This window comes from Bubalus kerabau, chromosome 21, assembly GCF_029407905.1.
Source record: "Bubalus kerabau isolate K-KA32 ecotype Philippines breed swamp buffalo chromosome 21, PCC_UOA_SB_1v2, whole genome shotgun sequence".
Classification (NCBI taxonomy): domain Eukaryota; kingdom Metazoa; phylum Chordata; class Mammalia; order Artiodactyla; family Bovidae; genus Bubalus; species Bubalus kerabau.
The window spans coordinates 48,194,381-48,266,469 of NC_073644.1; the positions used below are offsets into that span (position 1 = coordinate 48,194,381).

Sequence of the window (72,089 nt, forward strand, 5' to 3'; positions counted from 1 at the left end):
TAATTTAAATAGATGGAAAAGAATATGGCATGGATTGTGGACAGGGAAGGATTATCAGCTGACCAATAGATGTTGAGGAAAAAGGGAGAAAGCAAGTTGTATAGGAAGGTTTTTGGCAGATTGGTGAATCATTGCATTGCAGGTTGAGTAGGTTTGATGGGATAGCCTATGGATAGGGTGACCATATCATTTATTGTCCAAAGAGGGGGTCCTTTGGTGAGTAAAAAGGGACACTGTTAATGGTAATGCTAGGACAAGAGAGGCAAACTGTCCTAGGCACACCGAGGCACATGGCCGACTCAGCTATGGTCATTGAATTAAAGCGTGAAGGAGACAGGGTGAACGCTGCCTTGTGTGAAGACTCTTCTGTCAGACACCTCTGCTTTGGCTCACCTGAGCACAGCAAAGTTTCCTTGGAGTGACTTGGGAGGGGAGAGGGGCTACCTGGGAAAGAACTCCCCCTGCCTATACTTGGTCAATCATCTCAGACTTATTTATCTTCAGCTAATGCTGTGCCCTACTTTCTCAGAGCAGCATTTCAGGAACATGTTCTATTTCTCCAAATTTTTTGATTTGTCCAGAGCAACTAAACAGTAATAAGGAAACTACCTCCCTCACTATTTTTCTTATCTGACCTTGGGCAGTTACATCTTGGCCCTGAGACTCAGATTAGCAGGTATTTTTTGAGAAACTACTCTGTGCTGGTAAAGTTCTTTTTCATGAGCTATCTCAGTCCTCCTAGCTGCTCTCAGAAGTGTGTGGGAGAGAACAGGACCTGTTCCATCCATAAATGAAGGTACAAGTATCTACTCTATTTTTATCCCAGAGTTTGTGAAGGTAAAATGAGGTAAGAATTCCCTGAAAGTCAGAGAACTGGCTATCCTGGTTATGAGGATAGACTATTTTCACCAAAGTTCAAATGAGAGTCCTCAAGATTCAGCTTAGAATGAGTGACGGAAGTACTACCAAAGGAGTAATTCAAGGTATTTGCAAGCTCTGGGTCTTAAAGCAACTAGGTAGTAAAAATCAGAACACAATTTTCTTCATCTTTTGGAGGGACAGATTCTGAACTGAAAGTGTCCTTCCTCAGTGATAACTGGTAGAGTGATGATATACAAGCTGCAACCACAAACACTATTTTGTTTGAAGGGTGTTCTGTGGTGCAGGGCTTCCAGTAAAGAATCCTCCTGCAATGCAAGAGATCCTGGTTCAATTCCTGGGTCAGGAAGATCCACTGGAGAAGGGATAGGCCGCCCACTCCAGTATTCTTGAGCTTCTAGTCTCTGGTGCAGGGTAAAGCACACTGGTGTGGGAGTCAGAAACCATAGGCTCTTGCCCAGGCTCTGGCCCTTCATGCACTCCACATTGAGAAAATCATAACTTGGATCTGGGTAATGCCAACCCTCACAGCCAGGGTTCCAGGGAGTGGTCTATGCTGTGAACACACATAGTCAATACAGGACTAAATCTTAGGCAGGATAGTCCCACAACAACCTTTGATGCGAATGCTAGAGAGCACGAGGATAGCTGTTCAAAGTCATCCTCCCTGTCTTCAGTCCAGAGCTCCCCTGAGACGGAGCCCCTAGGTACGGTTATTTTTTAAATAGACAACTGACCAAGACTACTATTTTTTTCAACATAGAGCCTCAGTCAACTCTCACATTTACTCAATCTCTGAACATCAATTCATGTACATCTACCACTTCCCAGGCACTGTTAGGGACTGAGAATCAGATGGAAAGCAAAGAACATCCAGTAGTCTTCGTATAGTTTACAATCCAGTGAAGGATAAAACACAGTTGATCCTCATTATTCGCTGATTCCATACTTGCAAATTTGCCTACTTGCTAAAATGTATTTGTTAAACCAAAATCAATACTTGGGACACTTTTGAACAGACTTGTACAGAGCAGTGAAAAATTCAAGTCTCCAGACATGTACTTTCCCACTGAGTTTGAATAAGATGATGCCCTGCCTTCTTGTTTTAGCTCTCATATCATAAAGTGTCTCGTCATTTCTTTGATGTTTCATTTTTTTTTGCCCCTTTGTGCTTTTTATTGGTGAACTTCCTGTTTTAAATGGCCTCAATCATTGTGCTGAGGGGGCTTCCCTTGTAGTTCAGTCAGTAAAGAATCTGCTTGCAGTGCAGGAGACCCAGGTTCAATTCCTGAAAGGTCCCCTGGAGAAAGAAATGGCAACCCACTCCAGTATTTTTGCCTGAAGAATCTCATGGACAAAGGAGCCTGGCAGGCTACAGTCCATGGGGTCACAAGAGTCAGACATGACTTTGCATCTAAACCACCTACCACCATAGAGCTGAAGTTCTGTCTAGTGTTCCAAGGTGCAGGAAGGCTGTCATGTACCTCATGGAGAAAATACGTGCACCACAGAAGTTCCATTTCAGCCAGAGTTATGGTGCTGAGTTCTATATTGATTGGTCTTGAGTTCTATATTAATTAATCAACAATATATATTAAATAAGCTTTCTTTAAACAGAAACATATATAAAATAAGATTACGTATCTATATGTTGTGCAAAATCTTGTCATCGGAGCACAGAAACCTAAGCCTGTATTCTCCCTAGAAGCAGCAGTTCAGTATACACTAATTCAGTGCTCATGGAAACCTTTTAGGACAAAACCATTGCAAATAACAAGAACTGACTCTTACCCAAAGTACTGAAAAAGAAGGAAAAAATGAATGCAACGGTGAAGAGGTGGTGGTGCTGTGGGTTTAGGGTGACCAGGTGACACTTTGCCAGACAAAGAGGGAATTAAGTTGAGATCTGAAAAATAAGAAGGAGGAAACCAGAAGAAGAGTGTTCTGAGTTATAGACACGTGGGGGAGACTGCCTTGAAAGGACAGAGAAATAGCTGATCTCATGTTGGGGTGGAGGGTAAAGGAAAGTGTGGCTAAAAATCAAGCTCAGAGAAATAAATGAAAGTCAGCTCATGCTCAACTCTGTAGAGTTTTAATTTGAGAGCAATGGGACATGATAAGATGTCCATCCTGAGATCACTTTGGCTGAAACATGGCGGATACCTCTGAGAGCAGAGTGAATGGGAGGAACCCAAGAGAAGATTACTGCTAACTTTCTATAGAAGATGGGAGCTTCCTGGTGGCTCAGCTGGTAAAGAATCTGCCTGCAATGCAGGAGACCTGGGTTTGATCCCTGGGTTGGGAAGATCCCCTGGAGAAGGGAACGGCTACCCACTCCAGTATTCTGGCCTGGAGAATTCCATGGACTGTATGGTCCATGGTGTCACAAAAAGTCGGACATGACTGAGCGACTTTCACTTATAGGAGACAGTGCTTGTTTGCACCAGAGTGCTATTGATTAAGATGGAGAGAAGCAATTCTTCGTGACATACTTAGGAGGCAAACTGGACTGGGCTTGGCGAGAACAGAATACAGAAAAGACTGTCAAGAATTGATCCCAACTGCAAAGAGCTTCCCATGACAATACATTCCAGTGAGTGGTGATTCTCTGATGACCAAGCTTTGTCCTTGAGAGAAGTATAGAACTTCTGGACCTACTTCTAGATATTGATCTAGTTCTAGAGCAGGAACCCCTCCATCTACCAAACTTTGTATGGAACCAAAAGCCATTAAATCATCCTATAATCAGTCTTTTTTCAAGCCCTGGCTCACAAGTCCTTCAGCATTCCCCCTGATCTCTGAAACCCTGATGGGTTACCAATTCTGGCAGTAGCTGGAGGCCAGAAAGTTGGACAGAGAAGGTCTGGGCAGCACGGGTAGTGAGCCCAGTGGTGGGGCAATGTTGCCACGCCAGTGTGAAAGAGCCCTACTGGGTATTCTCCTTCAGTGCTGCTGAGAACCTTTGTCTTTGGTTCTTTTTGCTTTTTCTCATAAATGAATCTCTGACCCAACTCCAAGGGAAGCCTCCTGAAGCTACCTTCCTGCATCAGCACCTCTCTCCCTGCTTTGACATCACATTTGAAATGAGACTCACAGAGGAGTTGGGTCTTTTTCATTTGGGTTACATTCTGCCTGTCAGTATATTGGTCCAAAGGGCCATCAATAATGCCAGGGACTAGGGGGGTGTGATGGTGGTTCCCTTACTGATTGGAACACTCCATGGCTCTTCTCATTCCTCTTGTGTCACCTGACTCCTTCTGTCTTTGGTGATCCCCACTCTGTTGCAGTGACGCATGGAGTGTTTGCAGCACAGAGCAAAACACGATTCAGCATCTCTTCTATCCAATTAAAATGTTTTACTATCTTTCCTTTTTATCTTGCCTTTGTAATTGGATTCCCAGTTTCTCAATTTTCATGGCAGCAAAGGGAGGGGGGAAATGATAGCAAGTATCTGATAAAAATAAAATGCTATGATTTAATTTCTGCTGGAAGGATTCTCTCACTCCTTTATGAGGCCTTTGAAAGGGTTCCGAGTCCCTGACCTGGTCAGACTGTGGCCCTGAGATTCCTTATGGGTATTCAAAGGGTCTCTCAAATTCCAGGTACCCTGAAGTCAGAAAAATCTAAAATCACTGTCTGTACAAACTGCAGGGAGGATCCAGAAAGGACAATTTGTGAGGTGATGACAGATTTGGGTTTGTGTGACAGTAATATCTAATTACACAGGACCTCAGGCATCCTGAAACTGTAGTCCCCAAGGTGGGGTAGGAGTGACTTATAAGGGTGTCTTCTCCTAAGAAAGCAAAGGTTCATGATGGGATTTGTGCAAGAAAGGCTACAGTTTGCTGGCACAGTATGTTTTTTTCTCATAGATACAGAGAACAAACTGATGGTTGTCAGGGAGGTGGGATATGTGAAGATGGGGAAAATAGGTGAGGAAGATTGAGATACAAACTTCCAGTTATAAAATAAATAAGTCATGAGATGTAGTATACAGCATAGGGAATATAGCCAATAACACTGTAATGTACAATGTACTTTGTATGGTGACAGATGGTAGCTAGGCTTGTTGTGATCATTATTATGTTGCACACCTGAAATTAACACAAATATTGTAAGTCAATTATACTTCAATTTTAAAAATTTAAAATAAACAAAACTTTTTCACACACTCATTTATATACCACCTAGACTTTGCTGAAGACTCCTGTCATCCCCTCTCAATTCTGTTCCACTCCTATCCTTCAAAAAAGTATCTTTTTTTTTCACTGGAGTATAGTTGCTTTACAATGTTGTATTAATTTCTGCTGTATAGCAAAGTGAATCAGCCACACATATACATACACGCCCTCTTCCTTGGACTTCTTTCCCATTTAGGTCACCAAAGAACACTGAGTAGAGTCCCCTGGGCTCTACAGTGACTTCTCATTAGATGTCTATTTTATACGTAGAAGTATATATATGCCAGTCCCAGTCTTCCAATCCATCCCACCTTTCTTCCCCCCTCGGAGTCCATAAATTTGTTCTTTGTATCTGTGTCTCTATTTCTGCCATGCAAATAAGTTCATCTATATCATTTTTGTAGATTCCACATGTATGTGTTAATATGATCTTTGTTTTTCTCCTTCTGACTTATTTCACTCTGTGTGATGATCTCTAGGTCCATCTGCATCTCTGCAAATGACCAAATTTCATTTCTTTTTATGGCTGAGTAATAGTCCATTGTATATATGTGCCACATCTTCTTTATTCGTCCCTCTGTTGATGGATAAATATCCCATGTAATGCAAATAGTGCTGCAATGAGCATTCGGGTGCATGTATTTTTTTGAATTATGGTTGGTTTTCTCTGGGTATATGCCTAGGAATTGAATTGCTAGATCATATGGTAGTTCTATTTTTAGTTTTTTTAAGGAACCTCCACATTGTTCTCCATAATGGCCTAGTATGTTTCATAAACTGTAATATCCCGGTGTTTTCCTTGGGATGAAAAGGGTCAATGTATGTGAAAGCTATCTATGTATTTCTTTAATCAAAATTTGTCACTATCTTTGATGTTATTATTATTCCCTATAGAATTTGGCAGAGTGTCCTACACATATTCTTTAATAAATAAATATATATATTAATCAATCATTAAAATAGGTATTACTTAGCTCACATGCACTCCAACAACTCTCTGACACCAAATTGGTGTTCAACAATTCAATTTAATTCAGATACTAACTTCCTAGAGTTATCATGGATCCAAGCAGTTAAGGGCTCAGTCTCACAAGACTGCCCCTACTTCAGACACCAGCCACAAGTCCTGGGTGTCTCCAAGCATTTCTGGTTACAAATCTGGGACTTCCCACAATCCTCTCAGGCTTTGATAATTCACTAGAACAACTTGCAAAACTCAGAAAACTTCTATGTTTACCATTACCAGTTTATTATAAAGTATACAAACATCCAGATGAAGAGCTTCATCGGGTGAGGTCTAGAAGAGTCCCGACAAGCAGATATTTTGGATACAAGGGGAAAGTCAAATCCTAGAAATGACGGCAAAAGAATGGGGCCAGCAAGAAGTTCTCCTCTGTGAAAACCCAGAGATATTGAGAAATAGAGAAAGTTATTTGGCCAGGAAGTGACTGCAATGAGACCAACTTCAAAGAACAAACTGCATCTACTCTGTGCTTCTTCCTACAAGGTTGAATTGGCTCTTGGCCTTTATTCATTCATTTAGAAATATGTTATTGAGAATTTACTCTATACCAGAAATTCTGATATGCCAGAGAAGGGGAAATTAGAAAAGACAGAATCTCTGCACTCTAATGATAATATTTCAGGCATCTGATGAACAGGCATTCAGGAGGGAGCCCTGGATCATGTCCAATCATGTACATAATGCCCTCTGCTTCTCCACAAAAGCTCAACTCTGTTTCCTCTTTGTTATTACCCTGCTGTTCTCAGGCAGACTTCTCCAACCAATCATCTCTTCTGAACTTAGTTTCTGAGATTGACCCATATGAATCATCTAGCTCGTTTATTTGCACTGTTCTATGTCATTTCATTGTAGGACTATTCCAGTTTATTTACTCAATCTCTTCTTAGACCTGTGAGTTAGACCTGTGAGTTATTTCCAGGCTTATACTATGCAATAATTCATATATATGCATCAATTTAATCTGGCAATGAGTGTCAATCTAGGGAAAATACAAGGAGAATTGTAAGAATATAAGAAACATGCATCTTCAATTTTACTAGGTAATGACAAGCTGTTCTCTAAATTGGGGGGGGGGGTAACAATTTACATTCACCTTCTCAATACTTGAAAGTTTCCATTGATATGCCAGCACTTGGAATTGTCAGACTTAAAAATTCTTGCAAATACTATGTGAGAAACTTCATCTTGCTATAGTTTACTTTGCACTTCTCTGATAATGAGTTGAATTGCTATTTACACATTTATTGTGAATTGTATTTCCTCCAATCCCTTCATTCTTCTCTTTCTCTGAACTTAGTTCCCTCATTATAAAATAATGATATTGTACCAGATCAGTCCCAGCGTCACTTCTAGCTCAAGCACCTCATTGCTGTGATTATTATCATGGTCACTACTATTCCTCCTAAAACTCCAATTCTATATTCATCCTCAGAAGTTCTGACTCTCAATTGTTTCAGCTGTAACAGAAGAATGTTAGACTCAACAAACTCATTTTCAATATCAAAATGCTACAATTCTATAGCCAGTCTAGGAGATGGATAACGATTTGCCACAATGTATAAAGAAGTTGAGGCCCAGAGAGGCTGAGGAGCTTGCAGAAAGTAAATTATGCTGTAGGAAGTAAAAAAGCCAAGGCGGATAGCCCAGGCTATAGAAATCAAACTGAAGCATCCATTTCCTGTATCTTTCAGTCTCCTGATTTCTTTGCTTTCAGGCCAGTTATGTAGCTAGTCACTAGTCACAGGATGCTTTTAGCCCCTTGCTTTGTCTTCAGCAGTAATTGACTGGAAAGCTTGTATATCAGAGGTTTTGAGTCGCATCAGGCTTCTGCTGACCTCTGTTGTTGACTCAACAGAAAGGGTTGGACTTAAGATGTAATCCATGCTAGACTAAGGTACTTTATAGTGGGGTCTCACTATGTTCTGCCCAGTTTCTCTACGCTCTGCTTGCTTTCTTGTCTTTAAAAGGGGCTTCATGTTCCCTGTCCATTTGGACAAAGGGCATATTTGGAAGGACTGTCAGTTCACAGGGAAGCTCCCCTTGATCAAAAACACATGATTCAGCCTGAGGAAGATATAAAATGGGAGCAGAACCGCATAATGAGGAGTGCACACACAGGTTCCAAGATGGATCTGTTACTCTATGCCGTCATGTGAGAACTTTGCAGCATATTGGGATCATTGACCATGTTGCAGGGATAGAAACCAATTCTAGTGTTTTTAAAAGGCTGCTAACAATCCCTTTTACCCTGTTCTGTGTCTGACTGGCTGGCCACATTCCAGCCTCCTCCTAGGGTGGATGGAAATATATCCTTAGGCCCCCTCGGCAATAGACTGACATGCTTGTTACGGACACACAGCAAAGGTCAAGCAGGGACAGACAGCAACAGTTGTCCATGGGTTGCACTGGGCATTTCAATGTTGATACGCTGTGTAGTGAATGCAGTAAGGATGGGGACAATGTACAAGCAAAACCTCTTTTAGTTACAGTGGTCTTTTCTCCTGGACATTTCCCCAAATATTTCCCTTGAATTATCCAAGGGGCTGTCACCTCTAGATTGTAAAAAATTAAAAGGCAAGAAGTGGAACATAGAAGAAGATTAAGAGAACTAACTAGGCATAACTTAGCTAAATGAAAATGCCAGGGGACCCAAAGCCAGCCCTCTGTAGATATTTTATGTGCTTAGGTGATTTGGCAAAAAGCAACATCTAAACCCATCGATGGTAAGAAAAAAATGACTGCTTAAAGCGGTATAAGAAATCAGAAGTACTAAAAATAAGCAATATTATCAACTGTTTATTGAGTGTCTACTGTATATCCAACTCTTTGCACAAAAGAAGATTTAAGACAAAAGTAAAGTAAGTTACAGCACTTGCCCGAAGGAACAGCAGAGCTAAAAAGACAAAACACATACCCTTGGACAGAGTCTGGGGAGGAGACAAAAGCTAAGAGCTCAGAGCAGGGAGACAGCCCTATGACCTGAGGTGACCATAGTAGCCAGAGAAACGTGTAAGAAACGGATTTAGAGAATTTTCTCCAAATAGAGGAAATGCTGATAAAACCAACCTGGATAAAGCCCCAGAATCACATGTGTCACTGAAATGCATGGAACAGTGGCTATTTCTGATTTCCCTGATTTCCACCACCTGCCCCCTGTGATTCAGAGAGGGCTGATTATAAACAAACACATTCACAGCTCAAGGTCACAGGGAGAGCTTTTTCATCACCATGAGGGGAATTCCTCAGGAAAAAGCGACGGTTCAGTCTCCCGATGGCCGGACCAGCCCCGCTTTGTATGCTTGGTAATTAGGAGGCTCAGTATAATTTCCAGTATCTGGGCTACAATCGATAGTGGGAACACGAGGGGTGTGTGGCTGGACTGGTTTATTCGATGGGTTACACATTAGATACGTAATTGATGTGGCTTCTCAGGACACACAACACCGCTGATGCCCACCACTTCACTAGGCTTAATGGTTCATCTTTTGATTTCTGCCTCACTCCCAGCACAGTGTTATTTAAATAAGACCCTATTAGGAGATTTATTTATCACAAGGAAAAGATTTATCCAGGAAAAAAAAAACTTCTACCAAGACACAGCAGTTTCCTTTTCAGAGGTGCCACAATAAAGGAGACAATAGCAATATTTTTACTGTATAGGTCGATACAATTATAGGATGGAAGAAAGCAAGGAGCAAAAAATATAAATTTCACACTTAGTGACCTAGTAATTTGTCAGTCATTTTTTCTCCATTAAACCTAATGCATCCTCTGGGACTGGGGCAGAGGATTCCAGAGAAATTGTACTCTTAGCCTGGCTAAGCTCTGAATTCCACACCATCTCTTTAATTCTCCCTTCTTGAGGTTTTCCTCCATGTGTCTAATTGTCTTTGTCTTCTCAGTTCCTATCAATTTCTATTGAGAGTTTTCTTTGATCGTTTATTTTGATACCAATTGCTGGAAAAAAAAATTCTTCTTTTCACCTAGCAAACGATCATATTATATTTCTTTATTGGAATTAAAGGTCTACTGTGAAGTGTCAGAAACTCTTGACACTGATCAGTTTAATTCTGCCAACCATGGAAAGAGGCAGATACCATCTTCCCTGAGTCTCCAGTCCATGTAATCTCTGTTTTTCCTGCAATATACTTTTTCCACTGCATTTATACACCTTCCATTCACCAGTGAAGGCCCACCGTGTTTCCAGCCAAGTAGTAGGTCCTCCAGGAGCTTACAATCCACATGAGAAAATGATACACGTGCTGAACGTGGAACTGGAAAGGGCAGTATGGGAGGAGCATGTGCTGGAGAATAAGAAGGGGAGTAGGTGTGGCAACTGGTAGCCAAGAGTGGGAAGAACTGTGATGGAAAGGAGTAGATACACAGCAGAGCATGGGGAGCTTGAATGGGATCAAAGCACGGGATCATCAGGGAGACAGATGTGAGGTAAATGTAAGGAAACCTCAATCCATTAAACAGAGTCATCTGGCAAAAGAAGGCAACATATTGATATGTGAGGAACTCGCTGACAGGCTGTGATGGACTTACTGCCCTGGCCAGGGCATAAGACTGGCCCATCCAAGCCCAAGCTCCCTGGTGTGACAAATGGACCCTGCAGGAGTCTGCAGGAAGTTCAGGTTGGTGAGGACCGTTGTCACCAGAGAAGACATCAAAGAAACACAAAAACTGAGTTAGGGCCTCTGTAAGAGCTGAACTGGCCAAAAAGACACGGGAAGATACTTCTAGAGAAGGAAAAATACACACTCAACCTGCCCTCACACCCCTGCATACACCCATTACTTCTTATAATTTTCTATCCAAAGAACAAGTTTCTTATTTTAAGTCAAGAGAAAATAGTTCACAATATTTTCATTCATCCCTCTAAGAGAAGGAACAGGTACAAGAAGTAGACCAAATATTAAAGTTGGCGCCTTTATTTTTTGCTCTTTTGTCTTTTCATCCTTCCTATTTTTCAGTCTTTCAAAAGTTCACTGAGGATCAAGGCACTGGGAATAAGTGCTGGGGTGCAATGACCTGCAAAGACAGTTGTGGTCTTTGCCATCACAGAGCTTACAGTCTATCTGGAGAGACAGATAGTAGCCACGTCATGTTCAGATATATGTTTACAAATGACACCAGAGAAAAAATACTGTGAGCACCCAGAGCAGGTAAGAGAGAGCCCAGAGCTAGGCTGCAGTGTGACAGAACAGGCTTCCCTAAGGGAGGGATAGTTGAGTGCGATCTGAGATTGAGGATGGTGACAAGGTGAAAGGGGTGGAGTGAAGAGGGTCAAGGGGTAAGGAGTCAGGGAATAAGTTATTCCAGGAAGAGAAAACAGCATAAACAAAAGCAAGAGAAAAGACTATATATACAAGGAACTGAAAGAAAACTCTAGGGAATTCCAATAATTGTGTGCACCCAGAACAGCAGAAAGCTCAGTTAGCGACCAGGGATACCAGGAAGGAATGAGGGGAAACTGCTGAAATAAGGGAACCTGGGATGTCTGTAAATATTATATTTCTTTGAGAATATGAGAAGGTTAGTGTTCATTTTATAGGTCAATTTTGTTACAGAAAATACTTATGATTGGTGTCCGCATGACCTATTTTATTTTAGCATAATTTTCCTGCAGACCCAGGCAGAATTAAGAGATTAAAATGGCAATTGTCTCATAATTATCCATACATGAATTATCCCTGGTGACCTCGGCCATGAATGGTTTTCCATTCTTTCACATTATTAAGCCTCAACAGGATGGGTAGAAGAGCACATATATTCTAGGTGTAGAGGAATCCTGGGCCTGGGTACCAAGAAAATGGAAACATTTGAGAGTCTGTGTGTGTCAGGCTTGGGTAAAGGATGTGACTAGTGGTTTTCTGCTTGCCACCTTCCAAGATTAAATACAGACCCCTGGACTTCCCAATCTTTTGTAGTAGTCTACCTGTAGCTGCTTAGGTTGACTTTATTCTTAAATCTTAGGGATTTATGTTAAACAGACAGATTAAATGAGTTGCTAATTGTTTTCTCCTTTCTGAGATTAAAAAGATTTTTAACAGGACGAATGGGGCTCTGCCAAGAAAGGCAAAGCAGCCAGAGATGATAAGAATTATTTGTGCTCAATTGGTCTCCCTCCATTATGAAAGAGGCAAAACTCTTAGCTTTATCTATAAAATACCATAGATGAGTAAGGTGATCTTTTGAAACAGTTAGGGTTGAGGTAAGCTATAAAGTGAATGAATAATTGTTCTCTTTAGCATCAATACTAGGTAAAAATGAAGACAAATTGCCTATGCTATAACCAGAAGAAGCCGCTGATTCAAGCTTATCTAAGGTATTGATGTTCTCTAGCTCATCAGCCCAACATGCTAGCATTCTATTTACCTAATCAATAGGCCTCAAAAATCCCCAGTGGATCAATCAACAGAGCTTCTAGGCATCAGGATTAGGCTGAGTTTTGAGGAAACTCGAGAAATAGGCAAGGACTGGATGGATTGGTTTCTGAGCTGGTAGCAAAGTTATCTAATTCATTCTAGCACTCAGCACTCAGGCATCTTGAGTAATATCTACCACGTGGCCAGCACTAGAGAAAAGCCATGCCAAAGATAGTTTTGATGTGTGTACATTCCCAGTTCAGTGCATCAGACAAATGCAGGCGTGTTGTCAGATCTCAGAGGGATAGTATACCTGAATCCTGTCTAGTGGAGTGCCATCTGCGTGGTGGTGGCACTTGGTGGGCATTTGTCAATGCCTTGGTAAAGCAACTGCTTTGGTAAAAGACAGTTTCCATAGAAATGGCCAGAGGAGGTGAAATCAGGAAGGGGATGAAATTTTCAGAAATCAGTGTGGCATGTGGCCCACCAAGTCACCTCTGTCCATGTGCTCTACTAGGTTTGCTGATCTACAGAGTTATCACAACCTCCCAATTACCTCTGGTTTGCCTCTCTCAAAACTCCAAAGGATTTTCAGCTGAGTGTACTGGGAAGCAACAACTGAAAAATTTCACTTAAGAATGCTGGTGATTGATCACTCCCACAGTGTTTCTTCCTCTTTTTTTATGTACACTATCTTAAATGGACCATGTATTAATGGAACTGAAGAAAGACCATATAATGGAAGAAACACTTGTGGCTGACCTGCCTTTGAGACATGGAGTAGAGACAAGGCTCCTTTCCTCCCAGAGCTGTGGTCTGGAGCAGAGAAGCTCCTGGATTTCTATATTAATCTCTTCGAGTCCAAATGCTCTGGCCTATACAGGATCAGGCCCCTTCCTTGCAGAAAGCCCAGGGCCTGGAACACAGTAGGTCTTCAATGGAGGACAGCTTTTATGATACTGACAGTGATCCACATCTCACACAGGAGTACCAGACCATCTTTTTATTTAGCTGCCAGTGTTGGATGGAGAGGGAAGGTATTTTTGGATACAAATAAAAACTCCTAAGCCAAGCTCACACAGTCAGGGCCTCCACAGGGTTTACCTGGCTTCAGACAGACCTGAGCCCCAAACCTCTAAGCATTATTGTCTGAATGCTCCTACTCCATCCCAGGGTTCTAGCGGGCTGACCAGTGAGTTGGCCAGGCTGGGCTGCCAGGGAACAGTACAACCAACAGAGCAAAAACAAAGGAGACCCAAGACAGGTAAACACCAACCAGGGTGCTAGAGAGGAGCTGACTGCAGGAGCCAGAGTGGATGACAAGGTGGAGACTGCCCATAGCTGGGACAGGGAGTCATCTGGGACTGTTGTGAGCATACAAAGGGGTTTGTGATGGCTTGGACGGAAGGTGGTGAGGACTCTGTGGACATGTCAGAGGATTCTGTGGGCTCTGTGCTTAGTATGCCATGACCTTCTGCACTCAAAACGCCCAGAAAAATAGGATGAGCAGGTCCTTGCATGTGTCACTTCTCTTCTCCAAGTCTCCGTTTAAAAATACGTAATGACACTGGTGGATTTTACAGCTTTTATTAAGACTAAATGAGTATGGAACAGCTTTGTTTCCTATTACAGGTGACTATAATGACTGCAATTATTATATTCTTAGTAATCGTCACATATAGCGTGGCTGGTTAAACAGAAAAGTCCATTCAACAGACTTTTATCCCATTTATAGAAATTCTCTAGAGTGTGATAGTATACCACTTATGGATATGGAAAGTGATCAAATTTGAGATCAGAAAGCTGGCTGTCCCCAAGGCCGTAGCCAGAGGAAAGAAAATGTCTGCTGTGCAAAGAGACTGAGAGATGAATTGAGAGCAGTTAAGTGAGGGGTCTGGATTCAAGGTCTTCAAACCTGACTGGCTGCACTAGAATTAGCCTGAGAACCTGAACAAAATTACAGACCTACTGAATGAGAATCTCCACATGGTGTCTGGGGCAAATGTTTTTTAAAGTTCCCTAAATGACTGAGATGATTATCCATCCAGGTTTAGAAAGCAGAGGTCAGGGCCGGTCCTGGGGCCAGGTGCCAAAAGCCATCAGCCTGGCAGGACAGGGCCTGGGGCCTGGCCATCAGCTGGACCGTGACAGCACACCAAGCCCTGGAACGCAGAAAGGGGACAATGGGGAAGCCCTCACCAGTCCATGGATTTTGGTTATTTGCTCAATTCTAGAAATGCAGGGGCTATAGTTCAGGCTGTTGGGGAGGCTGGGGCTGCAGGTGTGAGGAAAGGGAATGCTACAGTCAGGAGCCTAGAGGAGAAGCTGGAGGTCAGGCCAGGATGGACAGGTTGACTCTCCTCTCAATCTCAGAACTTCTTTCCTGAGGAAGTGGCTTGGGACACAGTATTTTTCGGCTTCTCTCAGGACACAGTAAGAAAACAGAGCTAAACAGGGGAATGTGCTGGAATTAGAAGAGGAAGGAAAAATAAGAGTGTGGATCTGGGTTCTCCCCTCCTTCACCCCCACCTCCTCTGCAGCTATGGATACACTGGGGGAGTAAGGAGAAACTGCTGCTGCCCTGAGGAGGGGCTGCTGGGCCCATGTTCTCAGGCTGCCAAAGAAGAGACCAGCTTGGGGGCTGACAGGATCCCTGGGGAAGAAGCCAATTTTCCACCTTGGTGAAAGGCTAGGACCCTGCCACATCTCACGAGACTTCTAGAAAGTAGAAAGCCCCCAGCTCGAAGATACAGGTTTAGTAATCACAAAACACACACACACACACACACACACACACACAAGTCTCCTTGGAGATAAAGCAAAGTTGGTGAATCAGCACAGGTGAGCAGGTGAGGGCCATGTAATTCCTCAATCAAGGTAGTTGATTGCGCATATCTTCAGTTTAAGAAAAAATTAAAAATAACTTCTCTGAAGGAGAGAGAGACACACACACACAGAAAGATTAGTTGTCTATCTTTTGTGCCAGTGATGTGCCAAAGTGAGGATTCCATGTTAGATTCCCCAAATTTTCCCAGAGGGACTCAGTTGCAACGAATGATTTGGTCTCCCAGGCCAAAGCCTCACGGCTCCCACAGGCCACTCTGGCAGGGCTGTTCCTTCTCGGAGGCAGTGCCTGCCTGGGCCTGAGTTCCAAAGCTGGGAATACTGGTGAGAATCCTCAGAGGCCCAGCGACCCACCAGATGAACATAACAAAACACTGTCACAAAACCTGACTTTGTTGAAGCAACCCTTCTTCCTTCCAGTAACCCATAATTAAATGTATAAAGTATGCCCAAGACATCAGAAAGGAGAAAAAACTGTGAACTTCAAATACCAAGTCCTAACCCAACTACTAACACTTCTGGTTGGGAGACCTTGGGCAAGTTAACAAACATCTGAAAAACAGATCCAAAGGATGCCTTCCCCGGCCTCCTGGAGGTCTGGAGGGAATCAGATGCGATAATGCACCGGAAGCCACTTCTTAGTGTCTGACGTGTAGGGGCATCAGTAATGCGGCATAAACGTTGTGCTGCTGCCCTGATCCTTCTGTGGCCCCTCCCAAGACCCTTCTGCACACAGATGGTCACAGTGGGATCTACAGAAAAGAGCTGAGTTGGAAGGGGAACTGACCAGGACTCCAGGCATGAGTTAAAGGAAGGCCCTCTTACGGGGCTGAACTGAGCTGAAAGGGGTGAGTGGACAGAGATAAAGGTAACTGGAAAGGTTGGTCAGAGTCAGACTGTGAATCCAAGACAAGAGGCCCCACTTCTGAAGGTGCTACCCCGGCAGTGGCCCCGGCTCTGACCCCCAGCCTTCCTGGCCCTCTGCACCAGCCAGTTAACATCTAACCCTTTGGAGTGGGTCCACATGGGGCAGAAGCCCCAAAGCCCGGGCCCCCTTCCCTGGGGGAGATGAGTAGAGGGCCTCCTGGATGGGCTGGGGCGCACACCTCCATGCCCTGGGCTCTGCGGGTTGCGCCTCTGTGATCAGGTGCTTATCTCCAGGTGTTCGCCTGAAGGGAGGTCATGAAAAATCAACACCAATCAGGGCAGTTTCCTTGGAAGCTGAAATTATCTCTCAGGCATCTTAGAGCAGGTGCAGGGCTATTTTGGGCCAGCAATCACTGTGTGTAGAGGAGGGAGCATCGCCTCTTCTCACAAAGCAGCAGCCTAGAGAGAGCCAATTACGGCAGGCAAGCGCTTCCAGCTCCTTCTGTCTGTGACGCTAAACGTGGCAGAACGTCCGGGCGCGGGTTCCTGCCACGACCACCGGCGAGGGCTCCTCTCCAACGGGCGAAAGGATAGGGGCTCAGCTTCCTGGTCTGAAAAAGAATGTCTCCCACCTGCAGGAGAAAGTTCACATCTTTCAGCGTGGAATTCAAGGCCCCCCGCTCTCCAAATGCGCACGCTATCTCTATTCAGAATCTTTACTCAGATTCCTCCCATGCTCTTCGCCAACCCAGACCCTCTACGCCTATCGGAGATGGAGGGTGCATTTTCATTTTAACCCAGATATACTGAATCTGCCTCTGGACTTCCTCCACCAGTGTTCCCTTTCCCGGACTCCCCTTCATCATCAAAGTGCCCTTCCTCCCGGTGGGCCAACCTATCCCACGGAGCTCTCTCCTTTCTCTGCCCTCCCCTTGTTGGAACCACAGGACCTGATGGTGCACCTGTGTGCACTCTTCAAGTAGCAGTGAAGACTTAGTAGCTGTATTACACCACCCCCTGAAAACCAGAAAGTGGCTCTGGGGTCTCCTACTTCTTCGTTTCCCCCACAGCATCTGGGACAAAAGTGTCAGCACTGAATAACCACTCATTCAGTTCCTATTTCTCCCAATTCCTCAACTTCCTGCAGAATCTGGCTCATCTCCCCTTACCTCTCAAAATCTCCTCAACCTCTCAGATCATCAAAGCCAGTTAGATTCACACACAACAGAGTTGCGTTTAGTAATCACTGTTTAGTAATCCAGAGTTTAGTAATCACTGTTTCTTAAAAGCTTCTGACAGGCTTGTTTTGTGTCTCTAAGCAGTCCATTTCAGAAGATGGGGCTGTGTTTTAGGTGTCTGTCCCAGGCCTCATTTTCCTGCCAGCTAATAGGATGGGGTAGGGGTGCTCTGTGTGGGTTCTGTTTGCCTCATGGCCCTCAATCTGGTGGTCTGGTTTCCAAGGAAGGGAAACACTTGCATTATAAATGGATTTATTAAAATACTCGCCCATCGTTCTTGTCTTTTAGAAGCCCACGATCTAAAAATATGCCACAGAGAGAAAGGGCACACAGACAATGAAAAGAGAAGAGCTGGGAGCAGACAGTGTCTAAAAATACCAGAGTTCTGAACAGAAAAGGGCGGTTTTACAGTGTCACGTGTTGAAAGCTTGTCCAAAGCAGCACACATCTCCCCCTGCCTTCTCCCTGCCACCTCTAGTTTCTCCATTTCTTTTTCTCTATTCACTTCCTGCCTTTGAATATTTAAACCTTAAAAAATGTCAAAACAGAATGCAACGGACAGCAAGCACCAGACCCGTCACGCGTGCTATTCCTTTCTGAAGAGCACGCGGTGTTAGTCCTGTCAGGTCACCGAGATGAGAGGCCTCGTCTTCCTCTGGGAGCACTTCGTGTCCTCTCGATGCAGGACTGATGAAGTTGCCCTGGACCATCGTGACTCTGCGTGTGGTTTCCTTCCCTTATTAGACTACAAACCCCTTTAGAGAAGGGATTATGTCTCTTTCACCCCCAGCAGCCACGGGACACAGCACTGCCCAGTTTTCAGCAAAAGGAAGTATTTTTGCTAAAGGAATGAGCAAACGATTAGCTGAAACCATGATTCTCTCTGGGCCTTGACAGCCTGTGGACACGCTGATATTAATAACCACATTTTGGTCCCACACAGCTCCCACCTCCACAATCAGTCTGTCACACACTGACTCCATCTGAATCAGGAAAGAAGGAGGGGGCACCTCGACAATTCTGTCTCATGGAATCTCAGACAGACCCTAATATGAGAAACAGATGGGACAGGTTAAAACGTCTGGGTTTGGCAGAAGCTTCTTTGTTGGATATAGAAGCTCTAAAGCAACCAGGGGCCCAGGGCTCTGTGCCTGGACCCAAGGGGCCATCTCAGGAGTGAAAACCAGGCAAGCCAAGCGTGGCCCTGCAGCCCTCCCCCTCCATTCAGGACTGCTCTGCTTCTCCCAGGTTCCTAGTGTGGGATTTCGTCTAAAGAAAGTCTTCCAGTGAGCAGAAAATAAACCGCTAGGTTACAAGAAAGTTTCCCAATTACTGCTCCCTGGAGCAAAATGAACTACTCACACCCACCTTCACTCCAGGAGCACCCCTTGACCGCTGTCCCCAGAAGTGCTTCAGGCCACTGGCCACGAGGCAGTAGAACCAGAGCTGGGAGACTGGCTACCAGTTGCCCTTCCCTGACCCATGAAACCACAGCAAGTTGTCTTTCCTCCTGCCTCCTCCCCCGCCCTCGGAGCTTTCAGGCCCTCCTGCACTGCCCTCTCCCCAAAACTTCTCATAAGCATCCCTCATTATTACGAGTGAATAACTGAATGTGAGAGTGGGCATCCACCCCACGTCCCTGGTCTCAGGTGAAGAAATCCCCTATGAGACAGACAAACAGAGTGACCTGCCCAGTCACACTGTCAGACCGTGTCGGAGGAGACTCATCCTGCTTCCAGTCTTTGCATGTTTAACAAGTTTAAAAGATCACAGTGAGAGAAACCAGGGACATCAGAGAATTCTGAGCATCAGCCATTCCAGGTAGAGTCAAATTCTGCCCGAAGCAGGGAGAGCATGGCTCCAGGTGTACTCAGCTGTGGGTCATCACCCACTCTGCCTGTGTGCACAGCCAGGACTGCAGAAACTTGTTTGTTTTTTTTTTCCCTGACAAATTGCTGATAGTTTCAGCCAAATGGGACTTGGACTCCAAGAAAACTATTTGCCTCGCGTCTTCTCCAGTTTACCTGCCTCAGGAATTATGTGAGAGGGCCGTGCTGGAGCTGCCGTCCAACTGCGGCGCTCGCTGTGTGGCACCAGCTTGACAGCATCCGTGTGAATGGAATCCAGCCAGGCCTGGCACTTCTCTGCCTCTCACAGCAAGTCCTGTCTCCCCGGCCTGCCCCCTCTCCTCCCACCCCTCCCCCCCAATCAAGAGTGTTGTATTTCCCAAACCCCATTTCACAGCGACGTTGTTTTATAGGGCCCCTCCAAAATACCTTGAATAGTCCCCTTTTTTATCGCTTCCATTTTCTGAAAACTCCAGCTGCTCCTCTGAAACCATCCAAATCTAATTAACCGCCTAAGCTGGAGTTAGGGACAGCGGCTCATTTTCGGGTCCTTAGCATACCCATTCAGGCCTTCTTTCAATATGGGCACAAAACCAGGAATTTCTAATAATTGTATCTATGGGCCTGGAAGGGGAAAAAAAAAGAAAAGAGAAAGAAAGCAAGCAAGCTGCTAATAAGTAGGTCTGTGAAAGCCGGGAGATCAGCACCTCGGCTGAACTTGGCAGCCCAGGCCCGAGAAACTCTGAGACAATGCCATGGGGGATCGGAACAGCTTAGCCTCCTGACTCAAATTTTGTGAGAACCGACCCGCCTGTGAATAGAGATCCCAGCCTCAGTGCTAAATGGTCCCAGCTCAGACTCATTGAAATGTCTTCTCACAGAATTGGAAAAGAGGAGGGCCAGGAAAGTTTGCGGAATGTCAATAAGGCTGTGGTGAGAAGGGGAAGATGGGGGAAATTCAGAAGTTTGCCCCTGAATGACACGGATTAAGACTAAAGCAGCACACTGGGTCTCTGCCAGGAGGCACTGACAGGAGGGGACCCTGCTGCCTGGGGAGCTGCCAGGGAGGGGAGCTCCCTGGGCACGGACGGCTTCCTGGGGTGTCACTCTGGAGCTGGGGGCCTTGGGATGTCACCTCATTGCTCCTTTAATGGAAAAGGCATGGAGGGGGCAAGGGCTCCAATGTGCTCCTCAGAGTCCCGGCTGCTGCCTCCCATGAGAAACTCCCTTGCTTACCACCAAAACTCAGTCCCCTCACTTTGCCTAGAGAGGTCATGGAAAAATCAGTATTTGTGCCCGTTTTTCCAGACCCATTTCAAACACCAATATCCCCTAAAACCTACCCCAGTCCTCACCACAGCTCCCACTGGCCAGCCCATCCTCCCAGTTTACTTCTTGTCTAGCTTGGTGGGGCAGGGGGTCTGGGGCTGCCCCGTATACTTCTGGTGTATCCCACCACTCCTTATGCTTAGGACATAATTAATAAACATTATTTGAATTGCCACATGGCTGACCCAGGCTAAGCTTGGAATTCAATCTGCTCTTAACAGCAATTCAAGATTTTATCACGTTATTCTTAGAGGCGCTTCCCAATGGTTGGTTGGTTTACTTATTTTGATCATTGTGGGAGTAAAAATGAAAGAAGAGCAAGAGAGTTGCTTTTTGATAGCAGTATGCTGGAGGTGGACAAATTATAAGAAAAATTAATTTATGCATGAACATATACAGAGATGTTGTATTCCCATATGTATCTACATGTGTCTACAAATGTATATGTCTATTTATACATATATGGAATGGGAGTAAATTACAATAGGAGAGAAAGCAGTTTTCTTCTGGAAAGAAGTCAATGGTCTCTCATTATAAAGAAGAACTGCAGGTTTTTATAAGGGGCATAGATCAGGCAGTGTACAATATAGCAAGTACATGTTCTGTTCACTTTTATTTTCAATGTTGTCTCGAGTTGTTTTTCCAGGAGTAGGAACGGATTGTTTCTTAGGAATAAGAATTTACTCACAGGGCCTCACTAGCAAGGTCTTACTGAGAAGAAATAAAGCACCATCTCTAGTCACATCTTTTCTCTTGCTGATGGTAATCTGAAGCCCCACTGTAGCCCAGATGTGAAGAGGGACAGAGCTGGAACAGAGTGAGTTTCAAGACACAGAGTCCTCTCCAAATGAAACTGTAAATAAGTCAGGGTCATCTCTGGATGAGGTATGTGGAGGTCCTCCCTTCTTCCCTTTCCCTCATGGTCTTCCCTTTCCTCCCCTCAAACCCTAGCAGCCTCAGGGGTTCTCATGGGCTTCCTAGCTCATGAGCACTGTGCAAAACTTAGCTTTCCTCCAGGGCCCAGGCTTTACACAGAGAGTTAGAAATTCTAGGTGTAGGTCCCAATTCTGTTCTTTTCTTTTTTTTTTTTTAATTTTATTTTATTTTTAAACTTTACAATATTGTATTAGTTTTGCCAAATATTGAAATGAATCTGCCACAGGTATACCTGTGTTCCCCATCCTGAACCCTCTTCCCTCCTCCCTCCCCATACCCTCCCTGGGTATGGGGGTCGTCCCAGTGCACCAGCCCCAAGCATCCAGTATCGTGCATCGAACCTGGACTGGCGACTCGTTTCATACATGATATTTTACATGTTTCAATGCCATTCTCCCAAATCTCCCCACCCTCTCCCTCTCCCACAGAGTCCATAAGACTGATCTATACATCAGTGTCTCTTTTGCTGTCTCGTACACAGGGTTATTGTTACCATCTTTCTAAATTCCATATATATGCATTAGTATACTGTATTGGTGTTTTTCTTTCTGGCTTACTTCACTCTGTATAATAGGCTCCAGTTTCATCCACCTCATTAGAACTGATTCAAATGTATTCTTTTTAATGGCTGAGTAATACTCCATTGTGTATATGTACCACAGCTTTCTTATCCATTCATCTGCTGATGGGCATGTAGGTTGCTTCCATGTCCTGGCTATTATAAACAGTGCTGCAATGAACATTGGGGTACACGTGTCTCTTTTCCTTCTGGTTTCCTCAGTGTGTATGCCCAGCAGTGGGATTGCTGGATCATAAGGCAGTTCTATTTCCAGTTTTTTAAGGAATCTCCACACTGTTCTCCATAGTGGCTGTACTAGTTTGCATTCCCACCAACAGTGTAAGAGGGTTCCCTTTTCTCCACACCCTCTCCAGCATTTATTGCTTGTAGACTTTTGGATCGCAGCCATTCTGACTAGTGTGAAATGGTACCTCATAGTGGTTTTGATTTGCATTTCTCTGATAATGAGTGATGTTGAGCATCTTTTCATGTGTTTGTTAGCCATCTGTATGTCTTCTTTGGAGAAATGTCTATTTAGTTCTTTGGCCCATTTTTTGATTGGGTCATTTATTTTTCTGGAGTTGAGCTGTAGGAGTTACTTGTATATTTTTGAGATTAGTTGTTTGTCAGTTGCTTCATTTGCTATTATCTTCTCCCATTCTGAAGGCTGCCTTTTCACCTTGCTAATAGTTTCCTTTGTTGTGCAGAAGCTTTTAAGTTTAATTAGGTCCCATTTGTTTATTTTTGCTTTTATATCCAATATTCTGGGAGGTGGGTCATAGAGGATCCTGCTGTGATGTATGTCGGAGAGTGTTTTGCCTATGTTCTCTTCTAGGAGTTTTATAGTTTCTGGTCTTCCGTTTAGATCTTTAATCCATTTTGAGTTTATTTTTGTGTATGGTGTTAGAAAGTGTTCTAGTTTCATTCTTTTACAAGTGGTTGACCAGTTTTCCCAGCACCACTTGTTAAAGAGATTGTCTTTAATCCATTGTATATTCTTACCTCCTTTGTCAAAGATAAGGTGTCCATATGTGCGTGGATTTATCTCTGGGCTTTCTATTTTGTTCTGCTGATCAATATTTCTGTCTTTGTGCCAGTACCATTGCCTTGGAGTAACCGCATTCATCTTGCATAGAAAATGGTCACTACAAACACGTCTTACTTCATGTGCCAAACAGTGCGCATCCCTGCTCTTGTGGATCTTAAAGGACGCCAAACACAAAATGGAAGATGTGACCGTGAATCTTCTTGGTCTTAATGGTCTTCATTATTCAGAAAAGATGGAGGATCTGAGACATTGAGCATCGGGCTCAGGTTACCTGTAGTTCCTATCTCAGTGGTCTTCCTCCATCTCACATGGTGACACTCCCAGTGAAGAGGAGACATCTGTCCTTTGGTGGTTATGGTCTCTAGAGCCAGAAGGGTAAGGTTCAAGTCATAGCTCCCTCACCTGACTTCTAATAAGCACTAGACATATTTGCTATTATTATTACTATTACTTTTATTGCTGCTTTTAATGGTTTTTCCAAGACTGTGAATGGACTCTCTCTTATGCATGCTGTACACATGAATTGTCCAATTAGCCAGTTTAGGGCTACAAATGGAACTAGATTATCCCATAAGCAGAAAAAGTGTATGCACTCAAGCAAAACAAATGTACCAAAAAAAAAAAATGCCTACTTCATTAAACTTAGTTTTGTGATCAGAAAATTCCACCAAAATAGGGGTAGAGAATCATAATTATATCATTTAGTGTTTCCTTTCCAAAGGACTTACCATGAAGCAGAGTGTGCCCTGGAGGAGACAGTAGAGCACAGCTGCCTCCCTTGTCAGAAGTCTGAACCTGGGACCTGGGCTTCCTCAGCCGACCCCTCTGGCTCCGGGCACTCAGTAGCCGTGGCGGTCACCACAATCACATTGTCGTTTCTGGGCTTAGTCTTCCCAGGGACCACTCTCTTGACCTCCTTCCGCATTTGTGCTCCTCTTCTTCATCAGGCATGTTGAGGAGTCAGAAGCGGGGATGGGGGTTAGCTGCTGAAAAGGTTTATGATGAGGCCAGACTCAGCTCTGTCCATCCAGGTACTACCAGATGAGGAAGCCACTTTTGATCATCATAGGGACAAGGCATTCATGTAACTCATGCCAAGGACCCCTCCAACACCACACCATCGACAGCAAAGACAGCTGACATATACAAGGATATCAGCAAGCTGTGAGCTAGGGAGCTGTCTGTCACTTTTCTACCTTTTACTTCAGGATCATTTTTCTTCCTATAGCACCTTCCTCTCGCCTTCTCCCCAGAAGTTGCCCATGAGCTGGCCTCTGGCTGTCCAGGGTAACTAGCTGGCTGCAGCCTTATGCCCAGGACACATCTCCACTTCACAGAAACTGAGCCTGAATCTTCATCTCCTACTTTCCCACCTCCACCACACATACATACCTGGTGTGTCTCCCTCATTATTGAGAAAATTGGCTCAGCTGGTACCTAGTGGAATATTTATCAATACAAAAGCATTTGTGGCTACTGAGAGCTTCCATCTGCTTCATCAGAGGGGTCTATGCACTTCAGAATGGGAAGAGTGGAACACAGATCACCTGCAAAGGTAGAAGGTCAGGCCAAGTGCCGGGGCAGTGGGAGGGCAGTTGAAGGACAAAGGCTGGGACTTGCTGATAGCCTTTCAAATCACATAGCACACTGAGGCCCTGAGTGGGGAGAAGGAGTAAAACCTGTCAGAATCACAGTTCCATTTGGCAGAGGGGCAGGGAACTGGTCACCCAGCTGCATGTAAACAATAAAAGGTATTTCTTTGGAAATTTTTACTTGTCTTTTATATCTTGGATTCATAGCTTTGGGGTTTTCAGGTTTGGATTGAGGAACGTTAGAACTATGAGAGACTTGGGAGATACTGTAATGCACCCTCCATATTTTACAGATGCAAAAACAACAACCCAGGAAAGGAAAATGACTTGACTGAGGTCCCAGAACAAGGCGGTAGCTATGTGTTTGGGGAAAATTCCCCAAGATTTCACATATATAAGACAAAACAAAGTTTTCTATAGGATATAGGGAGAATGAGGCCCTTTCCTTCAATATATTCTTCTTTTTGATTTTGGGGTCTCAGAAACCAGCTGAACCTGGCATGGAATCTGTGTGTGAAAAATCAGCATCCTTGGCTGAGGGTGATCTGGCTGCAGCACCTGTCACCCCATGGGTCTTCAGGGTTGATTCAGTTAATCTGGTTGTCTAGGTAGTGTCCCTTCCCTCCCTCCCTTAGTGCTCTATGTGTGTCCCTCCCAAAACCGCGTGCTCCGTCAGAGAGGCCGACTTTCCCTGATAAGAGGAGGACAGTTCTTCGGTTAAGGGTAGACAAGTAACTGTGCTCCCTGGCTAGAAACTCCAGACAAGTTCTTGAAGTCCTTTTGTAGGAGAATGTAGGTAGTCAGGCTTCCAAGGCTCCAGACACATCCAAATGATGTGCCGCATATGGCAGTCTGCCTTTCCTTCAAAAAAGTTTTAATAAATAATTTTTTAAGAAAAAGGTTTACCTTCTTTCCATTTTAAATGACAAGCTGACCAATCAGGGAGCAAGCAGGCTGGAACATCACGTCACCACTCTGTGGTTTGACATTTTAGTGACCCTGTGGCCTTGCAAAGGTCACCCTCCCAGTGGTGTGCTAGAGCTGGCTCATACCAAGCCAAGTATGTTCATCTTTCTCCAGCTTCACATCGGCAGCTTGAAGTTGGCCATGATGAAAGTATTTACACCAAGGAAACCAGCACATCAGAGCTTTCTTTCCCCACCCACCCACTGAATGGGTTCATCAGCTTTTCCTCTTCCCAGGGCCACTGCTATCAGAGGCTATGCTCTGTGCTCAGTTGCTTTTGTTGTGTCTGACTCTTTGCTACCCCATGGACTGTAGCCTCCAGCTCCTCTGTCCATCGGATTCTCCAGGCAAGAATACTGGAGTGGGTTGCCATTCCCTTCTCCAGCTATCAGAGGCTATCTTGGCTCAAATTACTTCTGGCTCCCTGTTGAAGAATTGTAATCAGAGCAAAGTGGCAGGTCTTTGTCTAGAGAAAGACACTAAAGGCTTAATATTCTTTCTGATTAATCAGTGGCAAATCTTAAGCTCGCTGATTGACACCTCAGATCAGAAATATCTAGATGGCTGTGATCCTGTATGTCCCCTTGGAGCTCTGTGCACTGCCATTTTTCACTCATATGGTGGGGATCCAGGAGGTCAGGGACACAGACACATCCTGCCAGCAAATTGAACTTGGGAGGGATGGAGAGACACATGCTTCCTTAACCCTAACTCTTAACTTGAATAAAAGGCCCTGAAGAATTTTTGCAGATCTTATATGCAGTGTTAATGAGCAAGGCCTCCCAAAAGAGTACTATCCCCACACTTATAGTTATCCATTGCCTTTAATTGTGTACTTTGGCTTGTTGCTATTGAGTTTTGTTTTCATTGGGAGTGTGGGAGGGAAAAGATAATACTTAAAATAGTAGAATGCTTAAGATAGCCTCCTTGCTTACTGGGAGCTGAGAAATCTTGGTCCCTTGGAGTCGTTGTTAGCTTTTTTTCTGGGTTTCAGCCATGAGGAGTCTGACTGAGATGGAGTTGATTGTGGAGTTGATTGTGTCTATGGTGAGATTGAAGGGAGGATCCATAGCATATTTCCTGTCGCATTAGGCACATGACTTTTATAATCTTTCCCTTGTTAAGTAGTTGGAAGTTGGGTTTATTATCTCCACTTAAGAATACATGAAACTGAGCAAATGTTGAACCTAAGACAGTTTTGGGCCTCCTATGCTTCAATCGAACCTGAGTTCGATCCCTGGATTGGGAAGACCCCTGGAGGAGGGCATGGCAACCCACTCCAGTATTCTTGCCTGAAGAATCCCATGGACAGAGGAGCTTGGCAGGCTACAGTCCATGGGGTTGCAAAGAGTTGGACACGACTGAGCAACTAGGCACAGCACATTAGGAAAACATAAGGCTTCATACCAAAGAGATATCATACATTTAATGCTGAAATGTCAAGAATCCAAGATGAGTATTTCATGTATGGATTGATTGACTGAAGGATAGAGTTCTAGTGGAGGGTAAGCTTAGTTTCATGTTAGAATCATTATTGTACTACATTGTTCATAGTGCATTCATTTAATCTATTTTAATAGTGTAAGCAAAGCTATGAGTATGTGTGTATGTGTGTATACATATATCTTATGTATGAACTTGCTGTAGATCATGTTTCATGAGTAAGTACCTACCATGCAGCTGGCACAGGGCTAAGCTCTAAGATACAAGGGGAAGCTGAGAAGATACCAGGACTCTTTGTGAAGCTTACAGTCCACTGTGTGACCTTGTAAAAGGCTTGATAAGAATCAAACCCAAGACTCCTGATAACAAAGTCCAAGCATTCTTTCTCCCATGTAATAGCTGTTCCCCTTGGAAGTGATAAGAAATGGCAAGAATGTGTAGAGGTGGCTCTTTCCTCAAGAGATCCCCCTGGGTCCCCCTGTTGGTAAAACTCTGTGGACTGAGTTTTCCTCTGATTGGTCTGTGGAGAGTGAACTGGTGCTTTCTCCATCTTTTCCTTCCCTGTTCTGGAGACACATTCTTTGTCCAGATCAGAGAGGACTCTGCTGGGAAACACACAAGAGTTAGCAAGGGGGGGTCAGTTGGCTTCATGGAAAAAAGATTTAAAGGCTCAACCTATGGCAGGAGCCCCCACCTCAGTGCTCCCCAAGGAACCCATTTTATTTTCCCTGGACCCCCAAACCCCAAGGAGAATCAGCCATGGGGAAAGATTCCGGCAGGCCTGAGGAATGAGAGCTGGTGACGAAGTGAATGCAACTCTATTATCTGCTCCCAGGGAGGGGAGGCTGAGGAGCTCGGAGGACTGTTTTTCCCTTAACAGATGCAAGAAAGAGCCGGAAAAGGTCAGAGATAAATGTAGCCCTCACTTTGTTCTGCATATTCAAAAGAACTTTTCTGAAGAAAGACCCAAAATATATGTGTGTTCACTCAACCTTTTCTGTCAGGCACAGAGTTCCAGATATGGAAATGACAGGGTAGCCACCAACGAAGTGTTTGCAGGGCTCACAAGCCGGTCCCCAAAAAGAGCATGCTTTGCGTGGGGCCCATCAGTCTGGCTGGAGAGAGAGAAGCTTGGAAACAGGAGAGTATCTTGAGAAATCATTCCCAGAGGGAGCAAAAAGTTCCCAGGGAGAAAGCAGGGATGGAGTGGGAGGGGGAGAGGGGTACGCCATCATCGCGGGAGGCTGGATGGAAACAGTGCAAGACCTCATGGTGGCCAACATCCCTGCGCATAATCAGAAATTCCTCTCAATTCTGTGGGAAAAGGCTCTTTGCATTGTCAGCCCAGATGCCCCCATGAAGAAATAGCATGAAATGAGTCTCAGGGAAATGTCAGCGTGGGAGTGAGAAATGACTGCCAGTGGCTGGGTGGGGGAGGACAGGCCAGAGAGATGGGCTGACGGAATAAGCTGTCGTCCCCAAAGCAAAACAACACCCACAAAGGTAAAGGGACTCTGCATTCAGTTTGGGCAGTTAGACACCCATTTTCTCATTGCCAGTTCCAATTTTTTTATCTCGTAGCCCCGAAATACCTCTCCTAATGTTTCCACAACCAAGGATGACCCAATCTTCCTTTACAACCATAATTCCACCTGTCCACTTGGGTTCACAAAGCTAGCCTCTCTCTCATTCTCCAGACACATCGAGGACTTTTGTATTCCATGTCTCACCCATGTCTCCAAGTCTTAGAGTACTTGTGAGATAACTGCAGGTTACACCTCTCTGATGTGATGTGTGCTTAGTCGCTCGTGTCTGATTCTTTGTGACCCCATGGACTGTAGCCTGCCAGGCTCCTCTGACTATGGGGATTCTCCAGACAAGAAAACTGGAGTGGGTTGCCATAACCTCCTCCAGGGGAACTTCCTAACCCAGGGATCAAGCAGAAGTCTCCCACACTGCAGGCAGATTCTTTACCGACTGAGCCACCAGGGAAACCCTGTTGTGATGTTCAACTATAATTAGTAGCTCCTGTCCTAAGGCTCTTTTCACACTTATCCTACCTGGTCACACTCTATATTAGTCTCAACTATTAATGATAATAATAATAACCAATATCTATTAAGCACTAAAACTATACTAAAACAACTTAACCCTTATACAATTTATTGAACGAATAAATAGTGACATTATTTAATCCTTTTCAGAGAAACAAAATGAGGCTTAGCTAGGTCAAAGGACTTATCTATAATTACATATATAGGCAGAACCTGGATACAAATCCCAGTCCTTCTGATTTGAGATACTCTCTTGTTACCCTTGTGTTCTTCTGCTTCCCATAATGTTTGCTTACTGTCTATCTTCTGAGAGTCAATAAATGCTCGTTTTGCAGATCTAGCCCAGAGAAGATGTTCAGTTGTAAATAATGGATACCTTTGAATCTGACTGTTTTCTTTACTCAATGCATATATTTGGTGCTTGCTTTACAAGTAAATTCATTGATAAGCATGAATATTGAAATGAAGTTTTTAAAAGGACATGAGACAGGTTTAACTGATACACAGTTAACAAATGTTCTTGAAGAGATGGGAAGAATATTATCTTCTTAGATGGGCTTCCCTGGTGGCTCAGACAGTAAAGAATCTGCCTGCAATGTAAGAGACTGGGTTCAATCTCTGGATCTGGAAGATCCCCTGGAGAAGGGAATGGCTACCCAACTCCAATATTCTTGCCTGGAGAATTTCATGGACAGAGGAGCCTGGCGGGCTACAATCCATGGGGTCACAAAGAGTCAGACACAACTGAGCCTGGGTGACTTTCACTTTTCTTTTACTATCTTCTTAAGTAAGACTTTAGGAACCAGAGATTCTAAAATTAAATGTTATAGTGGACAATTAACTTCTAGCAGATAATAAAACTTTTGCACTATAATTATAGACAGGGCTGCAGATGATTTTAAGAGCATCTACTGCAGCTGATTTTTCATTATAGGTGAATAATCTAAGGTATAGACTCAGGAAGGACCTTATTCTTGGTCATTCAGGTAGTGCTTCTCAGAACTAACTTTGTTGAAGTGTGAATACTTGAAAAGATCAACCCACAAAGGAAATGTGGAACACTGGTAGTGTCTAGGGCTTCTCAAACTCCAGTGTGCATACAAATCAAGTATGGGGTTCTATAGCATGCAGATTCTGACTCAGTGAAATCAGAATCGGGAGTGGGGGCTGCATTTCTGACAAGTTCCTAGGTGAGGCCTCTTCTATTTGTCCATGGACTAACTATACCCTAGACAGCTGGTATCTAATCTAGATCAGCACCGTCCAATAGAGATATAATTTGAGCCGCCTATGTCATTTTAAATTTTCTAGTAGCCACATATAAGAAAGCTTAAAAGAGATAAAATTAAATTTAATAATATTTATTGAATCTAATCTTTGAAATCCAGTATTTAGCTTTAAATTTATAGCACAATTTGAACTAGTCGGATTTCAAATGCTCTATAGACACACGTGGCTAGTGGTCATCAGCTTAGACAGAATAGCTCCAGACTATACTTCTGTCACTAGTAGACTCTCTTGTGAAGTCTATTTCATGTTTAGGTCTTGAAACCCAACTATACCAGTTCATCTCTCAAAACAGACTGTGTGTGCCCTATGACATCCTGCCCAGGTTTGGGCACATACATATACAGTCAGTGAAGACATTAACTGATTTCAACCCTCCCTGACTTCCTATAAGGAGAAAACAGACTTTCCCACCTCTTTGCACATTTACATTATTCAGCTCAGAGCTCTCCAGTTCCTGCACTGTGTATGACATCAGATAAGGTGACTTCCAAACTTTCTTCTTCTTCCAAGAGTCTATGATTTTATTCATTCCAACGTTAGCTACAGTCACCTTCTCAGCCTCTTTTTCTTCATGGCAAACAGTTCTTCCATTCCTCCCTCATTTCCCCTCTTAAAAACTCATTAATCACCTGCATGCTCCCTCTGGAGCCAATTCCAGGCAACTCTCAGATTTAGAGGCTTAAGTGGAATGCTGAAGTCTAATAGAGGACAATTGGGATACTATATTAGATGCTCCTATATCTTAATGCCCTCAGAATTCTGTCTCGGGTTTATATATGGCCCTGAGAAAAATGACCCATGATCAAATTATTAAGTGTGCAAGGAAGAGTAGAATATAGAAGTGTAGTGGCTAAGGGCACAGGCTCTGGGATCAGATAGCCTGTGATCAAATACCAGTCAGCATAGGAGCAAATGTAAATTCTCTAAGCTTCCCTATCACCTAATAGCTACACAGTTCAATGAGATAACCCAAGTAAATGACTTCAGACAGTACCCCTACAGATTAGTGTTCAATAAGTTGCAGGTGATTATAAAATCTGGAGTTTTTTGACATGTGAGAAGGGGACCTGATCCTTGCCCAGCTCCATCAGGAGAAGTCCTGTGGCCCAAAAGGACTGAGCCCATTTGGGGTTGTGCCTGCATATGTGTGTGTTAGTCACTTGGTCATGTCCAACTCTTTGTGACCCAGTGGATTGTAGCCCATCAGCCTCCTCTGTCTATGGGATTATCCACACAAGAATACTGGAATGGGTTGCCATTTCTTCCTCCAGGGGTTTTCCTAACCCAGGGAATTTAGAGCAAACCTACTTCTCTTTTACATGTGCATGCTAAGTCGCTTTAGTCATGTCCAACTCTTTGCGACCCCATGGATGGTAGCCCACCAGTTTGCTCTGTCCATGGGGATTTTCCAGGCAAGAATACTGGAGTGGGTTGCCATGCCCTCCTTCAGGGGACTTTCCCAACCCAGGGATCGAATCTGCATCTCTTCGGTCTCCTGCACTGGCAGACGGGTTCTTTACGACCAGTGCCACTACCACTAGGCGTCTAATCCCTCTAATCTCAAGACCTTCTTAACTCAGCCCTTGTCCTTAAATTCCATCACGGATTTCCTTCTCATCGCCTTTCTAGCTGGCATTCATTGGCAAACTTCACCTGGCTCTTTAAGAGCTTGTCAAGCGCGGGTCATCGCAGAGTGCCCTGTGCACAGAACTCCTGGGTGATGCCTTGTTTCCGTGCTGCCCAAAGTCACCTCATGCAGTTTGCAAATAAACTTCTCCCCTGAAAGAAAGAACAAACAGTTCATAATTGGCAATCTGCATAATGAGTGGTGCGTCTATGCAAATATAACATTTGGAATAATCTATTAATATCTCGACTGTGATGTTTGTGGGCCACCACTTCCCATGCTAATGAGCCAGAGCCAAATATTTTCTGACTCCTCTTGAGGTGAAAAGAGAGACTGACAAACTGCTTTCTTCCTGGGATTCCAATTAGAAATCTGGAGACCACCAGAGTTGGAAAGGATCTCAGAGACTATTTGATCCCTACACTCCCCAACCACCTCTCACATTAAGGATGAGGAGTTGGAAGTTGAGAGACATGTGGCAGCCCCTACATGGGCGTCCTGTGCTGTCAGTGGTCAAAAGCCAGTGGCAGATTCCCAGCCTCAGCCCTTCTTGAGATGCCAACAATGGATCAACATCACCTCCTGCTGATCAGGCTTTTGTTTCTAAAATGCAGTCTTCCATGTGCAATTCCGTGTGGAATTGTCTTTAGCTCTCTCTCCTCTGCCTTCTCTTTCTCTTGATTGAGCTCCTCTTGCTGATCTGGACTTCTAATCTAGAGAACCAACTTCCAGGGACTGCAAGGCAGAAAACTGGGGAACTCGGATCAAAAACATCTGGTCCCAAATAACATGTCATTTGTGAGCTAACCAAAAGATACAGCCCTTGGATAGGGTTGAGTCCTTTGCTGTTGAAGTAGAAAGAGTCTTAAACACGCATACACACACAACTTCAGTTTTAAAAGTGCTGCTGAACCACCAGCTCTGGGGAAGTGTAGGACAGGCTTTGTGAGTAATCCATAACCACATTTTCTTAACCCCTTCCCTTTTATCCCAGGCTCTCTTGCCAATCTTAGGCACTTCCATCATTCTCTTCCCCTTCCTTAGAAGCTCCTTCTATCACCCAAATTTCTGACAAGCAGCAGTCCCTGTTCACATACCTGGCCTGGGCAGGGTGGGAAACTGTGGCCAGGGACAGAACCACTGGTTGCTCAGTCAGACACTTAACCATTGCCCAGAGAGGAAGAGAGCCAGTGTGGTCTGGGAGGTTTGGGCCACACCCCAGCAGGGACACTAGCAAGCCTTAAGTTCTCCATATTTAAGGCACAGGGCAAACTGCTGCTCCCCTCTGATGCATTTTCTGGACTTGACCTCACTACTCAGATTGAATTAAGAGCCTCTCCTCATGTTTGGGGCTTCCCAGATGGCGCTAATGGTAAAGAACCAGCCTGCCAACACAGGAGACTTACAAGAGACGAGGGTTATATCCTTGGGTCAGAAAGATCCCCTTGAGGAGGGCGCGGCAACCCACTCCAGTATTCTGGCCTGGAGAATCCCCACGGACAGAGGAGCCTGATGGGCTACAGTCCATAGGGTCGGACATGACTGAAGATACTTAGCATGCATGCATGCCTCATTTTTCAGATTGTACAAACCACCCTTTTCCTTTGTACAATTTATACTTTGCTGAGCTGTCTACATGTCTCTCTTCCAGGCTAGATTATGAATCCTTTTGTCTCCTGAAACCTTGAGCACTTTGCTCAGTATCTGCCACAAAAACATGCTCAGACAGAGTAAGTAAATGAAGTCATAAAAACCTCTGCACACTTCAGTTTCTGCATCAGGGAAATGAGGTAGTTGCACTTTCTCAACTTAACTCTATGAGTCTAAGATCTTATTGAGCACCTGCTGTGTTCTCACATTCTGTGAGGAGTTACTAAAAATCAAAGGAAGTATAAAACTTTTTCTAACCCTCACCAGTCTAGTTGGAAACAAAAACACATTCAGTAAAGAAAATCATTTCAGGCTAAACTGGCCAGCTATATAGTTGATGCAACAGAGATTCAGAGAACAGAGAGATTCTTGCCAGTGAGTGAGTGAGTGAAATCACTCAGTCGTGTCCAACTCTGCGACCCTGTGGACAGCCTACCAGACCCCCCATCCATGGAATTTTCCAGGCAAGAGTACTGGAGTGGGTTGGTATTTCCTTCTCTAGGGGATCTTCCCAACCCAGGGATCAAACCCGGGTGTCCCACATTGTAGGCAGATGCTTTACCATCTGAGCCACCAGGGAAGTCCCTGACAGAGGGGACCTTTAAAGACAATTCTCAGTGGCAGTATGTGGGTGGGCACAGGGTGGGAGCATCCCAAGAGCAAAGGATGCATGAGCCACCTGCAACAGGGCTTCAGAGCTAGGTGTACAAGCCAGTTACCTGTGGAAGAGGAGCAGCAGCCTCATACCTGATTCCTGATCATCAGTTCAGTAAGAAACCTCTACAACTCTTGCTTATATGTTTAGCTTCTCCTCTGTATACACTGTTCCCTAAAAAATGTGTCCTATTTTAATAAAACACTGTGTCACTCATGTTATCCTCAAAATGTTCCTTCACTTTCTTACTCCTTGGAAATGTGACTCCTGTCACTGGATCCACTGCGCGAACAGCCCCATGCAATCTGGCTGCTTCCTCCCCTAGGTGCTGATGCTATTTTCTAAAGAACTCGAGAACATCAGTAACTGCCAAACCTCAGAGCTATTTCTGGTTGGAACTACTGACCACCAACCTGCCTTTCTTGAAATGTCTCTTCTGGTTACTGTCATCTGCTCAACTTTTTTTTATCACAAACCTCACTTTCCATCTTTTTTGTTTGTTTTTTACTACCTTCTCATCCCTAAACACAGACATTCCCCCAAATCACTGAGAATCTTTACCTCAATCCCTGGATGATTGCATCTTTTTTTATATAATATTGGCTTCTACCCAGATGACTTGCAAATTCCTGATACTAATCCCAAGTCCTCTCCCAAGCTTTGGACACTGGCTTCGAATCAACTGCCAACTAAACGGTCAGCCTGGAGTCTTAGCAGCACCTAAAACCGCTGTCTAAAATACAGCCCTTCCTATTTGCTCTTACCCCGAGCCTTCCCCCGCCACCATCCTTCCCTTTCCTTCCTCGCCACATTTATTCCAAAGCTTAAACTTTGTAGATTCCCCCTCCTCAGCATCTCGGCTCAGATTCCTCTCTTTCTTTCCGCTTCATGCGCCCGTCCTTTCATCTGGCTCTTTTCTCCCTCTTAGACACCTGCCTTGTCACTCTCACTTTCAATCCATACAAAGCTGCCAGTTGCACCTTTTCTTTGTTATGGCTCTGATTATCCCTCTTCACTGCATAAAAGCTTTCCATGATTCTCCTTTACCTACAAAACTTAAAAGAAACCCTTGGTCGGGGGCCCAAGTCTCTGTCTTCTATGGCCTCATCCTCTGGCTTTTACCTCCCACCACTACCTATTCAGCCTGGCAGGCTACAGTCCACGGGGTCACAAGAGTCGGACGCGACTTAACGACAAAATCACCACCACTACCTATTCAGGGGCTTCCCAGGTGGCACAGTGGTAAAAAATCTACCTCGGTGCAGGGGATGCAGAAGACGTGGGTTTGATCCCTGGGTCAGGAAGATCCCCTGGAAGAGGAAATGGCAACCTGCTCTAGTATTCTTGCCTGGAAAATTCCATGGACAGAGGAGCATGGTGGGCTACAGTCCATGGGGTCGCAAAGAGTCAGACACAGCTGAGTGAGCACACAAGCGCTGTTTACTCAGCCTCCCAATTACAAAGATCTTGACTGTTTTCCACAGACATTCCACACACTCCCATCTCAGTGGCTTTCTCAAGCTCATCTGTCTTCCTAAAATATTCTCCCCCTACAATTACTGTAAAAAATGTATGTATCCTTCAAAATTCCCTTGAAATTGCCATTCCTTCCTTAAACCCTAAAACTAGTGTAATTTCCATCTCTTTGTTTCTTCCCTAAGTCACTTAGATGTTTTACTTTAAATTTACAATTATTTATCAGCAGGCTCCAAACCAGAAAGTAAGCTCCTAAGACTGGGACTACATCTTATTTGTTTCTGAATTCTCTGGAGGATTTAATACATTGCCTTAAAGGCTCTTATTAAAAGTGAATTGAATTGAACTGAACTGAAATACTGATAAAGAGGTCTGATGACAGTGTCCTTTATTCCTCATCTCCAGAGTAAAACGTCCTGAGAACTACTTCTTGAGAACACTCTGTGAGCTACAGAGCAGTTAAAACATTTAAACTTGAACTTGGATGGCCATCCCCTATATCTAGTGAAAACTGACTTCAAAGACTTCTGGAAGTAGTTTTCTCCTTAAAAATTCTGAGATGACATGATAGAAGCAGGTGACTCAGCAGGTTTCTGGAGTTGGACATCAATTGTCCTGAATTCTTGTTTATTCTTGCACGTGCAGTCACATTTATGGACTGACATTTTACTGATGCTCTTTGGGAGGTAAAGAGTTAATGAATATACAGTTAAGGCTTTCAAGTTCAAGATCCTGATGAAACTCTAGGAGAAGGGTCCATGCCATTGTTTGTTTGTTTGTTTGTTTTTACCAAGGTATTCACAGGGCCTGGAAAACATCAGTGTGTAATACAATTTTATCAAATAAATCTGATGGGGAGATGATACCTGACAAAAGAGCTAATCAAATTAAAATCCAAGGTAGCAAAAGATTACACAAAAACACAAGATAGTAAAGTTACTGCACTGTATTAATCCTTGAATTCTTCACCCCTCCCCCCATCCCATCTAGTGCCTAGAATAACCCAGATGGGCATATTCTAGCTGGAATAACCTCAGGTGTCACAGATACAAACTTCCACCCAGTGCAAGACCAGCTCTCAGGCGTCCTTGACAAAATCCCTTCCAGCTTCTACTTTAATTCCCTCAAGAATAGTAAGCTTGCTGACATCTACATTGTTGGACAGTTCTCTATGTTAAAAAGGCACTTCCCATATTGAGCCAAAAGTTGGCTTCTTATAAATTCCACCCACTGGTCCTAATTCTGCCTCCAAAGTAACACAGTGAAAATCTATTTTCTCTTCCATGTGATGGCCTTCCCATGTCTGAAGACACGTCTCCACCATGTGAACTATTCTCCGTTCCCTGTCCCCATTGCCTCAACCATTCTTCCTGTGACCTGGTTTCAAAGCTACTCTTCACAATCATTACCCACCTCTAAATGTGCTGCAAACATGCTACCCACTGATCCTCTAAAATGTGATTCCCAGACCTGAACAAAATACCTTATTTATGCTCTATCTCAACTGTTACCTTCTATGATCTGAGTCCCATCCATCTCTTAAAGAAGCCTATGAGTACATCAAATTTTGTGAAGCTTGATAATTATTTGCTTACACTAAGTGTAGAATTTTGTTAAAAATTCATGCCCATTTTAGATAAACTCACCTCCCCCAAGTCTCTCATCCTCTGATTTTTCAGTTATCATAGGACTTGACCATGGCCAAAAAGAATGTTAAGCAGGTATTCCATTTTACTCAGGGACTGGTAGGAGTATGTGGTAGGTAAGGAAAGGAGCTCTCTGCTAACTAGCTAGGAGACCATATGCAAACCACTTTCCATCCCACCTGCCAAATAGCACATTAATATATGGCTCAAATAAGAAAGTTAGACGCGAAAGGGATTTGAAAAATCGAACTGAAGACTGAAAAGGAAATATTAAGATGATTTAGTCTCCAGGAAACCCCCAGTGCCCTTCAATTATCTCCTGGTAGCTGCCACTGTAATCTCCAGGCCTCTCGCATATGCTGCTGATGGGGTTAACCTTGCTCAATGGTCTAGTGCCCAGGAAAGAACAAGACCACCCTTAACACCTGTGTGATCATGGCAACCCACTTAACCTTATGGAAATTGTCAATATCCTCCAGCCAAAGACCACCAGGCTCACACCTGTAGTTGAACATGTTGGGGTTATTACTCTTTCAATCAAGCAAGGATGCACATCATGGTGAAGTGGTATCTCAGGAAAGGGTGCTGGAGAGAACCGTTCATAGCATCTCGGCCTTGGCTGGATGATTTGAGACAGGGTCCAAGGAAATGAAGGTTTGCTCCACTTTGGGTGCTGTCAGAAAGAGGGGAAAAGTCTATGACTGGGTATCTTAATAAATCTCATGTATAGTGAGAATTACTTGTAAAGAAGTAGATGTCACTCATTCTAAGTGGGTTTTCAGTATTTGTGGGTGGCATGGTGGCCTTGTTTTTGCTTGTTTAGATAAAATAATAAAATACCCTTGCTTTGTCTCATTTTATCATGGTCTCAGAATAACCTTGTCTGAGGTTAGTGTTCAGCAAGATTGTTTATATCCATCAGGAGAATAACATGACCTAGCTGTGAGGGCCAGGCCAGCTTTCAGATGTCAGGGCCTTCTCTTTTTTTCTTTCTCAAAGTTAATTTAACTGTTTGTTAACCTCCTTACATATCAGTTACCTCATCTAGAAAATAGAAATAATAACTCTTACCATTGTGGTCAGGGATCAAAAGTGCTCAGGTGTGTGGAAATGCTTTGTCAACTCTATGGTTGCTTTCTAACTACGGGGCTGCCTTGCTCAGCTCTGGGCTCCTCGATCTATGACCTGCAAACATTCTTGAGTTTTATTGGGCCCTCTTAGGCCATCACCCCCGAGAAGAAAAATCTTACCTGTAGCTTTATAGTTGAGCCCTCTGTGGAAGCTGCTCTTGAACTCTTCTGATAAACCTCCCACCACAGATGAAGGCAGCCAGTCTGTACTTACTGGGCAGTGAATTATCTCCTCTACCAGCTGGAGCTGATCTCTCTGGTGAAGCAGAATCAAGCAGGCCTGAGATCATCTTATCACATAGTGCAGTTGGATAGTGAAGTTTGGTATATATTTGGTTAATAAATAATTACATTCTTATAATCAAAACATCATTGGAGACATATTCTTGACCAAGCCTCTTTATAGTTAAGTTAAGGATCAGGTAATGAAATACCTCCTGAGTTTAGTTTTCTGTGATCTCTTGATTGGGGTCATCTAAAACTATGTAAGCCACAAAGACACAGGGCTGGATCTAATCTGTTTCCTTTGCTTTTAGATCCTTACCTGAACCAACAGGGATTTCAACCTTCGTGTCAATATTTTATTTTTTCTTCTGCAATGTGTCTCGGGCATAACTTTTTAGGAATCTAATAACATGGACTATAAATTCTTTAAGGTGCAGACTGGCTGGAGACAAAAACTGTGATTTTAACTCAACTCATGTAACATTTGGGCATAATACTGGTGCTCAGTGCTGGGGATATAGAGGAGAATTAAACGCAAGTTCTACCTTCAAAGAGCTTGTACTTTTTAAGGGAAAGATAGTACATGGTGGAATATATTGAGTAGTACAATGGGTGTCAAGAAGAGTGGGGTTTCATTCTACCTGAAACGTTAAGGGAAGACTTCTTGCAAATAAAAAAAAATTTTTTTTTTGCTAGAGTTAATCTATATGGCTTGGTTTGCAAAACACCTAGCTACTGTGTTACATCTCCCATATTCTCCACAATTCTAGCCACTGTGTTACTAGCTACTAGTAGCTCCATTCTCCTAGCGGCTATATTATGTCTCCCCAACCCATTTTTCCCACCTGGAGACTAAGTGATTACCTACCTTGCATTATTGGAAGGAACCATATTCCCTTATGATTTGGAGTTTAAGTCAGGTGTGATTAGCCCCTGAAATACAAGTATTTTAGGTCAAATCACTTTGTAAAGAACTTATGAAAGTTCTAGGCACTTGGTAGGCACTTCTCAAAGACTTCTAATTGATTAAATAACACCAATATTTTCAGACATTCCTTTTTAAATTCATGTGGTTCTTTTGAAAAGCACTGCTAGATATCAGTTTTTTCTTTTTTTGAAGGCCACTACAGTCTTGCATAAAGCTTAGTTTAGAACTGCAAGAACCTTTAAAATTATCTAAACCAGTGGTGGCAAGCAGTTTTAGCCTCAAGAAAGAACTCTATTTGGTCAATAATGGCTGTTTCAAATGCTACGTTGGAAAGGATTCTGAGTCTAATTCAGTAGAAAAGATGATCTCTTAGCCTTATGTGCTATAGGCATGAACTGCCTAGCTCCATTTGTGCTATACACTTGCCTTCCCTGATGTATTCCAATGTCTTTTTTTGACAGAAGAGTAAATTGCAAACTAGAGAGGGAAAGTGACTTGCCCAAGAAAACTAGGACTAAGACCCAGGTCTCCTGATTCCAAGTTTATTGCTTTTCCCATAATGCCATGCAGCTCCCAGAAGCCCCTGGGAGGTCAGTGCAGACTGTCTGCAGAAAATAGAAGAAACTAGTTTGTAGTATATTGAAACAGCGCAGCTCCAGTGCAAAACACAGTGACCACACAGAAGCTATTTCAGCCAATGATGCTTCAAAACTTCATCCAGCTCATGGAATCCCAGAGGCTGAGAGGTGAAATGAGCTTAGCAGTCGCCCAATAAAAAGCTACTTTCAGACAGTGCAGACTGTCTGTGGAAAATAGAAGAAACTAGTTTGTTGTATATTGAAACAGCTCAGCTCCAGTGCAAAACACAGTGACCACACAGAAGCTATTTCAGGCAATGATGCTTCAAAACTTCATCCAGCTCATGGAATCCCAGAGGCTGAGAGGTGAAATGAGCTTAGCAGTTGTCCAATAAAAAGCTATTTCAGCCAGTACAGGAGCCTTTTCTCTAGTTTCCCTTGTGGCCCTAAACAAAACTGGTCTGGGCAAGATTTGCATTTGTTACACTCACACTTCTCTTGCTTTCTCTACTTCCCCCAGTCTCCTCGGAGTCAGCCTCCAGCAGTTCAGACCCTTATGATGTTCTTGATCCAGTTTAGACCTTCAATCCAGGCTTAATCTTATCCCAAGTTGTTCTATAATCCAAACCGTCTAAATCACTATCCTTGCTGGAGTCTAGAGAAGACCACTCTGAAAAATATTCTTGGGTGGCTGCCCTAGGCTCTGCTTGCCTGGGCTAATTTTCTCCACTTCAGGGCCCATCTCTTCCCTGCAACCCCAAGGAGCATCTTACAGTGAGGTGAGGTGAGAAGGGTGAAAGAGTTTAATCTGAGATTCTTCTGCTGGGTAGATATGAAGACAAGGACCAATATCAAGGGTAAATTCCCAGAAAATGAACAAATTTAGAGAGACTTTCTGGGTTGAGTAGAGGTGGAAAAGAATCTATCTACAAGACATGCTAGCATAGGCATTACATAGAGAGGTGGAGATTGGATGCAAATTACATTTGTTTGAAAACGAGAGGGCTGAAACCCGAAGCCTTTGCCTCTTAAACCACTGGGCCTTGACCCACTGCACAAGAGAGGAGTCATATCTTGAAGGAGCCTCGTAGACCTTCTCTGCTGACTGAGACATACTGACCCTACCTCCAGCAGATGATTTCACCTTCAATACGAAAAGCAGTGTGGACACTTCCAGGACCAGCCTGGGAATTCAGGAACAAACCTTGCTCTCTAGAGGGCTTTGTGGCCCTAGGATTTCTGTGCTCCTCAGTATGGAATCAGTCAACAGGCTTCACAAAGGAAATATCCCCCACTCTCATGGGGCTGCCAAGGATGCTCCAAAGTCACCCCCAGCCTGCTTTGGCCTGTGTCTGAGTAAATGGATGGATTTAGGATCGACTCTTAGGCACTGCTGCCCTCTGCTGGGTGGTATGGACCCAATTGCCCCCACGAGGTGCTCTGTCCACCCCTCAGCTGCCCAGCCATTTGCCCTATGGCTGACCGGCCTTGCAGCTCATGCTCAAGTGGAAAAGCACCAGGAAACTGAGGACCTTGGCAGGTGTGTGTACTTGTGTGGGTGCTGGGGTGAGACTGACCTATGGGATTAAATCCAAATGGCCAATTATCCTCAAGTAAAGGTGAAAGCTCCCTTATGATTTGAGTAAGACCTTCACTATGGTCTCACTCAGCTGAAAAACCACATACATACCACCATGATGGCACCTTGAAGCAAAGATGACCAACAAGCTTTGCCTGCCTTTTGTGACTGGTGAGCTAAAGCACAGAAGCAAAATGGGAATAATCGGATGGCAGGGTAACATCAGGATATTGTCATTGTTCTCCTTAGAGATGAAAGGGAAAGCAGAAAAACATCTGCACTCTGAAATCTGCTCCAATGTGCTACGTGGGCCAAGAAAACCTGCAACCACAAAGTGGGGCTAATTTACTGCTCTAATCACCAGCCTCCAATCTGAAGCCAGACCTTATCTTAAAGTACACACCAGTTACAGGTGATGCACAGCAAATGTTTGATTAGTGCTACCAAATTCCCTGCAACTTGATAATGTTTCCGGGAGCACAGGAACCCAGGGCTGGGCACCGATGGAACTGAGCTGCGTCTGGCTCCACACCGAGCTGTCTGCCTGTGGTCACAACCTTCCTTAGAAATCCAGCCAGGCCCTCTTCCCAGGATGCTGAGATGCAGAGATGCTGAGTTTAAGCAGGCAAAAAAAAAAAAAAAAGGAACTCAGCAGGAGGAAGGAGAGGTGGATTTAGATTTAGTGGATGAGGAAGAAACAAGTTCCTTCCAGTGAGACTTGAAAGTGTAATAGAAGAAGGGAGGAGGGTTAAAAAAAAACCCAGGATATCCAACCTGTGTCACATGCCAGATATTTTGTATATCATCCATCCTCGCATAGAACATGGTTGCCATCACTATCTTCTCATTTTGCAGATGTGAGAACTGAGATGACCATTCAAGTGATTCCCCCAAGCTACCTTAGCTAGAGAATTATGAAGCTGTAGCCCAGACCCATGACTGACTTAAAGGCCTTCAAACTCAATGGCCCCAAAGCAAGAGGGGTTCAAATGAGCTGATTCAGATGTTACAGTGTTTTACTGGTTACACAGAAAAGTAAGAAGAAGAATATGGCAGTCCATGGGATCAGAAAGGATGGAAACAAATGCCCTTGGGGCAGCTGAGGCCTTTACTGAGCCCTTGGCATATCCCCAGGACTGTATAAAGTTCTGCGAGTGAAGCAGAAGGCGTGGTGCCTGCCCTCAAGGAGCTTAGGGTCTGTTTGAAGGAGAGGAGATTGTTGACCAAGAAAGGAGAGATGCTGTAGAGTTCTGAATTGAGAGATGCATCCTTAACCAAGAAGGAGGACTTGAGTCAGCAGAGAAAAAAAGCATAAGCCAAATTGTGGAGGTGAAATTGATGGTGGTGAGTTATTCTGGGGTATATGAAGAGGCCCAGAAGAGAAGTTACATCTGTCTAGCTGGAGTTGATTCAAAAATTGCAGCTGGAAATTACTGCTGGCTGGCTTTTAAAACCCAAACTGAAGGGTCAAATGTCTCATGGAAATTTCATGTCCAAAACCGGTAGATGGGACGGGAGATGGTCATAAAAATAAAGGGAGGACCAGGGTAGAGTGAAGGTCGGTGAAAGGAAACTCAGTTTTCAAGACACCTGGAGGCAGAGCTGTTTCCTGCAGTGTCTTCTAGAAGTTTTAGACTTCAGGAGGGTCTTGGAAAACAAAGGCCAACCGCAACCTTGTAGTCTGAAGGCGCACGGCGCCCCCTCATGGGCCCACACTCTGCCTCTGCACCTGGCGTCCCCCCAGCACAGCTCACCTCCCGGCTCCCATCCTGGACAGGCTCACTTCCCGCACGGTAGCAGCGCTGCAGCTGCATTAACAGATAAACTGAGTCTTGCTAACAATACACAACTCTAGATTCCTCCCCACCCCCGGATTCAACCACTAAGATGCCTCCTTTGAGAAGCAGAACAGCCCTGTGGCTGAGAGCAGGGTCCTTGGGCGGTCAGGCTGGGATTTGAGTCTCTGCAGTGAGACCAGCTGGCTGTGGGACCTCAAGCAATTTACAAGACCCACCAGAGCCTCGTCTTCCTCAACCACAGAATTAGGATGGAGGTAGTACCTACCTCCAGGGACATCAAGCAGGTCAGTTCAATAATGAACTCAAACCACTTAGCACATAACCAGGCGCATGGTGAATGTGCAGGATAAAGGGCAGCTTGTTATTAGTAGTGTAAGTTGTGATTCAATCTGAATTGTTCTCTATGAACATTCTATGAATGTTTGCTCTCCCTGCAGACCTGGGCTCAAACAGTTTCTGGAAGACTCTTTTCTGAATCGCTGTTTTTCTCTAAACTGTTCCTAGCCCACTTCTTTCCTTGGGCTTCCACTGAGAGTCTACACATTGAGACATCTCTCCTGTAAGAATCCTGCTATGTCTTCCTTAGAACTTTCTTCCTTGTATTACAGTCACTTATGCTCACATTTTGTTCCTGTCTTACAAGGATAAGCTTCCTGTATCAATCAAAGGAGGCGAGGCCATGCTGCAGCATCAATGACCCCCAGGGTTTTTGACAGGAAAGGCTTTTGTCTTCCTCGTGTCTTCGTTTTGACTTCCATCACTGATGGGTTCAGCTAATGGCAGTCACTCAGGGGCCAGGTTAATGGAGCAGCTACCACCTCACACTCTGCTTGTCACCAGGCATAAAGAGGGTCTCACATTAGCATGTAAGTGCTCCAACCTGGAAGTAACACACAGGACTACTTGTCACAACTCATTAACAAATTCGTCACATGCCCTGCCCCCAAGACAAGGAGGCAGCAGATGCAACCCACCCTACCACGTGCCCCCCCACCCACCCTACCACGTGCCCCCCACCCCACCCCCAAGGTGAAGAGAACCAGATATTGGTGAGAACGAGAGATGACAACCACACTCCTGGATTGCAAAGGCAATGGAGTCACTTTGCATCACACCCCACGTCACCCAGCAGTGTGTATGCCTTGTACAAGAACTGCACAGTAGAAATCTTTGAGTAATTAACTGAATGAATATGTATAGTTCACAATTATGTCCTTTCTCCCAGTAAAGATCAATGCCTTAGGTCAGAAATCTCTTAATGACTACTCGTAGAAATTTCAAGTATCCTAGGGGCAAGTCAGAAGGATGATATTTGCATAGAGGACACAACTTTATGTCCTTCTTATTCACATCATGTGTTTTTAAACATAAAGTTGTATGAATTATTATGACAATCAGTAACTAAGAAGGATTATTTGCCCTCAGGACTATTTGACTCATACACAAAATAGCATCTACATCTGAGGTAGCTGAAAGATAATCTACAGCTACTTACAGAAAATGCGTGCAGCTGATTGACAAGGTGTCCACTGGAAGGACTGCGAAATAGATGGATTCCCATGGGGTCAGTTATATGGGAAGGAGGTCATCCTTGACCTGATTCTTAAAGACAACGTGCAGTTTGGGAAGGTTCAGAGGAAGAAGAAGTCCTGGATCTTCTAAAGGTCACCTTGTTCAAATTTTAAAGAAACTATGAACCTGAAATGAGACCTCATCTTATCACAGATGGAGAACAAATTCACCCTTTTAGATCTTGACAAGAGCTGTTGAGAGCTTCTTCCATTCCTTCCTGTTAGCTGGGGCCATTCTGGCCAGGTCTGTTCCATGCCCCAAGGCTGAAAGTACCAAGGGTGGACAATTTTGTATGTTGAGATACAGAATCTCTGAGCCTTCATTTCCCTCATTTCTCCTTATATTCTCCAAGAGAACATGAGAGAAAAAAAAAGAATTCCACTCATGTTTCTCATTCCAAATGCTAGTTAGAAGGAAGAGCATCCCGGCATTTGCATGGAGAAGGGATGAAAATCATAAACTCCTCCATTGTGATCTATGAATGTGAAGGGCTTAAAATTCAATGCTGCCCACGAATATGTATTTGAGTATGATGGGACTATAGAGCCAAGGGATCCTTCTATATCCTTATACATCCAAATGTGGGTTGGATCCTTCAAAGAAGGCACACTGATGTGCTAGAAGCATCTAATAAAGATTTTAAAATATCAAATAAATAATTAAGGGAAGACAGAAGTAAAATATTCATGTATATAAAAATGTGCATATAAATAGACACAGTAATCCAGCATGGATGAGAGTAAGAGATAAGCCTTTGAGAGGTAAAATCTTTTGATTTCAAATCATTTTGGTGGAGATCTTTCTAAAATACCTGACACAAATGTGAGCCCTGGTCTGTAGAGGAAACTGAGCATCCTGAAGCTAAACGTTGGTGGTGAGGGTCGACTTCTGGCTCAATCGTTGACTGGCTAGAGAAGCTTGTAGCTTGAGTAGTGGGCTGGAATGGTCACAGACTCCAAGGCAAGCTTGCAGCTTGTTTCCTTGACGTAATTTTTATGCAGGTTTGATCCTTTATAATTTTTTTGTTCTCCTAAATCTGGACTACAGATGCCATCTTCATCATTTCTTGAATCATGGAGTATAGTTCTGTTTCCCCAGAATTAATGGTCAACCCAGTGGCCACACTAAGCTTTTCCAAAAGGATAGTCTTGTTCTTCGTCAAATTATACTATTGCTCATCTTTGAGGACTGACCTTTTCTGCAATATAAAAAGCATTGTTCTTATAGTTGCTCTCAGCATCCCAAACAACACCAGCTAGTGTTCTATCTTCCTTGAATTAAGTTAACAGTAAACATTGCAAAATAGTGACCTGTTAGGGTTTTGCTACAAAAGGTTTCTCAAACTTCTGTTGTTGAACTACAGAACTAAAAGGTGCTTTACATTTGAGGCTATTTGCTTACAGGTGCCCAAGGGCAAGATAGGCCTTTGGCAAAACAAAAAAGTTAACCAGGTTTGGCATGCTTTGCCCAATGGTTCTCTCCTCTCTCTCCTTTTTTCAGGAGCCTCACCCCCATTTCAAAAGATCTTTGAATTAGATTCCACTTTAAAGAGTAAAAATGGTGTCCCTGCTAAATATCTTTGCATTTTTACAGATACCCAAACATTAAACTAAAAGTTTATTGAAGCATACAAAAGCCCCATTGGCACTGGAGAGAGAACTTGAGAGGAGATACGGCCTTGCCATAGGCCCTGGAGCTGTAGAATACATGTAGTCGTTTGCTCTCCATATACACCAGGCTATAGCCTGGACAAAGTATGACCTGTGTGCTGGGAGAAACCCAGATGTGGGGCAGGCACTGACATGCCTGGTGGTGCTGAAGAGGGACCTCCACCTGTCCAGCTTCCCCTGTTCCCAGCTGTCTCTGAGAATGGGACAATTAGGGTGAATTAAGGGATCTTGCCACCCCCTAAGCTTGGCAGGATTTGCGCTCCATTGTCTGCCTCACATCAGCCAATTCATTTTTTCATCATTAAACAAGTGTTCCTTGAGCACCTACTAAGTGCTTGGTGCTGTTCTAGGGGAACAGAGAGGAGTTTACATTTTACTATCTGAGAGAGATCACTGTGAAAGAAGCACAAATAAAATAAGGTCGATAAAGAATGTCTAGGAAGGAGGTTAGGAGGTGACCTCGAGTGGAGGGATGTGAATTCAGCTGAGGCGGTCAGGTCTGAAAGACCTAATGGAAGTGATAAGATTGCTGCCTGTCATGAGTGGCCACAGGTGCCAGGCACTGAACTGAGCACTTTTCACTCAGCTCATTTAATGTTCACGATACCCAGTCAGACAAGCAATACTGCTGTGCCCACTTTACAGATGGGGAAAGCAACATTCAGGGAGGTTAAATACATGGTCCCAGGTCACACAAAAAGGAGTGATAGCAGGCTCCAAATCCCAGAATCCTACCCAGCTGCATCACCTCCTGGGAATGGGCCAAGTGGCCAATAGCCAAGACACCAAGGCCATTTGACCCCATGGAGACCCTCAGGTCATGCTGTCACCAACAACTCCCCACCCCTGCCCAATACACACATGCATTTCACCTACATTAGCTGGTGTTCTTCTTTTGCTCTAAGGGTTTACTTTTGTTGGAGCTGTATGAATTCTTGTTGCTAAATGTTTAGAAGGAGGAGAATTGAAAAAACAGTCAAGTACTACCTGGCCCAGGCAGTACTTGAGCCAGTGAAAATCTCAGAGCACAGCATGGTAGTCAGTGTTCACACTGCTAGTGTGGAGTTCACCACGAAATGCTAGGATACATGTAATAGCTCTGTGTAAGATGGACCTCCACCACCACAACATGGACTGGAGTAGAACAATATATTTTAAAAAGATTTTCCACCAAAGTGGTAGGTGTACACGGTATTTGCTTCAACTGGCATATACCACGCTTACATAAAGATTCACTTATTTCTAAGTGTTGAATTAAGGTATCATCTGAACTTTTGAACATATGTATACATGCTGCTGCTGCTGCTAAGTCGCTACAGTCGTGCAACTCCATGGCCAGCAGCCCACCAGGCTCCTCCATCCACGGGATTCTCTAGGCAAGAATACTGGAGTGAGTTGCCATTTCCTTCTCCGATATGTATACATATTTATATGCAAATATGTTTGTATACGGCTTTTCTATTTCACTTTGAAAAAAAGATACATAGATAATTAAAAAGTCCAACCTTTGCTTAAATTGTTGAGATTAAACTTTTTTTAAGAGCACATTTGCTTTCTAATAATATGAATCAACTTATTTTCTTTGTTCAAGGAAGCAGTAAATTCTTAGTAAATGAAGAAAGAACAGGAAAGTTTTTTTTCCTTTATAAGTTCCCCTAGCATTCTTTCTACAAAATCGCTTGACTAGAAGATTTCTCCTCTCTTAACATCTATTGTTTACCAACAGTTTTGTATGTTGATACATTTTTAGGGCTATTTTGTATGCATATGATCTCAATCTATATTTTAAATAACTGAAAAGTATCCAGGAAGACCTAGACTTCTAAATATGCCTTGCCCTTTTCTGCCAACCCATGCCTGAAATTTTGCTGGTAGTTGATTTAGTCCTTTTATTGAAGCCTTATCCTCTGCAGCACAAATTTCTAAAATATATGCATTCTTGGGAGAGGTGGCATATCAGTTTAACAGGAAAGCATGCACCAAATCATTTTTCTCTACAGAAAAGTTTGTGATGATAGATTGTTCCTCTGCACCATGGAAACCCAAGGTCTGGAACAAGGAAGCTTTTAAAGGTTTTAAAGGTTTGCTAGCCCAGTTCAGTTCAGTTCAGTCGCTCAGTTGTGTCTGACTCTTTGTGACCCCGTGGACTGCAGCACGCCAGGCTTCCCTGCTCATCACCAACTCCCAGAGCTTACTCAAACTCATGTCCATTGAGTCGGTAATGCCATACAACCATCTCATCCTCTGTCATCCCCTTCTCCTCCTGCCTTCAATCTTTCCCAGCATCAGGGTCTTTTCAAATGAGTCAGTTCTCTGCATCAGATGGCCAAAGTATTGGAGTTTCAGCTTCAGCATCAGTCCTTCCAATGAATATTCAGGACTGATTTCCTTTAGGATGGACTGGTTGGATCTCCTTGCAGTCCAAGGGACTCTCAAGAGTGTTCTCCAACACCACAGTTCAAAAGCATCAATTCTTCGGCACTCAGCTTTCTTTACAGTCCAAATTTCACATCCATACATGACTACTGAAAAAACCATAGCTTTGACTAGACAGAGCTTTGTTGGCAAAGTAATGTCTCTGCTTTTTAATATGCTGTCTAGGTTGGTCATAACTTTTCTTCCAAGGAGCAAGCATCTTTTAATTTCATGGCTGCCCAAAGAGAGTAGAAGAGAGCTGGATACTCTTGAGAGTAACATAAGCCCTAAGACTGGACTCTGTTAGTCCCTTCTGACTTGCCCCCCTCCATGTTGTCTGAGACAACAGCCAGAGTGCTCTCTTCCCCATCCCTTCTTGCGTGGTAGATGCACAACTCTCATCTTTTTTTACCAGTCGTCCTCATAGAGCAGCAGCCAACATCACTGAGTTCTTACGATGGGCCACACATTTTACAAGCATAATGATCTTATTGAATCCTCCCTAAAGCTCTTTGTGGTATTATCAACCTTGTTTTACAGAAAAACAAGTCGAAACCCAAGTTTTCACTATTAGTAAGTGATGGAGTGGGATTTAGACCCAGGTCTACAAGGCTCCAGGCTCTCAGGCCCTTTCTCATTCTGTCTCACAAATGGTCTTAATTCAATCATGTTTACCTACTTAGAGTGATTCAGGATTTTATCATTTTCCTCCTTAAAGAAACCAGAAATGTTATACACATTAAATAATGTGCTGTGCTTTGTTGCAATGATACTTTTTTTGGACCAAGTATTACATGGGGTCAGTAAACTGTGGATTGAAAATTCTTGTGCTTATTTCCTCTCACTGTTCTGTTGTGGAGTCACTTTGCAGTGTCATCTCTTCGCTACTCTGGGCATCTCTATTCCTCTTAATTGATTTTATCTAATCTAGTAGTGTGCCAGAGAACAACAACAGCAAAAATCATGCTCCTTAAAATTGTGTGCAAATCAAAAGTAAAGAGACAGTGAATCAGCTCTTTAGGCTTCACTACAAATAAAATATATATAAGATTTGTAACATCTTTTGCAACTCAGTGTTTTGGGTTATTTCAAATTTAGGATCATAGACTGTCAAAGTAGAAATTACTTTTAAGTCCTTATCTATTTTTGACAATGGCCATCCTAACAGGTATAAAGTGATATCTCATTGTGGTTTTGATATACATTTCATTAATAGTTGGTGATGTTGAGCATCTTTTCACACACTTGGTGGCTACTATATATCCATTTTGGATAAATGTCTGCTCAAATCATTTATCCATTTTTTAACTGCATTTTTTGATATTTTGTTCTTGAGATTCGTTATGTATTTAGGATATTAACTCCTTGTCAGATATATAGTTTGCAAATATTTACCCCATGTCACAGATTGCCTTTTTGCTCTATTGATTGTTTCCTTTGATGAAATTGGAACCCTCATGAACTGTTGATGGGAAAGTAAAATGGTGCCACCATTGAGGAGACCAGTATAGAGTTTTCCCCAAAAAATAAAAAATAGAGCCATTATACAATCCAGCAGTCCCATTTCTAAATATTTACTCAGAGGAATTAAAATCAGGATCTCAAAGAGTTAGTTGCACTCCCATGTTCATTGCAGCATTATTCACAATAGTCAAGGGATCGCAACAACCTAAGTGTCCATCACTTAGGATGACTGGATAAAGGAAATGTGGTCTAGCATGCAATGGAATATTATTCATCCTTAAAAAGGAAAGAAATTATGACAAGGTACATTGTGCATGAACCTTTGGGACATTATGGTAAGTGGAATACAGCCAGTCACAGAAGGACAAAAACTGTGAAAAAAAAAAAAAAAAAAGACCAAAAAACAACAACAACAAAAAAAACACCTTGCATCAGAGGAGGGGGAAAACAGAGAAATGAGCATAGAATTTCAGTCATGCACAATGACAAGTTCTGGACACCTGTTCTACACATGAGCATATCATTAACAATACTGTGAGTGAGTGAGTGAAGTCGCTCAGTTGTGTCCGACTCTTTGCGACCCCATGGACTGTAGCCCACCACGCTCCTCTGTCCATGGAATTTTCCAGGCAAGGGAACTGGAGTGGGTTGCTATTTCCTTCTCCAGGGATCAATACTTTTATGGACACTTAAAAGGTAGATTTCATGTTACATGTTTTTCACCACAATTAAAAAGAGAGGGAAAGAAAGAGATTATCTAATCCAGCTTCTTTTACAGATGAAAAGACTGAAGTTTGGAAAGAGTAAGTAGCTCTCTCAAATCACAAAGCTAGCTAAGGAGTCACTAGACCTGAACCCACACTCAGAGATCCTTCCTCCGTATGCCAGGACTGCCACCTTCCTTCACCCTCCTCACTGTTCAGGGCCCCCAAGGAGAAGCCCAAGAGCTTACAGTCATTGCATCTGGAGTTGGAAAGGGCATTTAGCCACAGTCATTTAGCCTAACCCATTGCCTGACAGAACGATGTCACCTACATCTCTAATGGCTAACCCACCAACGTCTCCACAAATAGAAAGATGAGCTGGTTGGCATTGGGAAGGCACTTATTCCACTGTTGACATGTGATCATTTTTAGGAAATAATTTCATATATAAAATTGCAATCTGACTCTAACCTTCCATTTCTTTGTTCTGGTCTTACATTATGGATTAGCAAGAAAAAAATTACTCTTTTCTTTCGATATGTTAGCTTCTCAAATATTTGGAGACAATTGTTTTCTATTTCTATATGTCTTCTCCCCAAGTTGGCTGTGTTGATCAACCAATAGGTAAGGTGTGATGGTGTTTCCAGATCTCCTCTCATTATAACCATTCTGGTCATCCTCTTCCGCATAAATGCTACTTTGTTGCTCAGACTCTTCTTTAGGTAATACTCCCAGCACTAAACATATTGTTATAGATGTGATCAAACCAATGAAATGATCTCCCTTTTGTCTGGATCCTGCTCCTCTAATTCTAGTGCCTAAGGGAACATTAGATGTTTGGCAAGCTCATCCTACAACTGGAGCATGAAGCATTTCTGGCCAAATAAATCATTCTTAATCTTTTTTCATTTAACTTCTGGCAACTCAGTTCATCTACATCCCATTTGTGCATTTTTTAAACCTTAGCTCAGATCTTTATATTTATCCTTATTAAAATGTATGTTATTTGTCCTGCATTTATTTCATATATAGAATCCTTTTTGTCATCCAGTAACTGGCCTTCCCAGATCCATGTGATTTTATAATCCTTCTTTTTGTGACTTCATACAAGTCATTGATAAATAAAACTGCTAACCATTTCAAGAGTGGCGTTCTATGGAACTCTAGTAGAAACTTTCTTTCTGTCTTTATAATAATCTATTAACCAATACCCTTGAGGTTATTTGTTCATATTCATCCAACTATACTATCATCAATGTTACTCCCCCAGCTTGTTCACACACACTCACAAAATGTCAGAATTCCTTCCCTTTCTTATACTTTCTGTTATTTTGAGCTCTAGGTTTCTTCATTTACCCATTTAGCTAGTATTTGTAGGGACAGTGGAGTATGAAGGTTTACAGCCTTGCAGATGACCCACTTAACTCTAGTCTCCATCGCTTACTAGCTGTGGGACCTTGAGCAAATTAATGAATTCCTCTAAGCCACAATTTCCACATCTAAGTTAGAGATAACAATGGGACTCATCTCTTCAATGAGACATTTAAAGAAGTCTCATTTAAAGAAGTACATTAACCTATGTAAAAAACACTAGTTTCAGTGCCTGGCCCATGGTAGGCTCTCAAGAATTAGCAATAACCATGATTATGTTGACATTGACACAAATAAATCATCTAACTGCCAGTTTACATTACTTTTGACATAAATATTAGCAGGGGGGGTAGGAAGTAACATTTACTGAGGGCCTACATATAATGCCAGGAGTTTGCATATATTATATAATCTGACTTAATTTTCATATGGAAAACGAAGTGAATATTCTATGCATATAATTTGTTTTCTATATAGGAAAACTGAGGCTCATAGAGATTAAATAAACAAGACAAGGCCCATGTAAATTTAAGATAAAGTGTTAGTCACTCAATTGTGTCCGATTCTTCACGACCCCATGGACTGTAGCCCACCAGGCCCTCTGTCCATGGGATTCTCCAGGCAAGAACATTAGAATGGGTTGCCATTTGCTTCTCCAGGGGATCTTCCTGACTCAGGGATTGAACCTGGGTCTCCTGCATTGCAGGCAGATTCTTTACCACCTGAGTCACTGAGGAAGCCCCCAAATTTAAGATAACAAGCCAGAATTCTAAAGGAATTCTTTCTGAACCCAAAGTCCTTCCTCCTTCCCCTCCCTCTCCCCCCTCCCCCAATTCTCTCTCCTTCCTGCTTCTCTGCATTGAGTGTTTGGCTGAAAGCAGGTTGGATGTTAATTTCTGACCAAAATCAAATGATGAAGGCCAAGATTTCTGAGGGTTTTAAATAAGATGTTTGGTATCACTTCTGGGCTGTTTTGAGCATCAGAGTATATTCTTACCATAAAGCAGCAGGGAGTAGATGAGCAGATATTCAGCATAAAACAATAATATACTCAAAATAATTGAAAACAGGGACTCAAATAGATACTTGGATACCAATGTTCACAGCATCATTATTGACAGTGGTGAAAAGGTAGAAACAACCCACATGTTTGTCAACAGATGAACAGGTAAACATGAAAAAAAAACAAACATGCAACAGAATATTACTCAGCATTAAAAAGGAATGAAATTCTAATACATGCAACAACATGGGTGAACCTTGACAACATGGTGTATGAAATGAGCCAGTCACAAAAGGACAAAATATCGCACAATTTGACTTATATAAGGTACCTAGAGTATGCAGATTCATAGATACAATAGCAGAATGGGGAAGGAGAGGTGGGGAGTTGTTAAATGAGTTCAATGTTTCAGTTGTGAACATTGAAAACACTATGATGGACAGAATGGTTGAACACTATAAATGCTTAATTCCACTGATCTGCACATTTTAAAATGGTTAAGTTTTGTGTCATATATATTTTACCATAATAAAAAACACATGTAGACAGCCAGAGAAATAGTGCAATGACCCTTACTAAGTGCTAAGTCTCATCTCGTTTGGGGCTTTTCCAGTGCCTCAGAGATAAAGAATCTGCTTGCAATGCAGGAGACCCAGGTTTGATCCCTGGGTTAGGAAGATCCCCTGGAGGAGGGCATGGTGACCCACTCCAGTGTTCCTGCCTGGAGAATCATGGACAGAAGAGCCTGGCAGGCTACAGTCCATAGGGTCAGAAAGAGTCAGACACGACTGAAGCGACTGAGCATACACGCACACACTCACCTCATTTAATCCTTACAGCAATTTCAAGAAGTAGGTCTTATTACTGCTCTCAATTTTGAGATGAGGACACTGAGGCAGAAATTTCTCTGGGTGTCTAAGTGTATTTTTTATTATGGTAAAATATACACGATACAAAATTTAACTGTTTAAAAATGTACAGATTAGTGGCATTAAGCATGTACATGGTTCTACCATCTGTCCATTTCCAGAATTTTTTCAACCTTCACGACTGAAATTTTGCACTCATAAGAGATGGACTCATACTCACATAGCTGGTGAAGACTGGAGTCAGGATTTGAACCCAGTCAGTCTGAGCATCCCTGGACTGGAGCTGAGGTCTCCCAGGAGGAAGGCGTGTCCTCCTGAGTCCACAGTCCTTGAAGTCACCACATTTCTCTGAGAGGTAGGGTTTGGAGTTTCTCTCCAGTTCTGAATGCCTTCCCAGAGCCTCATAAATAACCTAGACGTGGGAGACCCAGCTGGGGTCCGTCGTCAGGAAGGCCGTGTGGGTGAAATGCCACTTCCTTGGCTTCTGCTGGGTTTTGGCACAGAAGAACTTGGGAGGTTTCCTGATGGTGGCTGACTTTTGTTTTTAGTTTTTCTTTCATTATTCTGTTTGATATAGTTGTCGGGGAGGGAAGGAAGAATATATGTTATGATGGGACATTTTCCCCATTTGCATCTATTTTTCTTCTATTTTTTCCGATCTTTCTTCTATTTGCTGCCACCCACACACTCCCAACCATGCAGGAAGACAACTGGTGAGATTATGTTTAGAGTTAAAGGGCTCTGATTATGCTACTACTCCTGCAGAGGAATTTGCACATGGGAGCTGATGACAAGAAACAAATGGCAAAGCCACTCCATCAACACCCTCTTCCTTCCTTTCTTTCTCATCCTCATCAAAGTTGGCTGTTCCCTCAACAGTCCTGGAGACCTGAGGCCACTGACTCTCTTGTCACTATTCCTGGCTGTTATCACAGTCAGTTGCAATTTGTGTTGTAAAGAGCTTGTCACTCGCTATAGTGGAAATATGGGAGTTTTTAGTTCTCAGTTTTTTTTAATGTAATATTATTTGCAACAAGTTCAAACTTACAAAAAAATGTTGCAAGAATAGTACAAGGAGATATCCAGAACCTCCCCAATCAAGTTACACCAAAGTCTCCAATGATGTCCTTTACAGCAAAAGAGACCCATCTGGATGTTGGGTTCTACCCAGTTGTCACATGTCTCTGTTTTCCCTCAGTCTGGAGCAGTCCTTCAGTCTTTCCTTGAATTTCATGTTCTTGATTTTTTTAAAGATTATAAGGCAGTCATTTTGTAGAAATTCCCTTAACTTGCATTGGTCTGATCCTTCCTCATGTTTAGACCTAAGTTATCCATTTGGGGCAGGAAACCCCTCAATTAATACTTTGTTCTTCTCAATGGCATTCTCCTCGTTGGCGTGCAATGTCAATTTGTCCCATTCATGTTGATACTATGATCACTTGATTAATATGATGCTTTCCAGTTTTCTTCACCATTGTTGTTTGGTGGCTAAATTGTGTCCAACTCTTTTGCGATTCCATGGACTATAGCCTGCCAGGCTCCTCTGTCCATGGGATTTTCTAGGCAAGAATACTAGAGTGGGTTCCCACTTCCTTCTCCACATGATCTTCCTGACCCAGTGATAGAAGCTGTGTCTCCTGCATTGGCAGGCAGATAGATTCTTTACCAGTGAGCCTTGTGGGAAGACCAATTGTTAACCAGAATGATCTTCAAATGGCAATTTCCTAATTCCATCATGCCTACATTTATTAGTTGGCATTCTCCTATAAGAATTTTATTTTTCCCCATGTTTTTCTTCATTTGTTTATTTATGTCAATGTTGACTCATGCACTTCTCTTTTATTCATTGGGTCATGATTCATTCCTATTATATATTTTCTCCTTGAGTTGGCCAGCAGGAGCCCTTTCAAGATAATCCCTCTGTCTTTGTCACCTAGTATATAATTCCTTGATTTGACTTCATTTGAAATGCACATCCTTTAACTTCATTTGAATTGTACTTTCCCTGCCCCAATCCTGGAGTCAGCCACTTCTCCAAGTTCTTTTTTGTGGAGCATGGCCTTTAGAAGTTAGGATCTGGATGTGAAGTGTGCTCACACCTAAGGTGCTACTGCTCTGAAGACCCTTCAACTGACAGAACTCACTCGGCACCTCCTCAGGTCTCCTCTGAAATATCATCTTCAAGGGCATCCTGTCCACCCTATTTAAAAATCACAACCCCCGACACCAACCCTAGCCATGACCCATTCCTCTGATGCTTTAATGTTTCCTTCTCACTTGTCATCAGAAAACACCATAAGTATTTTATATGTTTGCTTTATTATGCTCTCTACACCCTAACTTCCCCCTCCCCAAAATAAAATAAAACATTGGCTCTATGAAGGTAAACACTATGCTGGTGACCAAAGCAGATGAAAACCCTTGCCCCCATTAATGAATGTGAAGATGTATGCAAATTACCCAGGAAATAATGCTGAGGCAGAGTGTGGACAGTGGCCCTAATAGCTTAGGAAAGTCACAGCCAGGCAGGGAATGTCAGGCTGGTAGCAGAGTAGGGAGGGGAGGGTAAGTGAGAGCAGAGCAGCCCACTGAGCCTGCGCCAGCCAGGGCTGTGCAGTTCAGCAGGAGGATTTGGTCCTTGTCCTCATAAGGGCAACAGGAAGTCCCTGGAGAGTTTTAAATATAGGAACGACAGTCTAATGTAGCTTATATTTTTCAAAGATCCCAGTGATTACTTAATGGAAGAATAATTGTATGGGAGCAAGGTATTTAGCAGAAATATTTACATAAGATTGTCTCAGTGACCCAAGAGGGAGACTATGGCCCGGTGTGGTGGCAGTAGAGTAATAGAAGAAGATTTAGGGAATATTTTAGAGGCTGAATCCCTAAGACCACAGGTGATGGACTAGACGTAAGGCAGAGGAAAACATGTCAGTAAGGATCCCCATGTAGAAGTTTCAAGAATAGAGAGTTGCATCTGTACCTGTCTGGCTTTAAAGCCTCTCATGGTAACAGCTTTGACATCCCCGATGGCCAGAGACAGAGACTAATGCTTTTCAGGTGAATATTTGGATCAAGTCTTGTTTTATAAAATCTGTCCACAGTTCCCCACCTACCAGTGAGCCATACCCCTCTAATTGAAGAAGCAAGGATGTAGGCCCTCAGGACCTAAGACAGAGGCCTACCGTCCCCTTGCAGGGCTCAGCAGAGAGCTAAGCAAAGGAACCCCTGAGAAAACCCAGGAACAAGCTATCACTTTCTATTCGTCTCACCCAACACCCTCCCTTCTTTTGCTCCTGCAAAAATATTTCTCTTTGTAATTGTCTATAAAAGATTATTGTCTGCATTTTATTTAATTATTCCATATGAAGTAATTATGAGAGAATAATCAGCCAGTTCGCCAATAATAGACGTTTCATAAAAGAACACAAAAGACACTAATAAAGGCAGAGCCAGCCCTCATCGCTGTCATCATTAGTTTCTCTACGTCTTTAATTTTCACACATTTTTATTGTTTGCCTGAAATTAATTGCCCATTTCTTTCCCCAATCAGGTTTATTGCAAGTGGGCCACTTCTAGATAGTTATACGATTGGTGTGTTTCTCTGACAAATGTCCCAATAGATCTTGTCAATATTGAAATATCTCTCTAGGAGACTAGAAGGGAAAAAATCATAAACTCCCTATGTCTTGGTAGCCTAAGGGACCTGGCAAGAATGTAGCCATACCAGGCATCCCATTCCTGCCCCCCAACTTCATTTTACACTTGAGAAATCTGAATCATTGAGAGGAGTTGGCACAGCTGTTGGTGGCAGCCCTGAGACCAGAACCTGCATCTCTTGGATGGATCTAGAATGCGGAAGCTATAACAGGATTCATCCAACCTCCTGTGAAACTGAACTTTCTATCCTAGGTATGAACCATTTCAGAGGATGGCATCTAGGGCTTCCCCTACCCCTGTGTACACTGCTAGGGAGGTTCTTCCTTCAACTCCTGGTTCCTAAAATATTCTTGTTATGAATAAGACACTTCAGTGTCACCTAACAAGGTGTATTAGTCTGCTAATTTTCATCACAAGGTACTACAGAGTAGGGGGCTTAAACAAAAGACATTAATTTTCTTGCAGTTCTGGAGGCTAGAAGCCCAAGATCAAAGCATCAGCAGGTTGGGCTTCTATGAGGTCTCTCTCCTCAGCTTTCAGACAGTCACCTCTCTCTGGATCATCACATGGCCTTTCTTCTGAGTGAAGAAACAGAGAGAGAGACAAAGCAAGCATGTGTGTTCCACTTTTGCTGTCTGTTCCTCTTCTTCTAAGGACACTGATCCTGTAGAATTAAGGCCCCATCCTTATGACCTTATTGTCTTAATTACCTCCTTGAAGGCCCCTATCTCTAAATACACTCATGGAGGATTAGGGATTCAACATATGAATTTTGACTGGGGTAGGAGTGTGTGTTTAGTTGCTCAGTCATGTCTGACTCTTTATGACCCCATGAACTGTAACCCACCAGGCTCCTCTGTCCATGGGATTTTCCAGGCAAGAATACTGGAATTATTTGCCATTTCCTTCTCCAGGAGATCTTCCCAACCCAAGGATCAAACCCATGTCTCCTACCTCTCTTGCATTGGCAGTCAAATTCTTTCACCACTGGGCTACCTGGGAAGCCCCATGGTAGGGGGAAGGAGGACACAATTCAGTGCCTAACATAGGATAATAATTTAATCCTATCACAGAATCTTTTTTTTTTTTTAATTTAAGCTAGTAATGATAATAATTGCTTGGAAGCAACAATGGAGCTCCACAGCCAGGGCCATGGACATGTGGTGTTTCTCAAACCTTTGAAGTGGCCACCCCTGAGCTCCCTGGGCTCTTCCTTACCCCTCCTCAAGTGAGCTTCCTGGAAGGCCTGGGAGGAGGTGAGAACTGTGTGTGGAAACAGGAAGAGCTAACTGGACACTCCACCACCTTGCGCATGGCCTCAGCCTCATTCATTCCACACTCTGGGCAGGGGCTGTGCTTTGTATGTCCCCCTTTGTACCACCAGAGTCAGAATCAGATTCTGGCACAGAGTAACCCCTCAGGCAGAACTGAGTGAGTGAATGAGTGAGGGCACACTCTGTGTCAGTCAGATTTGACCACCAAGCTCTACTTAAAATGCTCAGTGACTCCCGGCACCGGGAGGGCAAAGGCCAGTGAGGCCTTCCATGGTCCACCATCCTCCAGCCTCCAGCCTCAGCACTTCGTGCTTGCACCGGCCCCTTTCTCCCTGTATCTCTGTCCACACTAAGTCTCTTGCATTCTTTCAGAATATCTATGTCTTTGTTCATACTTTTCCTGCTGTCTGGAAGGACCCCTCTTCATCTGGCTGGCTGACTTTGCCATCAGAAATCCCTCACCTCCTTCCAGTTTGAGAGGTTCTCCCATTTTCTGGGCTCCCACTTCTTTCTATTTGAACCCGTGTGTGTGTGTGTGTGTGTGTGTGTGTGTGTGTGTTAGTTGCTCAGTCGTGTCTGACTCTTTGTGACCCCATGGACTGTAGCCAGATAGGCTCCAGTGTCTGTGTGATTCTCCGGGCAAGAATACTGGAGTGGGTGGCTATTACCTTCTCCAATTGAACCCTCACTCCAGTGTTATTTATGTCCATTAACTTGTCTGTCTCTCTCCTGTAGGTATGAGGTAATTCTTTTTTCTCTGTGTACTCTTGCTGTCTAACAAAATGCCTGATGCACCAGGCATTAATTAGTCTAATGAATTGTATTAATTCTTGCATAATGTAATAATAAGACTAGATTTCTAATCCATTAACCAAAAGCCAGTACAGTACAGACATGCATAAGAAATTTTACAATATTAGGAGCTCAGAGAATTTGGCTGATCCCTGATTTTCCTTCCTTCCTTCCTCCCTTCCTCTTTTCCCTTCCTTCTTCCCAGCAGTGGGGCAGTACCTCCCTTATGGTGCTTCACACCTGCTGGAATGGGAAATTTGAAGGACAGCGCGCCTAATGCAGTAATCCCCAAACCTGCCAGAATCTTCTAGGCAACTTACAATTACACATCCCCAGGCCACACACCCCCATTGAGTCTTGCCTCTCACTCCCGAGACTCTTCTCACAAAGGCTGAGTCTCCACAATACCTCGGCGACTGCTTACAAAGCAAAACACTTACCCTCACTGAGGACAACAGCAACAATTACTTGACTGGCCTCAACTTTTAAAACCCTGACTTCTTTCAGCTGCTGTGAGACATAGACCCTACTACATGGCACCACTCCCCAGGATGTCTCAGTGTGATCTAGTGGCCTTCGAAAGGAGCAAATGCGAGCTCTAATCTATGGCCCTGCTTAGAGAAACTGCCACAGAAACAAATCTTACCATTTTAGTTCACATAATAAGCAATTGTAATTATGAACCTCCCCACGTTGCTTGTTTAATTATTACCTAGGTCAGGTTGAAATACATTTGGTGGAAATTGAGCTGCCTTTCTTTGAGCTGAGACACAAATGCTTTAGTCTTCACTGTTAATATCATTGCTGGGGAAATCAAGCTGGCATATGTTTTCAGTAACCACCACTGAGATCATTTCTCTCTCTCTCTCTGGGGTAATTCTGAGAAAGAAAAGCATTCAAAATATTCTATTTGCCATCCCCTAGAACATTCATGTCATGTAGCGCCTACAATTAATGAGTGGTACTTGTGAGGATGTGAGTCATTACAGCAAAGCATTTAATTCCATTCTTCTCCAACGCACTGATTTAATCCACCCTGAGTTAAACCGGAGCTGTATCCCACCTTCCCTGAACAGAGCTCCGCGAGATAGCATGGGGTGTCCGAACGACAGTGATTTCACATATGTACATAGCAGCTTCAAGGCTGGGATCTCCAAGAGTTGCTTCGCCCATGGTAATTGATGGCACCTCTAAGCGTTACATTAAACATTTAATTGAACAGTTAAATGTGGATTAATGAGGCTATTAATTAATACAGTGGGGAAGTCTGCAATTCTTATCTGTGGACCACAGAGAGGATTTCCCCATACCATATATTTGAAATTCCATCATGAAGATTCAGACTTGTGAAGCTATTGGGAGTGGGTCTGGTGGGGAGACTTACAGTAGAACTAGAAATAATATGGCTGGCAGGAAAAAGAGCCAGAATATAGAGACATGAGTTCAAAACCAGGCTCTACTACTAATAGCTGGATGACTTTGTATAAATCACTTTATGTCTCTGGGACTCAGTTTCCTTATATGAAAAACGCAGGCTGTACGACCATTATCCCCTTAGATTTATTTAATCAATGCCCTAAGTCTGTGACGGAGAAGGCCATGGCACCCCACTCCAGTACTCTTCCCTGGAAAATCCCATGGATAGAGGGGCCTGGTGGGCTGCAGTCCATGGGGTCGCTAGGAGTCGGACACGACTGAGCGACTTCACTTTTACTTTTCACTTTCATGCACTGGAGAAGGAAATGGCACCCCACTCCAGTGTTCTTGCCTGGAGAATCCCAGGGACGGGGGAGCCTGGTGGGCTGCAGTCTATGGCGTCGCACAGAGTCGGACACGACTGAAGCGACTTAGCAGCAGCAGTAAGTCTGTGAATTTAACCAAATATATTCTGAGTGGCCAGATGCTCGGCTATTTACAAATCTACTACTTCTGCTCGTGAAATACTTGGCTCAGAGGTCAAGCCCTTCTAGTTCAAGCCCCTTACAGCTCACCAAGGGGAGGCAGAGGGCTCTGGACTTGGATTCACAGTCCCATGCTCCATCTGCAGATAGAGGGGAGATTTCAGAAGTCAACAACTACATCCAGTTCTTCCTTCCTCATTCTTAAAATATTGATAGGATGGTCTAGTTGTTATGAGGATTAAGATATTTTACCTGAGTACCAAGAAGCGTGATGTATATGTGCGATATTGTTTTTAGTTTTATTATCGTCAACCAGGGTCACTGATGGTTGGTTCTGGGAGTCATGTCAGGGCCTGTGGCTGCCTCTTCATCTCTACTCTCTTTCTCTTCCCCCTACCTTAATCATTCTTGAGTTTCTAATTTTCTAAATATAAATCAAACTGTTATCGAGTCTTATGATACCCATAATTTTTCACTCAACAAACAATTATTAAAACCCATGGGCAGAGGAGCCAGGTGAGCTACAGTCCATGGGCTCACAAAAGAGTCAGACACGACTTAGCAACTACAGTAGTGAAAATGAAGCAGAAAGAAACTCCTAAATTTACAGATGGTGGTGTTGCCTCTTCCCAAGTTAACCCAGCCACTAAGCTTCAAAGCGAGCTTTGTTTTCATCACTTCTTTTCCAGCAGAATATTTTCAGGATCCTTCTTAGATGAAAATGAAGAAATAAAAAGATCAAAGGAAGAATTGCTTATGCTTTTTCTCCCCAAATCCTCATTAGCAATATATTCTGGAGAAATTATTTAACTTTAAGTGAATAGCATAAACTTTCATGGCCATTTGGGATGGCCTTTATGTAAATCAATGAGGCACATAATCAAAAGATTAAATTATGTTCATGTGAGTGTGCGTACTAAGTTGCTTTAGTCGTGTCCGACTCTTTGAGACCCCATGGACTGTACATGCCAGGCTCCTCTGTCCATGGAATATTTCAGGCAGGAATATTGGAGTGGGTTGCCACGCTCTCCTTCAGGAGATCTTCCCAACCCAGGGATTGAACCCATGTCTCCTGTGGTTTCTGCATTGCCAGTAGTTTCTTTACCACTGAGACACCAAGGAAGCCTTAAATAATGTTCAGTAGCATTTTATTACTAAATATGCATTATTTTATTACCTCATATGACACATGGATTCTTTTTTAACCAAAATCCTTTATGTCTACTACATTGAATAACAAATATTACTGATTTATTTATTCAAAAAATATTTATCTGATACTTACTAGAGGCAAGGTCCTATGCTGAAGAATATAATTACATACATAGATATATTTCTATGTATTATTTATATTGTGCATTTGATCCATATTTGCTAATTCACTTACTAGCTAAAATTTATTTGTAACTTCAAAATCAATATTCATCCTGCTTTCACAGTCATCCAAGGACATGTGTGGATTGCGTCGCTGGGCTCACATGTTCCCAGTTGAGCTGGAACAAAGTGATGCTCTGTCTTCTTATTTTAGCTCTTATACTACAGTAAGTGTCCTTTATTTGTGATGTCATGCTGTGCCATGCTAAGTCGATTCAGTCATGTCTGACTCTGCAACCCTTTGAGCTGTAGCCTGCCAGGCTCCTCTGTCCATGGGACAGAGGAAGAATACTCCAGGCAGAAATATGGAGTGGGTTGCCATGCCTTCCTCCAGGGAATCTTCCAAATCCAGGGATCGAACCCACATCTCCTACAACTCTCACACTGTAGGTGGATTCTTTACTGTTGAGCCACCAGGGAAGCCCTTTTTGTGATATATTTAGTGCCAAATATTTTTTATATTCTGTGCTTTTCCTTGATGATTTTGCTGTTTAAAAAAGCCCCCAACACAGCACCGAAGTGCTGTCTACTGTTTCTAAGTGCAGTACAACTGTGATGTGCCTAACAGGTAAACTACAGGTTTGATAAGCTTTGTTCAGTCATGAGTGATATACTGCTATTGGCCCTGAGTTCAATGTTAATGAGTTAATATATATTATATATTATCTTTAAATAGAAAAACACACAAAACAAGATTATGTATTGATTAGTTGACAAAAATGTGACCAGAGACTCTCAGGAACCTAATCCTATATGTACCCTAGAAGCAATGGCTCAGTATTCACTAATTCAGTGTTTGCAGCAGTTTTACAGAACATAACTCCCACAAATGTTGAGAATTGATTGTCTATATGTGTATGTATAATTAGGTACTGTGCATGCTAAGTCGCTTCAGTCATATCCAACTCTGCAATGCTGTGGACAGTAGCCCACCAGGCTCCTCTGCACATGGGATTCTCCAAGCAAGAATACTGGAGCAGGTTGCCATACCCTCCTCCAGGGGATCTTCCTGACCCATGGCTCAAACCCTCATCTCTAACATCCCTTGCCTTGGCATAGGGTTCTTTAGCACTAGCGCTACCTGTTGTTGTTGTTCAGTCACTCAGTTGCATCCAACTCTTTGCAACCCCATGGACTCCAACATGCCAGGCTTCCCTGTCCATCACCAACTCCCAGAGCTTGCTCAAACTCATGTCCATCAAGCTGGTGATGCCATCCAGCCATCTCATCCTCTGTCGTCCCCTTCTCCTGCCTTCAATCTTTCCCAGCATCAGGGTCTTTTCAAACGAGTCAGTTCTTCACATCAGGTGGCCAAAGTACTGGAGTTTCAGCATCAGTCCTTCCAATGAATATTCAGGACTGATTTCAATGATACCACCCAGCCATCTCATCCTCTGTCATCCCCTTCGCATCCTGCCTTCAATCTTTCCCAGCGTCGGGGTCTTTTCCAATGAATCAGCTCTCCGCATCAGGTGACCAAATATTAGAGCTTCAGTTTGAGGATCAGTCTTTCCTTGAAAGTTCAGGGTTGATTTCCTTTAGGATTGACTGGTTTGATCTCCTTGAAGTCTAAAGGACTCTCAAGAGTCTTCTCTAGCACCACAATTTGAAAGTATCAGTGCTTCAGAATTCAGCCTTCTTTATGGCCCAGCTCACACATCCATACATGACTACTGGCAAAACCATAGCTTTGACTGGACGTATCTTTGTTAGCAAAATGATGTCTCTGCTTTTTAATATGCTGTCTAGGTTTGTCATAGCTTTTCTTCCAAGGAGCAAGCACCTTTTACTTTCATGGCTGCAGTGATTTTGGAGCCCTAGAAAATAAAGTTTGTCACTGTTTACATTGTTTATCCATCTATTTGCCATGAGATGATGGGACCAGATACCATGATCTTCGTTTTTTTGAATGTTAAGTTTTAAGCCAGCTTTTTCACTCTCCTCTTTCACTTTCATCAAGAGGCTCTTTAGTTCCTCTTCACTTTCTGCCATTAAGGTGGTGTCATCTGCGTATCTGAGGTTATTGATACTTCTCCCAGCACTCTTGATTCCAGCTTGAGCTTCATCCAGCCCAGCATTCCACATGATGTACTCTACATATAAGTTAAATAAGCAGAGTGACGATATATAGCCTTGGCCTGGAAAGCCCCTAATTAAGTACTATACACTGACTGTACAGGAATTTATTGTTGTTCAGCCACTAAGTAATGTCTGACTCTTTGCAACCAGGAGACAGATCTATTTCTCAGGAGACAGATAATGTGGCTGGTATTCCCATCTCTTTAAGAATTTTTCAGTTTGTTGTGATCCTAGTCCATGGGTGGTTCAGTGGTAGATTTCTTGCCTGCCACACAGGAGGCCTTGGTTTGATTCCTGGCTCATGCAGCCATAGCATCCCCTTTATTGAGCTTCCCTGGTGGCTCAGACGGTAAAGAATCTGCCTGCAATGCAGGAGACCCAGGTTTGATCATGGGGTCAGTAAGATCCTCTGGAAAAGGGAATGCCTACCCACTCCAGTTTTCTTGCCTGAGAATTCTATGTATAAAAAAGCCTGGTAGACTACAGTCCATGGGGCTGCAAAAAGTCAGACACAGTCAAAGGCTTTAGCGTAGTCAGTGAAGCAGAAGTAGATGGTTTTCTGGAATTCCCTTGCTTTTTCTATGATCCCATGGATGTTGGCAATTTGATCTCTGGTTTCTCTGCCTTTTTAAATTCCAGCTTTTACATCTGAAATTTTTTAGTTCATGTACTGCTGAAGTCTAGCTTGAAGGACTTTGAGCATTACCTTGCTAGTGAGTGAAATGAGAGCAATTGTATGGGAGTTTGAACATTCTTTGGTATTGCCTTTCTACGGGATTGGAATGCAAACTGACTTTTCCCAGTCCTGTGGCCACTGCTGAGTTTTCCAAATTTGTTGACATATTGAGGTCAGCACTTTAACAGCATCATCTTTTAGCATTTTAAACAGCTCAGTTGGAATTCCATCACCCACACTAGCTTTGTTTCTAGTAATGCTTCCTAAGGCCCACTTGACTTCACACTCCAGGATGTCTGTCCCTAGGTGAGTGACCACACCATTGTGGTTTTCTGGGTCCCTAAGACCTTTTTTGTATACTTCGGTGTATTCTTGCCACCTCTTCTTAATCTGTTCTGCTTCTCCATGTCTTGCCATTTCTGTCCTTTATTGTGCCCATCTTTACATCAAATGTCCTCTTGACATTTCCAGTTTTCTTGAAGAGATCTCTAGTCTTTTCCATTCTGTTGTCTTCCTCTATTTCTCTGCACTGTTCACTTAAGAAGGCTTTCTTATCTCTCTCTGCTCTTCTCTGGAACTTGAATTCAGATGGGTATATCTTTCCCATTCTCCTTTGCCTTTCAATTCTCTTCTTTCCTCAACTCTTTGTAAGGCCTCCTCAGACAACCACTTTGTTTTCTAGCATTTCTTTTTCTTTGGGATGGTTTTGGTCATCGCCTCCTGCACAATGCTACAGACCTCTGTCCCTAGTTTTCAGACACTTTGTCTACCAGATCTTTGCCTTGAGTCTATTCATCACCTCCACTGTATAATCATAAGAGATTTGATTTAGATCATACCTGAATGGTGAAGTGGTTTTCCCTACTTTCTTCAATTTAAGCCTGAATTTTGCAATAAGGAGCTCATGAACTGAGCCACAGTCAGCTCCAGGTCTTGTTTTTGCTGAGTGTATACAATGTCTTCATCTTTGGCTCCAAAGAACATAATGATTTTGTTATTGACCATGGTGATGATACACGTGTAGTTTCATCTCTTGTGCTGTTGGGAGACAAGTGTGTTCTCTTGGCAAAACTCTGTTAGCCTTTGCCCTGCTTCATTTTGTACTCCAAAGCCAAATCTGCCTGTTAACTCCAGGTATCTCTTGACTTTCTACTTTTGCATTCCAATCCCCTGTTATGAAAAGGACATATTTTTTTTGGTGTTAGTTCTTGAAGGTCTTGTAGGTCTTCATAGAACCATTCAACTTCAGCTTCTTTGGCTTTAGTTTTTGGGGCACAAACTTGGATTACTGTGGTTTGAATGGTTTGCCTTGGAAATAAACTGAGATCATTCTGTCATTTTTGAGACTGCACCCAAATACTGCATTTCACACTCTTTTGTTGACTATATGAGGTCTACTTCATTTTCTCTAAGGGATTTTTGCCCACAGTAGTAGATATAATGGTCATCTGAATTAAATTCACCCATTCCCATCCATTTTAGTTCACTGATTCCTCAAATCAATATTCTAAAAAAACAAGCTCTTAAATTCAATGTTCACTCTTGCCATCTCCTGCTTAACCACATCCAATTTACCTTGATTCTTGGAATTAACATTCCAAGTTCCTATGCAATATTGTTCTTACAGCATTGGACTTTACTTTCATCCCCAGACACATCCGCAATTGAGCACCATTTCCGCTTTAGCCCAGCCTCTTCCTTCTTTCTGGAGCTCTGCCCCAGTAGGATATTGGACACTGAGGGGCTTATCTTCTGGTGTCATATCTTTTTTGTCTTTTCATACTGTTCATGGGGTTCTCGAGGCAAGAATACTAGAGTGGTTTGCCATTCCTTTCCCCAGTGGACCTCATTTTGTCAGAACTCTCCACCATGACCCGTCCATCTTAGTTGGCCCTGCATAGTGTGTCTGATAACTTCACTGAGTTACTCAAGCTTGTGACCCATGCAATCATTTGTTTAGCTTTCTGTGATTGTGGTTTTCATTCTGGAAGCTGTGGGATGATAATTCTTGTTTCTTCTGTCTGCCTTCTGATGGATGAGGATGAATCTAATGCAAGCTTCTTGATGGGAGGGACTGGCTGTGGGGAAAACTGGGTCTTGCTCTTGTGGGCAGGGCCATGCTCAATAAATCTTTAATCCAATTGTCTGCTGATGAGTGGGGCTGTGTTCCCTTCTTGTTAGTTTATTTGGCCTGGGGCAACCCAGTCCTGTAGTCTACAGGCTCTATGGTAGGGCTAATACCATAGGAATTCCTCCAAGAGAAATTAAGCCAACAGACACCTCCCAGGACTCTTGCTGCCAGTGCCCCTATCCCTGTGGCAGGCCACTGCCAACACACACCTCCTTAGGAGACCCTCAAACACTCAAAGGCAAGTCTGGCTCAGTCTCCTGTGGGGTCACTGCTCCTTTTCCTTGGGTTCTGGTGCACACAAGATATTCTTTGTGCCCCCCAGAGTCTCTGTTTCCTTCAGTCCTGTGTAAGTTCTGCGATCAAATTCTGCTGTCCTCCAAAGTCAGATTTCCACTCCACAGCACACATTCACCCAGGATGTATTAGGTCACAGTAACAGAGATGACAAGTCTTTGTTTCGTGATTATGTCATAGTGCTGTGGGTGGATGGGGAATGTGGGAAGACCACCGAAGAGATCTCAGCCTGGATGGAGGATAAATGTCAGTAAAGGCTACCCAAAGGATAGGATGCTTTACATGAGAAATGAGGACCAGTTAGCTTGGAGACTTGAGTGGAAACACTGGTGCAAGGGTCCACAGCACTTATTTTGTGCAAGGTCCTGAACAGGCATCACAGGTGACACGAAGATTATTGAGTTTGTATCCTTAGAGGTCAGTTTCTCAAGAAAGCTTTTCTTGGACACATCCTTCCCTCCAGACACACATTCACTCCCAACCAAGACTAGATCTAGACACTCTCATAAAGCTCCGTTCTCCTTCATCACACATAATCGACTAGCATCTGGCTCCCTAAATGGAGTATGTGCCTCTGAAAGCAGGGGACAGGTATTTTTGTTACTGTTGTCTTTGTTTTTCATTGTTGCATCTCCCACTGCCTTAAACCTCACATGGCACAAACTATTGAATGACTGAATTAAAATTGCCGAGTATGGTCAAGCTCTTACATCTAGGATGACAACTTTACAAGGAAGTTTGGCAAGGTCACAGTACTGGAAGGGTTTTTTCCCCATATGGAAAAATATTTTATTGTGGGGAATCACTGTACACCCATTGGTAGTTTTATTCCTCATGTTTTAAGCTTTTAGTTGTTTGAATATTTGACCTGAAAATGAGTAAACTAGTAATAACTAGAAGTGAAAAATGAGAGAACAAAAAAGTTTTCAGGTCCTCTAGTTTGTACTTCTAAATGCAAGGATTTATACTTCTAAATGCAAATCTTTGATATTAGGATCTTGGGCCTTGTTCTCAGCTCACCTGGGCAAGGGACTCAAGTGACTGCTTTTATAATCTCTTTCTTCTATATTTGAGCTGAAGGTCCATCCCCAGAGGAATTTTTTCCTTTTTCTCATACCCCTTAAGTTTCCTTGCCATGAGGACTATTCTTTGTGAATATAAGAAGCACATCTGAGTGGGACAGGAGTCACAGCATGAATCGCAGGTGATGATCAGAATCAGGATGGCCAGGATGGCCAACCCTGAGATGGTAGAACAATGCTTTGAGACTTCTAAGACAGGAGGTCTTGCCCTTCTATTTCTCATCTCTTTGTTGTAGGATTCTTAAACTCAAACATTCATGTGGTAGGATAAGCACCTGGAGTTGGCCAAGTGGAACCATGACAAGCCCTGTCTAAAGCAATAGCTGCTACTCAGCTGCATGCCAGAATTTTAGGGCCAGTGTTGCCAAATCTTCAAAAGAAAGCAGAAATCTGGCTTTCCATCCTCAGCTTACCAGGTTTTGTTGTTTTCATTACTATCTATCTGAAGTATCTTTTGTCAATCATTAAGGAAATGATAAAGATAAATAGAGCAGTGTGTCCATCTAAAGGAGCTTAAGGTCCATGGGGAGAGGTAAAACTCATGCATTGTGTGATCATGATGCACACTGGTTTCTATTGTCCAATGTTGTCTACAGAGAAAGTGTGTTGGGCAGTTTTATTAGGCAATTTGGTTGAAGAGAATCCCTACAATAGAGTAACAAGAAACTCAACTGTTTCTGCCCCCAGGAAAGGAAACTTTCTGCCCATAGGGCTTCTTTGCTGAGCTTGTAGAGTTGTTGAATAGCTTGTAAAATTATGTTGCCATATGTTAATAAGGTAAATGCAGGGGGTGCCCTATTTAAACCATATTCAGACAACAGTACTCTGCTAGCATTTTTCTGCTTCCCTTCCTTTTTCTTTTTCCTCATCTGGACCCAGATTCAAGTCTCTGACTTTCAGTAAGACCTTCTTTCCTCTCCTTGCTTGTAAAGGAGCAATCATAATTTTAAGGTAAGAGAAACATTTTTCATTCAAAATCCCAATACTTTTACAAAACCTGACAGTTTTTTCCTCCAATATTGTCATTTGGCAAATTGATCAGAGAGTCACTGCTCCTGCCCATTTTGACCACAGTAGTTAGCTGTGGGATTTTGGAGGAGCAATTCTGGAGCCATGTCCCCCTAACTTCTACTTGTTGTGGGACTTGGACAAGATGCTTAACTTGGTCCCTAAGCCACAGTTTTCTCATCTATGAATAAGATAATAATAATGCCTACTTCTGTGCTTTGTGAAGATCAAATGAGATCATATATTAAATATATGGATGAAAACCCTACATTATCCTAACAGAGTATGATTAATAAAGATTATGTCTATATGTGAATCACAAGAAGGGCTCAGTTAAAGACAGTTAATATCATTATTATCAAATAGGGCCATGAGTACTTCCTGACTGTAGAGCTTTGTGAGAACATGAGACATTTTCATGCTAGAGTCCACATATTTAACCTTTTCAAATCACAAATGTCAGCTTTTTTTTAATTGGATTCGTTTTGATATTTGGCAAAACTAATACAATTATGTAAAGTTTAAAAATAAAATAATATTAAAAAAAACAAATTTAATTTAATTGCTCTACAATGTATTATTTTCTGTTGTACAAAAAAAAGTGAATCAGCCATATCCCCTCCCTCTTGAATCTCCCTCCCACCTCCCCCATCCCACCCCTCTAGGTCATCACAGAGCATCGAGCTGAGCTCTCTGTGAAAGGTGCCAGCTTTTTAAAAGGTGTGTCTTAAACCAAAAAGATTATCTTAAGTAATGGAATTTTAGACATTCTTTAAAATATGGGTGGAACAGATTTTTATAGATCAGTTGTGTACCTGCTGACTCTGAACTGAACCAGCTGTGTGGCTCCCAGATACGTCTTGATCAGGATCCTCAGGCTCAGGCTTCCGTATTAGTTTATAAGTTTCCTATCTTGTTGGTCCCCGTCATCACAGACTACTGGGGAAACTTTAGTTTGACTCAGAAGTGAGGCCCAGAAGCAGAAGGTG

At 43.1% G+C, this 72,089-nt stretch overlaps 1 long non-coding RNA gene across 5 annotated transcripts; it reads right to left on the bottom strand.

Moving 5' to 3' along the window:
- Positions 1 to 24,544: 24,544 nt before the first annotated feature.
- LOC129635853 (uncharacterized) lies at positions 24,545 to 41,845 on the bottom strand. 5 transcript variants are annotated; one of them, XR_008706494.1, is made up of 6 exons: positions 41,509 to 41,845; positions 39,746 to 39,810; positions 38,773 to 38,908; positions 38,024 to 38,195; positions 32,122 to 32,247; positions 24,545 to 24,670 (listed from the first exon to the last, which is right to left on the bottom strand). It is a non-coding gene; the product is annotated as an uncharacterized LOC129635853 (long non-coding RNA). The 5 variants fall into 5 exon arrangements; XR_008706491.1 differs by lacking the exon at positions 24,545 to 24,670 and adding an exon at positions 27,107 to 27,726 and having other exon boundaries at positions 41,509 to 41,844; XR_008706492.1 differs by lacking the exon at positions 24,545 to 24,670 and adding an exon at positions 29,563 to 29,768 and having other exon boundaries at positions 41,588 to 41,843.
- Positions 41,846 to 72,089: the final 30,244 nt, after the last annotated feature.